The 62,731-nt window shown below is 36.1% G+C and overlaps 4 protein-coding genes, 1 long non-coding RNA gene and 1 pseudogene across 5 annotated transcripts in view; 3 read left to right on the plus strand and 3 right to left on the minus strand.

Annotated features, from left to right (window-relative positions):
- Positions 1-12,879, minus strand: part of LOC122360214 (complement C4-B-like) — a 16,137-nt gene extending 3,258 nt beyond the window's left edge. Inside the window, 39 exon segments of the mRNA XM_043260630.1 lie at positions 138-228; positions 301-400; positions 403-471; positions 561-581; positions 584-650; positions 739-798; positions 1,059-1,214; positions 1,307-1,521; positions 1,647-1,809; positions 2,498-2,599; positions 2,756-2,948; positions 3,075-3,150; positions 3,588-3,794; positions 3,919-4,008; positions 4,107-4,158; positions 4,247-4,468; positions 4,769-4,908; positions 4,987-5,057; positions 5,255-5,366; positions 5,473-5,682; positions 5,874-5,945; positions 6,048-6,180; positions 6,276-6,310; positions 6,313-6,433; positions 6,553-6,603; positions 6,606-6,652; positions 6,655-6,739; positions 6,910-7,077; positions 7,210-7,371; positions 7,530-7,642; positions 7,744-7,873; positions 7,971-8,091; positions 9,338-9,425; positions 9,535-9,617; positions 9,786-9,874; positions 10,165-10,235; positions 11,027-11,198; positions 11,465-11,651; positions 12,725-12,879. Of these exon segments, the coding sequence (XP_043116565.1) occupies positions 138-228; positions 301-400; positions 403-471; positions 561-581; positions 584-650; positions 739-798; positions 1,059-1,214; positions 1,307-1,521; positions 1,647-1,809; positions 2,498-2,599; positions 2,756-2,948; positions 3,075-3,150; positions 3,588-3,794; positions 3,919-4,008; positions 4,107-4,158; positions 4,247-4,468; positions 4,769-4,908; positions 4,987-5,057; positions 5,255-5,366; positions 5,473-5,682; positions 5,874-5,945; positions 6,048-6,180; positions 6,276-6,310; positions 6,313-6,433; positions 6,553-6,603; positions 6,606-6,652; positions 6,655-6,739; positions 6,910-7,077; positions 7,210-7,371; positions 7,530-7,642; positions 7,744-7,873; positions 7,971-8,091; positions 9,338-9,425; positions 9,535-9,617; positions 9,786-9,874; positions 10,165-10,235; positions 11,027-11,198; positions 11,465-11,651; positions 12,725-12,801 (4,422 nt within the window). The 5' untranslated portion in view covers positions 12,802-12,879.
- An 8,093-nt stretch (positions 12,880-20,972) lies between these two features.
- Positions 20,973-23,182, plus strand: LOC122360821. The gene is made up of 4 exons (XM_043261678.1): positions 20,973-21,008; positions 21,783-21,810; positions 21,908-22,374; positions 23,058-23,182. Exons 2-4 carry the CDS (start codon positions 21,788-21,790, stop codon positions 23,180-23,182), a joined length of 615 nt encoding a protein of 204 aa, XP_043117613.1. The 5' UTR covers positions 20,973-21,008; positions 21,783-21,787.
- A 9,441-nt stretch (positions 23,183-32,623) lies between these two features.
- LOC122359888 lies at positions 32,624-35,950 on the plus strand. The gene is made up of 3 exons (XM_043260101.1): positions 32,624-32,660; positions 33,351-35,376; positions 35,602-35,950. Exons 2-3 carry the CDS (start codon positions 33,363-33,365, stop codon positions 35,634-35,636), a joined length of 2,049 nt encoding a protein of 682 aa, XP_043116036.1. The 5' UTR covers positions 32,624-32,660; positions 33,351-33,362; the 3' UTR covers positions 35,637-35,950.
- Positions 35,951-39,475: 3,525 nt separating this feature from the next.
- On the minus strand, positions 39,476-40,597 carry LOC122360676. Its single transcript, XR_006252826.1, has 3 exons — positions 40,556-40,597; positions 39,990-40,017; positions 39,476-39,573 (listed from the first exon to the last, which is right to left on the minus strand). It is a non-coding gene; the product is annotated as an uncharacterized LOC122360676 (long non-coding RNA).
- Positions 40,598-48,006: 7,409 nt separating this feature from the next.
- LOC122361065 lies at positions 48,007-51,658 on the plus strand (annotated as a pseudogene).
- An 810-nt stretch (positions 51,659-52,468) lies between these two features.
- On the minus strand, positions 52,469-60,583 carry LOC122360822. Its single transcript, XM_043261679.1, has 6 exons — positions 60,387-60,583; positions 58,732-58,821; positions 57,992-58,140; positions 57,735-57,797; positions 57,358-57,462; positions 52,469-52,866 (listed from the first exon to the last, which is right to left on the minus strand). Exons 1-6 carry the CDS (start codon positions 60,581-60,583, stop codon positions 52,469-52,471), a joined length of 1,002 nt encoding a protein of 333 aa, XP_043117614.1.
- Between the last annotated feature and the right edge of the window lie 2,148 nt (positions 60,584-62,731).

Consider the following 62,731-nt stretch of genomic DNA (forward strand, 5'->3'; position numbering starts at 1 on the left):
TTCAAGCCATAGTTTTCATGTTTGAGTGAACTACTCTTTTAACACTAAAATTACACATTTTATAATAACATACACTAATAATAAATACTGTAATTCCTTATTTATTAAAAATGTCATCGGATAGGTTTATGGCAGACCTTTTCTAGATCTGTACTGATTGCGTCAAAGCCGCTAAGTAGAGTGATGTCAGCAATGGCCATTCCAGAGAGGTTTCTTCCCTGTGTGTGACTGAGAAAACACAGGTGATCCTGATAACCTCCCGAGCAGCAGATTATGATTAAGATTTACATATTCTCTCACCTGACACACACTGTATAGACTACTTCGTCTTGTGTGTTTTGTGTAGTGTCTCTTTTTTGTCGGCTGCGAGCATCAAACCATTCGATGGCTGACCGAGGAGATCTTCCTCCTCCTTCCTCTCTTCATCTTGTTCATAGTCCTCGTAGTAATTGTAAGTTTGTTGTACATCACCTTAAATATATATTTTTGAGAATAATTACACAATTCTGCATATTTACAGAAGTAAGGTATGAATTATATGGATAAAGTTCATAACTCACTTGTGTATTCCACTTTTCCTCCACAGTCACCTTTATTGACAAGTCAGCGCAGTTGGAGTCTTCCTTGTGAGCATAATAAGCCTTTGCCACCTACAGTAATACAATTTTTTATAACAGAATAATAATATTGTTTTGGAATCTTTAACTATTTGTATACATGCTGTGGAAATATTCTTACTTTCATTTTAATTTTTCCTTTACCGAAAACGGTTACATCTATTCCCATTCCCACTAGTCTCTGAAAAGACAATAAAATACACAGTTTAGAAGAAATATGCGAAAAGCTAAGATATAATGAAACACCCTTGATAAGAACTGTAAACTTAGAGTGCCACCTAGAGAACAACAGGCCAAATTACAAATTACCAATCTTTTTAAACATACATTTACTTTAATAAAAAAAAAAGATTTCCACACATGATTCCACACTATAAATATATACGTGTTATGAAATGTCTATAATTGCAGTCATTCATGAATTTGTGACATTCTGTTTACCTTTAATTCTATTTCCACTTTTTCGTTTTTGTCCAAAGTCAGCTTTTCCATCTCAGACCTCCCTTGAACGGTGAACTGTGCATTGATTTTAGTGAAGGGGGCTTCAGGTATACTTAGTGCGTATTCCGATAGAGCTTCCAAAGCCACAATAGTGTCCTAAAGTGTGTTTGAATGGTATAGTGTTGGAATTAGTTTGGAATTAGGGTAAAATACATACGGTAGGTACTATTTAGTCTCATTAGACCCACCTGTGTTGATTTAAAACCTCCTTCATAGTTCTCTTGTGAAGACAAGAAGCATGCGGCGCCATTTGCTGTGAATAAGTCATTCTGTGCGAGTGCAGTCAGTAGAGCGTATGCAGTGGTCTCTACTGTTAACGCCACTCCGGGGGGCACACGGGACGTTTTTGCCTCATTTAGCAGTCGCACATTGTCATCATCTTTCCAGACAAGACACTCTTCCGCTAATGAGTTAAATTGAGCAGGAGAGAGTAAAGAATTTACAGAAGAAACCAACATTAATAATGAAAGACACATATATTTAAAGTTTCAACACTTAAAATAAAATTGTCGATTTGCCGTAAGATACCTGGTTTTGCAAGACTTCTGAGTTTCTTCCAGGCGGACAGTGACTGAGTTCGGTCAGTGAGGCAGATGGACAAACAGTACGCTGTAATGGCTAACGCGTAAGGTCTTTTAAGATCATCGACCCGGTTAAGAAGGAAGCCGGTGGCCAGAGAGATACTTTTTTTCTAGTGAGCAGCATTAATAAAAGTGTTAGAAAGTTTTACAAAAAGTATTTTTGGCACCTAATGGTGTTCCACATATGGGTTCAGTGTAACATTTTTTATTAATTTCTTCCCGGTCAAAAGATCTGAATGTGTTATGGGGGTTAAAACGTTCTTTCAGCAGGCTTTCTGTACATATTATAGATATACAGTGGTCCCGCAAAGTGGACACTTTGGGCACTCAAACTAGCCAAATAGCAATCCAAGTGGCATCTCCTAAAACAAATTATGCTAAAGCTTTTCTCAGAATAATCATATATTTATTATATATTACTGTTGGGGTGATTTTCTGGGTATGAAGCAGAATGGCGGTGTAGCTCATTACATCTACACAGTTAGGACTACTGGAACTGTTTTCCGCTCCATGACACGCTTTACTTCAGCGTTCCTCAGTTCCTATGGAAGTCTATGTGAGTATCGCAACTCTGACAGAGCCCATCATGTTTACTTTATTACTTTGTCGTTTGTGCTTTAGATAATTGTGTTTCCTGGTACTTTCTTTTCTGTTTGTTTCATTTATGAAATACTCCTACATTTACATCACCCATTTCTGTCTGCGTTCCCTTGCGTCCAACTTAACAGTGTTCCCCCTAGTGAAAGTGTCCAAATAGTTTTTGATGTCAGTGTAACTGATGCAATGATTGGTTCTTACCACTTCAATTTCTTCTTTATCCAAGTAAGGTAGGGAACGATAAAGAGCTATCGTGATAAATGCTGTTAAAGAGGCATCTTGCTCAACTCCTCCAATACCTCCCTAAAAGAGAAACACTGAACGTCAGTAAATTTTTTTTAGGAATGCAGTTTTTGTTAGTAATATTTCAGTGTTTTATTGTTCTATTAAGTGTTTAACAAGGTGAAACTTTCTGCAAAACTCTTCTTTGTACTGACAAATGATGGAAAACGCTTAAACCTGCATTTCTCTGTGATAGACTGGATTAGCATCGGTGAAGGACCCACTGGAGCTCTGTGTTTTTATCAGATATGTCACGGCGTGGCGGATGTCCTCCTGTGAAATAATCTTCTCTGTTGTTCCTTGCTGTTCAAGAGTTTCTATCTGTCGTTCAGCCACGAGAGACAACACCTTCACCACCAGCGCAGTTAACCTAAGAGAAGTGGAAAGCCTTGTAATACTTCAATATGTTTGGGATCCTAAATCTAAACATTTTATTGTTTGTGCAGCACAAAACAAGCCACATTTGTATGACTCTGAATATTGTTGGCATTTTTACCAGGTGCTTGTGGGATGGTTTAGCCAAGCTCCATAGGATCCATCAGGCTTTTTGAATGTTAAAATCCGTTCATATGCTGTACAGAATAAAGTATGCGTCAAAGCAGGGTATTGCATTACAAAATCAATTTGTTTAAAATCATAGGTCAGGAAAGACGAAATATTAATTCCTAGTAATAAATTCACCCAAAACTATACATTTTATTATGATTTTCTCACTTTTACTTCATTCTAAACCCATGGCTTTCCTACTTCTGTAAAAAATTTAATTTGAAAGTGTGTTTTTCATGCTTTTACCTTGTTTTTTTTTTCACCAATAAAAATGTCTTTCTAAAACAAATTCACATAAAAAACAAAAACAAAAAGCCTCTCTGAATAGCATAGAATCTGAAAAACACCCTCACAGCATCGCTTTGATTTGAATTAAAATAACATCTACTCTGAATAAGGTCTATTCATTGCAAATATTTTACATTTTTACAAATTTCTTATGTGGCATGCAGATGCACTAAACCTTGCTCAATGAAATTCAGCGCTTTGTCTCTGGATCCTGCTTCCAGTTCCAGCCAGCGCTGACTTTTGTCCAGGTAGCGGATGGACAAGGCAGTAGGAGACATAAAGATCATAGTCTGCTCTCCACATCCTTTAGGGGCCCGGATCAGATTTTCCACTTTGGATGATGAGAGTAACGGAACGGCAGTGGACTTGGCAAATACTTCTTCTGCGTTCAGAATAAAAAAGAACATATAAAGAAAAAGAACAATAAATATCATCAGGCTTGATCATGAACAATAAATTAAGTTGAATAAGAATTATCAGTAGTGGAGAATTTGAAAGCTTTGGACCTTCTAGTTTGACAAAAAGGTTGACATCTGTTTCAGGAACAGTGTTGTTTGGGAACAATCCATCAATAAACAAGCGTCGGTCACTTCTACCTGATGAGTTCAGGTTTTTATGGTGAGGTCATAGTCTTTGTCAGATATGAATATGAACTAAATTAAACATGCAATTAAATGACAGCAAACAATCTCACCATCCAGATTTATAGAATAAGTCTGCTCTTCTCTCATTTCCACCCCTTCACTCTGAGAGACAGAAAGACAAGATAGATATTAGAATTGCCAGAGATTCATATAAATATATCACATGAGATAAATGTCAGATTCCCCTTACCTTGACCAGTAGCATCTTTTCAATGGTATCCACTCTTATTTCTTCGTTTTCTTCGACTTCATGAAGTTCTATAGTTATAGGGATTTCACCTATTTTCATGGGAACAGCAGGGAAAGTCACAGTTTGAGATGACTGTGACTTTAGACTGATCCGGACAGCAGAAGAGGAAGATGCTGATCCCGGTGAACAAAGACCTTCCACTTGTCCCATTCGCACAACGAGCTGACCAGGAAAGTGATGAAGAAGATATAGTAATCTACTGCATTACAGTATATAATATAACAAATAATGTAATGATGAACTGGTAATTTAATAAACATTAGGATATGATATGACTGAATCAATAGTAAAATTATTTTTAATAGACTGGCACAAATATATTACTTGAGGTAACAATATTTTAAAGATCAAATGTATTTATTGTAAATATAATTGATTTTTTATTTTATTTTATTTACTGTGAATGCATAATTATTATTGCTAAAGTCATATTTCTGGGGGAAAAAATTAACTCAAACAAACCTCCCTTTCCATCTTGCCATAATTAAATATCACTGCAACTATAGACAGTTGCTCAAAGCGTTTAACCGAATAGGGCAGCCTCAAGGAAATAAACACTGATTTAAATACAGTAAGGTCAATTGGCTCCGCCACACAAAAACCTGCAAACAATAAAAGTTAAATGTTTAGTACTTTGTTGGATTAAAATGAAATTTGACAGCAGTGAGAGGGAAAATTACCATGGGATGAAGAAAAACTTAGAGACTGGATCTCCCATGTGGTGATAGAGTGTGGTAAATGGATTTTGTGCCTGGAAGAAAGACAATTAAACCGTTATTCAAGACATTTGTAAATCTTAAAATTGTTTTAAAGGAAATCCAAAGGGAACTTTTACATTTTCAATTTCATTTGAACTGAATTGACAAAATTATTCAGACTTTTAATATCTCATGCACATAAACAACTGAGTACGACTGCTTTAAAATTACAGGCAGACAACCTACTCACCTAACTTTTTCTTTCACGTCAATCTGCTTAAACTCAAAGCTTGGAGGGAAATATCGGCGAACTGAATCTGTCCCTACGTCTAAGAAATCCTCAACCTCATTTGAATTAACAGCTGTGGGAATAAAATAATGGTGCATCATTTGTTACAGAAAAATGTGACTACTTCACTGATTACTGACTTGTGCATGATAGCTTTTTATTAAGATGTTGATACTCACTTCTACTCACTGCTGTTCTTTGGTCCTCTTTTCTCTTTTTATCTCTTAGCTTGGTTGCAAATTCACAGCACTCTTGGAAGACTTCCACGCATTCTTTGCTTTCTGTTTTGCTAACTCTTTTCGCTCGATCCTTGCAACTAAACTTCATAGGAATCAGGGTGAAGCCATGGCGACAGCATTTCTGCAGTTCTGCTTTCTTAAATGCAGCTTCTACACAACAAAAGTGATGAGCGAGAGAAACTGACAGTAATTGGACGCCGGATCAAAGCTAGAGCAATTTCTCATTCTGATCATGCCTCCATATTGAAATATATAAATGCCGAGCGCATCTTTGGATTATGAAAACATAAGCTTTGCGTTCATGCAAAAAATATTAATCATTCACACAGACAATAATATACCTTTTCTAGCCATTTCTGCTTGAAGATCTATAGAACGTTTGTTGCGTCTAAAACCAGACTCGCAGCTGAAACCTAGGCGCATAATAAATGTATAAATATTATATGCATATTGTGACATCTCTTGTAACAACCCGATAAAACCAGTTTGATTCTTTCTCGAGCATTATTTGATACCTTTTCTCATCATTGAACGGAACGAGGTTGAGTGGGAGATGAAGGCCAGGCCAGCATCATTAAAAACAGCAGCTGTGTTCTCTCCACCGCCATACGAACACCCCAGATCATAAGACTGCATGGAGGAGAACACCTTCACACAGGAAAACAGGATACAGTAAAGGAATTTAAGACCATATAAAAATATTCAATGTCTAATTGGTTTAAGTTTTTGACTGAAAAACTCACCTGTTTTGGAGTGAGTTTGTTTTGAGCACCCAGGCGTAAATGGCTTTGTCCACAACTAGTAAGGCCACTTTTGCATTCTTTTGCTCTCCTACGTCAATGTCGAGCTCGACGGTATCATCTGGATGGTATCTATGGTCTTCGTGCAGTTTTATCTCAAGCTAAATAGGAGATGGGACAGCAGTACTGTAACCATTTGGCAATTTTTATTTTTATTCGTGCTGTATACCTTTATTATGAGCTTACAAAAACGGTTAAAAATGTGAAATGGTTTGTATACCTTTCCCTCACACATGTCTTCTACATCTATCCATTCTGAGTTTGCAACGACGCGTCACCGTCTGTGTCATAGTAATAGGCGATCACTCTGAAGGACGGATCATCTCTGGACGGATACGGATGGGTATTTTTACTTCAGAACCTGATGCAACAGAGCTCGCTGATCTCAGCATGCCTCTGCTGAGAATCTGAAGAAACATACGCATGTTTATAAAACATTAGTTCAAAAATGTAGCAAAAATACCTCCTAATCATTGTTAAATCACGATAAACATGTTAGAGAAGCAAGTGTGTCCGACAGTATTGTCTTCAGAGTTTAAATAAAATAAATAATAATGTATTGCAATACATTACTTACCATATAATATATTTTCCCATCTTCTGGTTTGCCTTCGATATAAAATGTAACATCTAGAGACTCTTCTAGTGACAGGACTTTATTAGTCACAGTGATATGCAGGAAACTGTTTGTTGAGGATTTCATTGGGTGCACTACTTTTGTTGACTTGATATCATCCACTGTTGCCTGTAGAAATTAATACGTAAAATTATACAGCTCGCACAAGACACTTTTTAAGTAGGCTTGTTTGACTCTGCCCACACAAACCAGTAGTCTAAAACAGGCTTTGTAGGTATTGAAAATGCTTTATGTACTAACCTGCACTGAAACTGAAGATGGTGTTCCTTCCAAGTTAAAAATCTGAAATGCGACTCCATCTTTATTAGTTTTAACATCTTTATGCTTTTCTGTTGTGCTTGGGACATGTAGGTTCACTTGAACACCGTTAGCTGGGGAACCATTTGGGTAACGGACTGTGACCTAGCCAAAAACAGACACTGATATTATCATAGCACAAAATGATCAAAAATATGTTAACTACCATTATGAATTACTGCGAGCATGATTCATGACGGTATCGTAATGATGCATTGAACTAAGAAAAGAGATTTGACTTTATCAAATGATGTTTTCTTTACCACAACTTCAAAGGGGAATTTAGGCGTGTAGAACGATCTTGTCCGCGACAGATCCACATTGTACTGGCTCAAAACAATGGGAAGGAAAGCTTCTGATTCCTGTACCTCACCACCTTGAAAGACGTGCATTTTATTTTAAGAGCAATCCTGTCAGCTAAGAATGTTTTACATTTTAACTAACTAATGGTAGCATTAATGAATCTTAAATTATTACTTAAAATATCCGTGACCGAGACAGCAATGTAGAATTGGGCCTGAGTTGCTGCTAATTCTTCTAATGATGAATTCAGTTTTTGACTGAGATCTGAAATTTTAACTGTAATCTCGGCTTTGCCTGCTTTCACCTGAAAAAGGGAAGACACAATATTAAAGAGTGATCAGTGTAATCTGGTAATGGACTTATTTGTCTTGGAGACACAAGAAGTGATGGTTTCTACTCACAGATCCAGTTTGCTCCAGTCCCTTGATGAATTCAATTTCTCCAGGATTATTCTCTGACTCATCCTTTTTTATCCCAAACCGACAGTGGAAACCACCATGAATGGTTTTGCCATATGCGTACCTTTCAAATGATTAAAAAAAACCAATGCGCAAACAAAAAACATGTGTAACCTATTGTCTCAAATTTTGTAATTTCATACATACAGGTTTAAAATATATAACCCCAATTCCACAGAAGCTGGGACGTTTTGTAAAAGGCAATAGAATCAATTTGTTCATTTTCTTTAACCCTTATTTAATTGGCAGAAGAACAAATTAATGATTCCCTGAGTTTAACAGATCAATGTATATGTATTTCGTAAATATGAGTAATTTGTTTTTTGGCGTCAAAAAAAGTTACATAAGAGTCCAAATAAGCAGAATGAGTTCACAGTAAGCAGGTGAATTGGTAATAGGTCAGAGTATTATGTCAAACAAATCAAATCACATTTCACAATGCAAAATGGCAAAGAATGTAAGTCTTTCACCATGTATAATACATAATATTGTGATTCAGGGAATCCAGAGAAATCATATTGGGCAAGGTAGGAAATCTCAACTGAATGCGCTTGACCTTTGAGCTCTCAACCGTCATGCTGCTGTGTTAAATATAGCTACACGGGCTCAAGAGTACCTCAGAAAACCAACACTGTCATTTACCACAGTCTGCTGCTGCATCTAGAAATGCAACTTGAATATCTGTTACTTTAGGACAGCGGTCGGGGAACTATGGCTCATGAGCCGCAGACTCTTTGACAAAAATCATGCTGCTTGCCAGACCTCTCATTCTTTAGCAACAAATGATCTATAACAAACATTAGACATCACTAGAGATCAGCAATTCCGTTGTTGTAAAGCCTGCATAAATTGATTCTACGGTTTGGAGGTGACTGGCACATGTGAGGAGGTACTACTGACATGAAGGCATATATTAGGATTTTATAGAGATGTATATTGCCATCAGGAGGATGTCTTTCATGGGAAGTTTCAAGCCTGGTCAAAAAATGTGCTTGCAAAACTAGTATCCTCAATAAAATCACAAGGAAAGTTGATGTGACAGTGTTAAACATGCCTCTTTCCCAACTTTCTTGAACTTTCTTGTTGGTCAGTGAACATTTTGGACATTTTCTCTTTGTATTTTTGCCAATTGAATACAAGTTAAAGGGAATGAACAAATCACAGGTTATTGTATTGCATTTGTACAAACTTCTCTGTAATTGGTGTTGTAATACAAGATTGGAACGGTATATAAGATAAGTAAGGGTATATAATGACACAGTTCGAATTATCCCTTTTAAGGCCATTATTTGATCTGAATGTGAACTTACGAGGCTTTAATGGTGAATATATATGTCTCGTCATTCACAAGCAGAAATGTTTTCTCTGAATGAATAGAAACCTCAAAGCTGGGAAGAACTGACAAAAAAGAATTGTATTTGAGTTAGATGCAGTACAATATCTATAAATAAAGAGATTTTATAGACATATTAGGTATAATACGTTCTAATTGTTTCATTTGACCTACCAAATTTCTGGACCTTGAATTCACGCACCGCAGCATTTTTCTCATCACCTTTGTAGTGTGCTATAATCTTCCATACACCAGGTCTAGAGAGATTAATTTAAAAGTCTAATATGGACTGAAATAAATACAGCAGATTCATAATGGTGTCATCATAGAGCGAAGAGCATGCTAATATTTATTTTCATAACCATCAGTTGTCTATGCAATAGGGTTTTGATGTTGACTTTGTATTCAGATTGAGATGGACTTACTTTGCGATATCAGGGATGTGGTAGTCCTTTGACAGAACGGCGCCTAAAACTTTGTATGATGATTTCTTAATCTTGTTCCCTTCAGCATTCTGTGGTACAGATAAAGGCCAGACAGGTTAGACAGAGGGCTCATGCTTTTTAATTTGCTCAGTAAGCTGAAAACACTTCATTTCACAGTGTTCTTGTTACACATATACTTATAAAGTAATAACAGTACATGATGCATAATTAAAATTTGAATTTGATCATTGCAACATGAAACTATACCTAAACAAAAGTGTTGTAAATGAACATTATTTAGTCCTTAAATATACAATTTGATTGTATTAAGGATTATAGGATAATTATAATATCATTGTAACCATTCTTTTTTACGTACGTATATATGGACAAACACTATTTCCGATTTTGGTCGCATGGAGTGGTCGAAAGTGAAAATCCTGAACGAAACTGGGAAACACACATAACTATAGGTTAAATACACCACAGTAAAATGCAAACAATCGACCTTTGACATGCTGAACTCATTTTATGAGAGGTGCTAAAAAGAAAAGTTTTCATTGTTCACACCACATTTAAACTAGAAAATGATAACAGATAAGAATTGTGCATTGATTGTTTAGAAATTGTCATCAGCTAAATGATTTTACTTAAAGATCAGTCATTTTTTAAATGTTTATGTTAAAGTGGACATATTATGGATTACGAAAATTTTGGGTTTGGGTGTCCCAAACACAGGTTGACATGCATGCAAGGTCAAAAAACAAAAAAAATGCCATTGTTCTGAGAAACAATAACTTTCTACACAGTGCACAGATTTAAAACATTGCAGGATGTTTTCATTCACTTCATTACAGGCTGCATGAAAGTTTACTTTCAGAACTCCATACTAAGGGAACATTTATAATTCACATATGTAACTTTTAAGTATCCTTTTTAAGAAAGCATGACAAAAAGTTTGAAGCATTGCCCTGTTTATTCGTCTGCTAGTTTGACGTCACTGCAAGTGGATTTTCACAAACTGAAAGTGTTATCTTGTACCTAACTCTTCCTTACGAGTTATTATGGCAGCTCCAGGAATTGCGCAAACAGGAATCTTACATATTTTTAATTTAACTTCAACTCATCAAAATTATACCGGCCTTGGAAAAAGTCTCATTCTTAAGCTATTATTCGGTGGATGCTAAGTGTCATTGACATTATTTTTCATGCACATTTCGAAGACGTCATGTTAATTGTACCTTTCTGTGTGGGGTTGTATACAGGTTGGTTCGTCTGAATAAAGATGTAGCCACTGTGTTTGGAGACCAGGACACGGGTCTGCCGTTTCTGACCATCAACTTCACAGGCCAGGTTGAGATAGGGAGGCTCTCCGTTGATCGATTTCAGGTCTGAACTTTTACTTTCAAATATCTTGAAGAGGAAATACACAGAAATAAAATAAAAATAAATAAAATGTAACTATTTTAAATGAAAGGAAGAGTAAATTGTACAAATGCTATAGAGAGAGAGAGAGAGAGAGAGAGAGAGAGAGAGAGTCTATATTGTCTATATATAACTAATTTCCAAATGGTGAAATTAGGTGAACATAAATCTAACTAATTATTCTGTGTATTTATAGCTAATGTCATCCTACTAAAATAAGCTAAAGGTCTTGGTATAAACTCATTTGATTTTACCTCAAGATTCACTGCTTCAAACTGTCCCTTTTGGGTGATTGTTTTGGTCTCCTTTGTGGTCATGGGAACACGCATCTCTGTTTCTAACTGACAGGACACGGGCTTGCCAAGCAATGCCTCCCCCACCTGAATCCATATGGGTTCTTTCACACCAACATGAAAAACACTCGGAGCAGTGATTAGGAAACTGACACACACACACACACACACATAAAATTCTTATTATAGATCAAATCGCATGTATTATTTTTTTTCAGAGTAAAACTACACAATAAAAGAGAAAATATGTAAATCATAAGAAGTTATCATTTCAGGGTAGAAAGGAAGGTATACCTGAATGCAGATTTGGGTTTGTTTTCAGGTGATGTTGTTAGAGTTTAATTACACAGGAATGCTTTATAAATGCGTTTTGTTAACATAAGGTAACATTAACATTAACTAACAATCACAAATACTCCAAATGCATTTATTAAATCTCAGTTTATGTTAATTTTAACATGTGCCTTACTAATACATTATTAAACTCAAAGGTTGTTTGGATTAATATTATGTAATAGGACCTGAATTTAAAAGAACACTGAGCAGTGAACAGTTATAATATATACAGTATATATAATATTCTGTATACAAATGAAATTATTAAGTTTAGTCAGGATTAACTGCAAATTATTTAGGCGTGTAATTATGCATAATTTAATGTTATACTATAGTATGTAATTACATGTAATTTGATGTAACACAGTGTGATAACTCCTCTACAAAAATTACTTATTATTATGACTGCAACTTTTATTACATTAAAATCCACTCCCATTAAATTGCATTAATTATCTGCCAGGTTTTAGAAAGCATACATTGTGCACAACAGTAAGCTAAAAAAAACATAAACACTGGTATTGGTTAACACTGTATGTTTATTTTTAAATGAATTTTATTTTTTTTATATTATTTTTATTGCACAGCATAGGTGTCATACCTAGAAGGCCTTCTCTTGTAACTACAAGTTATAGTTACACTGTGTTATTTTAAGTTTCATGTTATATTTTCTTACTCTTATAATAACAATACATTTAGCGCTAATACATGCAAGAAGCCCTAAATCAAACCTTAATCCTAACCTTAACTATATAGTAAGTACAGGTAATTCATTAATGTTATTCAGCACCTAAATATATAATTACACTGTTACAAGGGCACCTTAAAATCAAGTGTAACCATTAATACTAGTAATTATTATTATAATTCTTATATAATACTTGCCTCTTTTTATTCTCTCCCTGAACGGCAGAACATGTACACAGCAGCAGATAGAGAAGAGGACGCATGTGGACCTCCATGGTGAGTGTGTTATTCCTGTGTGAGCAGGAGAGGATTCAAAGAAGATTTTTGGTCTCTCAACTCTGCTAATATTGCACAAGAGCAACTGAGTGAATGTTATTATGGAGATTAATGGGGGTTATCAGAGTTCTGTCATTGCACAACCAGGGGCTGTGCTCTCTCATTGGATACACACTTAAAATGCCTTCTCCAAAGTCACGTGATTTAAAAGAAATTTAAACAAATATGGCAAAAATCAATGATTTGATGTGTTTTGGCTCAATTCTGTTTGGATTAGTGGTACATTTTGAAAGTCAGTATTATGGTCTTTCATTGGATATCATTTTCCTTAAATAAACATGTGATTTACAAGAAATGAAATTCTGTTTATTTCAAGAGAAAAGTTTGGGATTTTACTTTTTTTTTTTTTTGTAATGAAAACAAAGAAATATTTCAACGTAGAAATGTTGTCCTGAGCATCAAAATAATTTGACAAATTCTTTGAACAGATTATGCTGGATAACATGATCATCAGGTCTTGTACAAATATCTGGAGCCCATGCAGTACAATGCTAAAAATGTTGATTAAATAGCTATTAAATGCAGGCATTTTTAATTCATAGTACTGTATAAAGTCTGTAAACAGTGTGAAGAAATGTTATTAAATAAATATTTTTCAATATGACTCAGCATAAATGAGTGTTTGTTCTTCATTTTCTTAATAATTGTAATAAATATGCTTTTAATAAAATGCTATTGTAACTAGATTTCAGTTTATAGGAAACATAAAGAAGTATAATGAAGTATGCTGTAAAATGATGTATTATTATTTACTATAACTGTATTATGTTTGGAAAGAAAATTGTATTTCAGTCTTTATACTTCAAAATGTTGATCTCAACCCCCCCTCCCCTTGCGTGTGTGTGTGTGTCTAACAGAGATTAGCCTGGTCAGTGGGCCTGTTGTGCTTTGACCTGGTCATTTGCATTTCTTCAATAATACTATTCTCTTGATCTTCTATTTTAAATCTTCTACACAAGCTGTCCTTACCCCTTTCTAGAGAAATCACCCCACATAATTAACTTAACCGTTTCTCATTGTTAAATAACAGTTCTTTCATGCTAATTCTGTTTTTAGTTAAAATAAAGACAAATAAAGTAAATTAAAATCTTTAAGGAATGTGGTCGGAAATGCCAATTAGCAAATCAGGTTGGTTCTGTTAAAATGTACACAATATGCAACTGAACTCTATAAGTCAAAAACACTTTCATGAAATTTGTTTTTCCATAAATATTTTATTTGATGCCCAAAGGATATTTTAGGATTTGTTCCCAAATATGATTCCTTTAGTCATTTTTTAAAGGGATAGTTAATCAAAAAAAACAAAAAACTAAACTCTGTCATCTTCTTTTCACCCTCATGTCATTCCAGACCTGTATGAGTTTTTTCATTTGCTTTGAAGAATGTGGGTAACCAAAAAGTTACTGCCATCGACTGTTTGATTACCCAAAATCTTCAAAATAATTATTTTGTGCTCAACAGAAGAGAGAAGCTCATACAGGTTTGAAATGACATGATGACAGTGTTTTCATGTTTGGGTGTCCATCCCTTAGAAGGCATATTCCAGACCGATGAGAGCAGCTAGCCAAAGGCGTGATGTCCATCCACAACTCCTGCACAATAATCAGGAAGACACAAGAATTGCGTTTGGACAATCAGTCTCTGACTGCCGGGTTGTAGAGGACAGAAAAAACTGGACAAGGCCACAGAAATCCAAAACAGTCCAACAGCTACAGGATGACCCCAAAAGTCTTCTGAAACATAGGGTAAATCATACATATACGTCATAAAGTGCATTATATTATTTAATAAAATGTGAGTGAATTAATTCTTTAAAAAAAAAGAATGAAGAGTTTCTCCCTAAACTTCTATTTATCATCATGACTCTGTATCAACATTTCAAATAAACTACATCCAAAATGCTATACTGTTTAATTTACTGAAAATCCCATGATACTATCATTCTTTTCCACCTTACCTTTCATTCCATTGCCCAATTTCATCACTCATGAACTTCAAATGTTGTTGATAAATCCATTCAGGAGTTCTGTGGTCAGTGACCGTCTTGGTCAGCGTCTTGTTCTGTCTCTGTCGGTATCTGTGTGTGTCCACATCTTTCTCTCCCTTTCCTTCTATCCATCTCATTACATGCAGCAGTGGGGTTGCCTAAGAGACCAGGCCTGAAAAGAGAACATCTCTTGTACTACAATACATGGAGAAAGTGACACAGGATTGGGGGGTTGGGGGTCGAAAGAGAGGGAGAAAAAGAGAGGGAGAAGTAGAGATGACAGGTGGATGGATGCAAGAATAACTACATTGGTTTGTGTAGCTACGTTGGAGATAGTCAATCGTTTGGAGAGAGTGTCTAAAGCCTTTGAGTTGGATTTAGAAAATATGGCTTGATGATATGCTTTTTCCAAGACTTTATACAAAAGTTGTTAGTAAAATTTGCTTTTACAATAAAATCGGAGTTGATCTATGATCTGGCTTATTACAGATTAACAAATAGAACACTGCTGATTTAAAAAAAAAAAATCTATCAACTGAAACTCAAGCAGACATTTGAGGAAATCAAACAGTGATCGTCATGAATTTTTTTACTTATTTTTTGTAACAAAATACATTAAAAGTCTATCTATCTATCTATCTATCTATCTATCTATCTATCTATCTATCTATCTATCTATCTATCTATCTATCTATCTATCTATCTATCTATCTATCTCTTAACACTCTTATATGTCATTGTCACAAGTAGGTATTTAAACAGACCAAGTATTAACCTTTGGTGCACAATGCATTTTGAAGCTTAGTTTAGTTTAGTTTATTTAGTTCTTTGAGCTTTTAGGAATAAAATTTGAGTCTGGCGTATGATAGAAAGAGCAGAAAAATGCCTTGACATACATTGAAGAAAGGACACAAGCCATGTCTAGTGTACAAAATATCAGAGATATGGACACTTTTGAACTGGTAAACGACCACACAGTAATGCCTTAGAACCCCCACAGAACACCTTTTCAAATACTGGAAGGATGTAATACGAAAATGTACTTCCTTCGTTTTGAGTTGTTGGTTTTTTAACTATATTCCTAAGCACCTCTGGTTTGTTGACTCTTTGGGCTTAGTGACTCTAAGTCAAATCACTTCCTTTATGAAATGTTCCTTTAGTAGGATGGCGCATATATTACCACTGACCACTGTGTTACCATGGCAAACTTCACACAAAAGGGTGTGGCGTGGGAAAGACTCACTGAGGTCAGGAGTGAGGGTCAGGAGGTCAGGGATCACCAGCAGCTGGACAACACACAAGAGGAGAGGAGGGTGAGAAAGGAGCAGGGGGCGGTGGGACTGCAGCTGCTGACACAGGGGCTTCAACAAGACATTAACATTGAACTGCGCAATAATAAAGGATATTGATGAGGGTTTGTGCGAAATCCATGGAGCGGTCTTTAGTTGACATGCCCAGATCTGCAGAAAACCCGCTAATGTGTAACGGTCCATGCCTATTAACAAGAGTGATTTTGTGACATCTGTTTCCAACTCTTATTGGTATTATGTACCATGTTTTTGTGAGATCCAGTGCATGCAGAATGTCCCAGGATTGCTTCCTGAAAGCAGTAACAAAAATCTGCATAAGCAGACAATATTTATCTTATCTATAACCTGAATTCCAGAAATGTTGAGATGGTTTTTAAATTGCAAAAAATGAGCTCATTTCAAATTTTAATGCCTGCTACAGGTCTCAAAATAGCTGGCACAAGGACATGCATCACCACTTCTTTTTAAAACAGCTTGAAGATGTCTGGGCATCAAAGTTATGCATTTCTGGAGTTTTGGTGTTGGGATTTTCAGCTGCTGAAGAATTTGTGGTCATCTTTGATGTATATTTTGACAAATGTTCTCTATAGGTAAAAGATCTGGACTGCAGTTCAGCACCCGGAGATGATCTATCATGATTTTTGCATGATAGAGATTTAGTTGGCATCTGCAGAAGACACGGCGAATTATGTTTAACAACAGAGATTTCTGGAAAAATTCCTGGGCCTATTTAGTAATGGCAGTGACAGAATCATGCTGATGAATCAGTGTCGTCTGAAGACCCAAAATCCATGAGCATCTAACAAAGGTCTTCGGCCTTGTCTCTTATGCACAAAGATTTCTCCAGTTTCTCTGAATATTTTGATGATGTTGTGCACTGTATATGATTAAATTTTTAAAGTCTTTGCAATTTGACATTGAGGAACATTGTTTTTATATTATCCCACAATCTTTTATGCACTCTTTCACGGTTTGGCAAGCCTCTGCCCAACTTTACTTTTGAGAGACTCTGTCTTTGTAAGATACTGCTTTTAAAGCTAATCATGTTACAGACCTGTTAATTAGTTGTTAGATGTTCTTTTTTATCTTGAATCCATTCAAAATGTCTATCTATCTATCTATCTATCTATCTATCTATCTATCTATCTATCTATCTATCTATCTATCTATCTATCTATCTGGATTGGGGAATAAAATATGTAGTTAAAAACGCTATAGTTTTTATGTTATTATAATTGATTTCAAATTAAAATTTAATACGGAATTAATGTCATGGCAGGATTGATTGTGCAGTTTCAGGCTGAGATGACTGTGGTCTAAAGTACCAATGCAGGTCCATGCTCCTTTCTTTCAGGGAAGAGTGAAGGTGAGGTCAGCCGTGCTAAGGTCAGGTTGACATATTTGCGGGGTTTGTCCTTGGGGGTCAAGGGGAATCAGGCAAAAGAACAACTAAGGGGACAATGGCAATATGCAAATGAACAGCGAGATGGTCCATTTGGCTGCTGATTTACATTCCCATATGTCCTCCATGAGAACCTGCATTGTCTAAGAGTAATCAGATTTCTATGAAAATGTCAGTTTTTTTTTTTTTAAAGGCCAACATTTTTTAAAAGTCCAACATTTCTTGTGGAGTGGATTGTAGAGATTCTACAAATAAATAAATAATGATAAACACTTTTAGATGCAATTAAATGTGCTCGAACGGCTGCACATATAACTAAATCCACTTATGTTTCAAAGTTTTGATGCATGTGATGACCCTCTTACAATAAAAATGAAGTGAAAACATGCAAGTACTAACTTTGACAGCCCAGAAAATATATTTTTTAATATATTTAAATGTACTTAAATTTTTTTTTACAGGTTTATCACAGACCACAATTTGAAAGCTCTAGACGATACAAGTATCTTCTACAGAGCATGTTTAACCAATGTTACAAATGTAGAAACAGTTATGTTAAATCAGAAAGAAATGCAAATGTATATGTTGCAGGGGAGTCATGATGAACAGTGCTAAAGGGCTACTAAGTTGGAGCATCTGGAGTGGAGTATCAATGATCTAAACTAGCAATGAGCTGTGCTCATTTTCTGTAAAATGAAATCAAAAGCATTTTGCTGCAAAATTTTAAATGAACACTAGAGGCAGGAAACACCAGCAATTTTTTCTCCTTTTCACATAAATGATTATTATATTGGCAGACACAGCCTGATATCAATCAATTGGAAAAAAGAAATGTTGCCATAGGCAGATACTTTAACTAGATTGGGTTGGAGAAAATGAAGAACCATTTATGTATGCTGGTTTTGTTTATATTTTAAACCCCCAATTCTCTCTCTCTATTTATTCTATTCCATCTGGTGGTGAAATCATTGCATCAGCTGTTTAAAATGTTTAAGAGGGCTTATAATTTTATGACGAGAATTGAAGCAGAATGCATGAAATTTATATATTTCTATATAATGTGGAGATTATTTCACTTGATTTTATGAGTCTCTTTATAAACTTAAAAAATGAAGGCAAAGTTTGTTTAGTTTACATTTCCTCAAATCACACATGAGTATCGCACAGATCTGACAAGTAATTCAGTGAAACTAATTAGCAACATGATCTGTTCCTCATTTTTTACATTTTGAGCATAAAAATGCATTTCACCTGTCAAACTGATGGTATGTGTATCCTAGAAAACATGTTAAGAGGAACAACGCATAAGGTTGTTCTTATCGTTAAATGAAAAGTCAGAAGCGAAAAATGAGGAAGTGATGATAAAGGACTATACAGAACATGTTAATCAATTTACAAAATAAAGGTTTCCTCAAATGAAACATTAGTCAGCCGGAAACAGACTTTTCTACTGTACTGTATATCTACATGGAACACAACATAAAACAAAGTCACCATGAACAATATTGAAGGACAAGCACTTATCCAACATTTATGCACTTGGCTATGGAAGCTTGTTTCTGCCACTGAATAAAAAATGAAAAAGGTTATAGGTAAGGGCATGCGAGGTCCTTAACAGACCGTGAGCCACAAATCCTGAGCGCTCCTATAGGTCTCATATAAAGCACAAGCGACAGCACCGGTGCAATCACATATTATACATATTACAAATGAATGCCTTATTTCACGACAACAACAAATGTTTCAAATTGCTTTTGTAAAATATCAGCCAAGCCAAATCAAACATGAGGTACAATCATTCCATCTGAGCTCATCTGTATTATTGTAATCATTATAAATCAAAGCCTTCAATTTAACTAAGCATACGTTCAAATTTCTTCTTCTTCTTCTTCTTCTTCTTCCACTTATCCGGGGCCGGGTTGCGGGGGCAACAGTCTAAGCAGGGACGCCCAGACTTTCCTCTCCCCAGACACTTCCTCCAGTTCTTCCAGGGGAAGCACTCCCAGGCCAGCCGAGTCCCTCCAGCGTGTCCTAGGTCTTCCCCGGGGTCTCCTCCTGGTGGGACATGCCCGGAAGGGAGGCATTCGGGAGGCATCCGGAACAGATGCCCGAGCCACCTCCACTGGCCTCTCTTGATGTGGAGGAGCAGCGGGTCTACTCCGAGCTCCTCCCGAGTGACTGAACTCCTCACCCTATCTCTAAGGGAGCGCCCAGCCACCCTACGGAGGAAACTCATTTTGGCCGCTTGTATCCGGGATCTCATCCTTTCGGTCATGACCCAAAGCTCATGACAATAGGTGAGAGTAGGAACAAAGATCGACCGGTAAATCGAGAGCTTCGCCTTGCGGCTCAGCTCCTTCTTAGCCATGACAGACCAGTACAGTGACCACATTACTGCAGAAGCTGCACCGATCCGTCTGTCGATCTCTCGTTCCATCCTTCCCTCACTCGTGAACAAGACCCCAAGATACTTAAACTCCTCCACCTAAGGCAGGAGCTCCTCACCAACCTGAAGGGGGCAAGCCACCCTTGTCTGATTGAGAACTATGGCCTCAGACTTAGAGGTGCTGATTCTCATCCCATCCGCTTCACACTCAGCTGCAAACTGCCCCAGCACACACTGTAGGTCTTGGCCAGATGCAGCCAACAGAAGCAATGCGAACCAAGCTCCTGCTTGGATCATACAGGGATCGGACAGCCCTTAGCAATGGTTTTATGACATAATATTTCGTTATTACGAGCAAAATATGTCGTTTTAATGAGAAAAAAATTTGTTATGACAAGAAAATATCTCATTTTAAATAGAAAAGATCTCATTATTAAGAAATAATTGAGTGTAAAGAATATGATGTGTGTGGCAGCAATGTGCAAACCGTACAAAATAGCGGAGATGGTAGTTAACGTCTGTAATTATGTATACTATATGAGAAATGGTTTAAATTTGCATATTTTATTAACCTAGCAGTTGTCTATAGCTGCAATAGTGTTTTTCCTCTCATATATAAATGTGAGAATTTTGTGCACAGAAAATATTTGAGAAAATAATTAACATTTGTCATTTGAATGAATTGAATTAAAAAACTACAGTGTAAAACAATTGCAAAGTCTTCGACTCACAGTTTTAAATGTGTAAAAAAAAGTCAAATTGATAAAAACAGCTTTAAACACTATGCAGTCGAAAACTTTAGCTTGTATTTTTGTTTTCATGCACCCATGTCTACCATATTGTTAAGCAACCTAGTTAACTTGAAGTTAACTACGATCAAATTGAAACTGTGTCTCTATCTTTTGCTTTTTATTTGTGTAAAACTAAATATCTCTGCCTTAATCATGCCATCCGTTGCCTAGAGGCAGGGAAGAGGCTTTAAATACCAGGTGTGGGCAGCATTCAAGCATTCACACCTAAAACACGCCGACTTGTGACTTCAGCTCTTGCTTTTGGACAGGGTAAGGAAACTGCATTTTATATTTGATCAATTATGTGTTTTATGTCAAACATGTTCAGATTGTCACTTGTTATATTGCTGAGATGCCTGGTTACTTATTTTTTATGTTAACTACAAAGTTAGTCAATTACGTGTAAATAAATAATAAATAATCTATTAGTGTCTTTAAATTGTGAAATGCTAACTCAGGAAACAGGTATATGTGAAAAACATAAACAATAATCATATTTGAAACCCTGCGTTCAACTGAATACATCACAATAGCAAGTTATTCTGGTACATTTATTTTTTTTTTTTTACATTTTGATTATAATTACTAACATATGTGATTTCTATGCTGAATTTATGAATTGTGGAATCATACATTGCTGTAAATAATCAAAATGTATGGAAATTGATCAAATAAATCCAATATGAATATACATAAATACTGTATTAAAAATTTAATGTGACAACATATATTGATTTGTAATTTAATTTTTGTTATAGACAGTAATCCTGTATTCTGCTGTGATTTAATACTTAGAAAATGTCTTCATGAAAAAAGGCAGATAAAGATATAAAATATTCTCAATCACTCATTTTTTTAATATATAAACCAATCTGTATTTTGGATTCTACCATTCTTCCTGAAAAATAAAGTGCGTTAGAGTAATTGAACAAAAGTTTTGTCTTACTATACTGTTACGACTAGCTCAACTCAATTTTGAATCATTCTCATTGTATTATCTGTAATCATTTTAATGAATATACCCTCTTTGTGTTTTTGTAACAGGAACAATGAACCAACTAGTAACATATGAGTAAGTTAATTAATTAATTTTATACATTTGATAAACACTGCATTAATAATATATTTTAAATAAATTTAAATAGTCCTTCTTCCTCTCCATACCATAGGGCTATGTCAGTTGTTGGGCCTCTAAATGAGGGAATTTTCTCAGTCTATAACATCTGCCGGTGTTTATTGGATGTTAAAGTAGATACCACCACTGATAAATGCTCAAATTATCAAGAAATAAGGAGACATATTGAGCATGCTGAGCAGTCCCTAAAAAAATCGGAGACAATGATTAACGAAAAACTGAAAAATCTGGATGAATGCATGTGCCAGTATTTAAGAGAGAAGACAAATCTGGAGAACCTGAAGACAGAAAAAAACATGGCTGTTTTTAAATTAGAACTCGACAAGAAATATATGGAAGACTTATTAAAGAATACAAATAATGCTCTGGAGCAGGCTACAAAAAAACTTGAATCTGCCAAATATGCCTCAAGAATAGAAGAAGAAAGGTTGGAAACAAATGGAAAAGTTTTCGCTGCAGGGGCGGCACTGCTTGTATTACCAATTGCTGGATGGATTGCTGGTGAGAATTAGTCTTTTTTTGGTCCACTGCTTATTTGTGGTTTTGTCATATTTGAATTTCACTTCCTTTCATTTCCTCTTGTGACAGAGTTATATAATTTCAAAACTTTAAAATCTAACAAATAAACTTCTGTTCAAAAGTCTAGAATCAGTAAAAAAAAATTATATCTTTTAAAGACGTTTCTTATGGTCATCAAGGATGCATTTATTTGATCAAAAATACAGAAAAAAGTAATATTGTGAAATATTATTACAATTTCAAATAATGTGTCTATATTTTATATGCTATTTTATATAATATTTATTTCTGAGGTTTAATTTTGTGAATTTCCAACAGCCATACTCCAGTCTAAAGTGTCCCACGATCCTTCAGAAATCATTCTCATATTTATAAGATAAGAGCATAAGAAACTCTTTTATTGCGATTAAAAAAAAACGTTCTATGGAAATCTATCTCTGTTTGTGTTAGAAATCAAACTTCATTTTCATTTTGTATCAGACTACATGAACGGATCTGACAGTTTTGAGTATTACCCACATATTTTAAGTAAAAAAGCTGATCTCATTTGACCCTATACGCATCTCTGATGATACTGAGGTTGAAAGTCTTTGATTGTGTATTAATATTATGACTGAAACATTTGTGACTGTTTTGTGTTTATAAGATTTCTGTTTTTTCTTTAGGTCCAATAATGATGGCTACGGCAGATCAGGCATGGAAAGAGTCTTTAGATGCCATCCAAGCTGCTGAAGAGGAGATACAAAAGTGTAAAGAAAATGCAAAACCGTTACACCAGACAAAAATTTGATTACAAGATAAACATCCTTAATACAGAAGCTGAAATTATACGGACCAATACGGCACTGATAAAAATTGAGAATAAGATTAAAGATGTTAAAAAGTACCTAAAGGAGACAACTGATATTCAGGAAAAGGTCAGAGGGGCTGTGATGTCTCTGAGTGTTCTTAGTGGAAGAGTCACAGTACTGGAGAGACAAACACAGTGTTTCATCCTCTGGCAGCCTGTGGTACAAGCCATGGAAGATGTGGTGAGGGCAGTAGGAAATATCACTGAGAACTGGCTGCTTTACAGGCATGGTGCACCATTCTACATTAATGCTTTGAGAGGATGTTAGACGCCTGGCTTTATGCAACTCGCCCAATGAATCTAAATATGACTGGCAGATTGAAAGTGAATACATTTAATGACCATCTTCATGTAACTTGCATAGCAATGGATGAAATAATAAAAAAAATGGATTTGTAATTTGTAGAAAATTTTGAATGTTAATTTTTGCAATGAGGGAACAGTTTAGATTCGGCTGAAATGTTGTATTGTTGTATTGTATTCTGCTTATGTAAAAAAAAAAAAAAAAAAGCATGATGATTTCATATAAAAAGGGTGTTTGTTTAAAATTGCAATAACCAATTGATAAACAGGAATTTACAAGATCACTGTAAGAAAAAAAATTACAGAAAAAAAATGTACAGTAAAAAAAAATTGGCAGCTAGCTACTGGTTGTCAGTAATTTACTGTGACTGTTACTCTTTTATGTTTTTAAAATGTATGGCAAATAAACATTATTGATTTAAATTAGCTGTGGTTGTCAATATTTTACTGTACAAAAAGTGGTGCATTAATTGGAGTGGCAAAAGATATTATGAGAGTGGTTTGATGGAGCGCAGGAGATGCAGATAACATGATCTTGACCCTTTTGAAACTTTAACTAATGCTGCTACAAAACAAATGTGTTTTAAAGATTTTAAACCAAAGATTTTTAAGCAATTTAATTGGGAATCGTGTAAAAAAAATGTAAATTAAACATTAAATTAAATAAGAACAGCGCACAGTTCATTTATCTATAATACCATTTATTTATCTTACTTTTGTTTTCTTATAAATGTCCAGAAATGTAATCTTTCGTCAGGTGTGTTTTCTAATTATATGATGTCATCATGTTGCAGTCTTTCCACTGTCTTATCTGTGTAGCTGATCATGGTTTTGAGTATTGATCTGCCCTTTTAATCTAGGCATTTTAATATAATACACTAAACTGTTTAAAGAACCAAATTAGCTAGAGAGCAGTTGTCATGATTAGAAGATCTGGTATATTTTAAAATAATCTCAGATGTATTAAATCAAAGTCTCCTTAAGACAAGTCACGTCACTCTGTGGCCATCTTCGTCTCAGAATGGTGAATTCTGTGTGCATTTACTGATGAAGGCTCAGTGTGCTCAGCAAGCAGAGGGGCAGAGCACAGCTAGTACTCGGGCGAGAGCTCCCTCTGCTGGCTGGCTACAGAAAAGCAAATATGTCTGAATGGTTTGATATAACAATATTGTATGATGTGTTGTTTACTTTCCCTTGTGTTTTGCAATATGAAAATAATGTTTAGGATACAATATTCAGACAGTTTCATGTTTAATATTCATCCAAATTATAATTGGTATCGCAAGATGGTGGCGGCCTTGGTACAAAAGCTACAACAAAGCATGGATCGCTTTTATTTAGTATTTTGTATTTCTGAAATTCCGATCTGCAAATATGTTAAAGTGACTGGGTTGTCGATAAAACACTCTTATAAGTGATCTTGATCATGATCTGTAACATGAGATGGGCGCTGCCGTGTATGTTAACGCTGCAGTTTCAGTCCTGTCGGTCAGATTTACAACATGCAAATTCATCTTAAAAAACATGTCAGTAAGATGCCAGTGAACTGGTTGAAGAATAGACTGAACTTTATACTTACACTACGTGTATCTGATATGATTTGAATGAATTTTGAATAAACATCTGTGTGTATATTACACGCTCTAAATATATTTTTTACTAGTACTTAAGTGTATTTAAATGTCTAAAACCTAAAATATGTGTAAAAGCGCTGTATGAATATGGTAGTTATGTGACATCACCGAACGTTCTAAATCCTGTATGTGGGACCAGACCATTGCTTGACAGTTTGACATTTGTTGTAAAAGATTTTGCAAAATTTGCAGAGCGTACAAACAGTATTGATCAAATGGTATCCTGTGCAGAGATATTGGATGCATATAAAGATGTCCATCTGTAATCCAGGTTTGATGGATGAGAGCACCGAATTCCTTTTATTAGAAGAAAAGATTGAGAATTATTTATTTTGGGGGAGGGTAAGCCATAGTTCTGTGAAAAGTTATACACCACTTAAGTCTAATAGACCTGGCTTAGAGGTTCTTGGAATTAATTATTGGGAGAAAAATCTTCTCTTAGATATGAATTGATAGTACTGGGTGAAACTGATTGTAGAATAGAGTGACACACTGAGGAGAGGTTAAAGGGTAGTTAAAGGTAAGTTATGGGAATATGAGTTGTGAATAGTGAGGTACTGGGGTTGGCAATGGGTCTACCTCCGGAGCCACCGCTCTGAATTCTTGCAAGAATTGATGTTGCAAGAATTGATGGTATTAGGCCCAGGGGTGGTTCCAAAGTGGTGGCATTTGGTGGGGTAGATAGTGGGACTGCTGTGTATAAAGTGTACTGAAGTTTAGATTGGAAAGAAGGTTTAAAAGGAAGCCCATGGTGCTCGAGGAAGCGTGTAGGTGTCGAGTAAGGCGAGTTTGGGGCTTTGCTCTGTCTATCGGAGGACTAGTTTGCACGGTAAAAATCTTAGATGCTTCTGACTCCAGAGGAAGAGGTGGTGAATTAGTTGGGACATGCGTCATGAGAGTAAACCGCCTTGCCAGTTTACATACAGTCTTACATAAAGTCGCAGTCTATGCCCAGACCAGAACGTCCTTGTCCCAAAGGCACCCTTTGAGGTCGCTCAGGGCTAAGTGTACTGCCAGCAACTCGAGATAATTGATATGCCAATACAGTTGGGGACCTGTCCATATACCTGATACTGTGTGCCCGCTGTACTTGGTGCCCCAGCCGGTGACCAAGGCATCTGTGAGTACCACAGTATGCCTAGATACCTGCTCCAGTGGCACTCCAGCACAAGATAACCGCCAATCCACAGCCACAGCACAAGATGGCTGCCACACCAGAGCCTTCAACCATCATGGAAGTCAAGCCTCAGTCTTCAGCCTTCATGGATGTCTCCTCTGTGTTCCAGAGCATTGTGGTTGTTGAATACTAAGACACCAGTGTGAGCTTGAGGTTGGTATCCAGTTCGGCATTCTCACTGCTGAGGTCAGTGGGTGCCCCCTGTTTTTGCTCTGTCTTGCCCCTCACTGGACTCTGTTTGCAAATCGATCGACCCCGCTTGTTATCTGGATTATTCTTACGTTTTGCCTATTCCAAACGCTGTTTTCTTGACCCTGGCTGTTTGTTGACCATGTGTATAAATAAAACACTGCACATGGATCCACTCATCTCAGACCCCTTTGTCTGTTAAAATTATACACATACAGTGTACAATTACTGTATACACTTTATATATTGATACTTAAAGTTCTACTTAAGCAGAATAAAAGAACTACTGAATTTTTTAAATTTATGACTGTTATTTAGAGTCATTCCATCTTACAAATTACAATAGCCCAAAATTCTTTGAACTTAATTAAATGTCAACATTTTCATTTTCATTTTGAAAGTTCTTCCTTTTTAAAACTTGTTCTCACCTGTCAAACTGACAGCATATGTGTCATACAAATGAGGAAAGTAAAAAGACATGCAAGTGAATTCCATCAGCTGTAGTAATTATTCATGTGCCACAAAACCTATAAGAATGAGGAAAAATAGATAATGATGCTGATCCACCAGTACTCTTGAAATTCCCACTGTTGGGGATGAAGTATGTAAAAAATGCAACAAAACAAACAGAAACATTTTTTTGTAATCACTCAGAACATAATTTGGCACTGTTGGAAATTGCAACAATGCTGCAAGAATGTTAAGGATTACTATAAACCAGGGTTTCTTAGTTTTCACCAAATTTAGCCAACAATGTTATGACCAATGTTATGACCAAAATATTTGCTCTTCTTCTTGTTGCTTTTATTTTTGTTTTTAATGTTGTTAAATGAGTAACAAGATAACCTAAATGTTCTACCCAGATGAATCAAATGAAATCTATTAATCCATTAATCAAATGAAATAATCCTTTGTCACAGAATACTCAGCTGCACCAGGATCCCAGCAGTATTTCTCCCAGACACTAGCCAAGTATGGACACTACTAAACTGTTACTAGTCCTAGAGCAGGGTGCTCTGTCCCTCAAGGATTATATTCAAGAATATCTAGCGCTCGCACACTTTTCAGATCTACTGGACTGCGCACTCATATACTTCTTTTGCGAGGGCATAAATCAGCCTCTCAGATCTCAACTTCACTTTGGGGTTCGTTGGGGAGTAATGCAATGCTAGCATCTCACACTGGAGCACAATGACAGAATGGTGGTGACCACGGAAGCCTATTGCAAAATGGCAGACATCATGGCGCCCTGTCACATCACAGCTGCCTCTTAGGAGCCAAGACAAGCCACAGTCGTTCACGAGTCAAGTCAGGCCATCATTAATCTTCACTGAAGACCAGCTAAACCACAGTCAAGCCACAACTGACCTCCACATCAATTTAACGCTGTAACATCTACACTAACCTTCCAGAGCCACATCACATCTCATCAGATCAGCCAGAGCCACGCCACACCTGATCTGATCTTCCAGAGTCTCATCCTAAGATGGCCACCAGTTCGGAATTTCTTCCTAACCCTGAGCCCCTGCACAAGATGGCCACCCACCCAGATCCACAGTCATGGCCATAGATGATCCAGAGTCACAGCACAAGATGGCCGCCACATCAGAGCCTTTAGCCTTCACAGAAGTCAAGCCTCAGTCTTCAGCCATCATGGATGTCTCCTCTGTTTTCCCAAGTATTGTGGTTGTTATATATGAAGACACTAGGGTGATTTAAGGGCGTTTGAGGCTGGCATCTGTAAGGAGCAAATTCATTTCTTGAAACCAAAAACCTGCCATGCAATAAAACTAATCTGAGAAGAGATCTCAAAAGGATAACAAAGGATTTCAAAAAGAGAGCAAACAACACCCTCTTTTCCCTGTTGTTTATGACACCCTTTTTCACCTCTGGCCTTCTTGCCTCCCCTCTTACTGCCCAAAAGACTTGGCTCAAAGTTCATTAAGAATAAGACATTATATACCATGTATACCAAGTGTCATGTGAACCTGTTGTTTATTTTTAATGTTTGGTCTCATTTTAAAGGTCTCAGTGTGATTGGTAAATTGGTCTCAATTTCACAGAAATCACTTGTATTACGGAAAAGATTTAAAACTTTGTAGAACTGTGTTCTGTTGAGAAGGGGGTGTGTCCTTTTTTAGGATCTCTAAAAATGTTCCAGCCAGGTTTGACCCTGGAGCACTGGAACCTAAACACCAAAAGGTTTTTATAACTGATTTTGGGATCTCTTTGTCTGGTCTGAGTATATAAGGAAAGTGACAAAACATAGCAAGGCGCGATTCTGTAGCCAGATTGGCCCGTAGTGTGGTGTGTGTCTCCATACACCTCACTATGTATTTTCTAAAGGCCAAGTATGATGACCTTTTAACGGATACTGTTTTGTTTTATTTTTATTTTGTTTATTTTTGATCAGTTGTGCAAATACTTATGAATTTCACCAAATCAGAAAAAATTCTTGCTTGGTAAAATACAAGTTAATCCTGATTAATTGTAAAATTGTTAATTGAAATCATTTTTCTAGTAGGTTAGTGACTGCTGTGGTTTTCCACATTGTTTGCTTGCTAGGGTGTGTCAGATCAATGCCAGGGGCACATTTTTGGCCACCAAACTGGCTTAGCATGCTATTTCTAAGGGATTGCATAAAAAATTACTCTTTTGAGTCTATTGAGGAAATGGCTGCATTAAGGTAAGCTGTCTACGGGGTAGCCACTGACTAAGACCTGGACTAGACCAGATGTGTTGTGAGCCTGTTCTGGCCAAACAGGTCTCTAAGCGACCCAGACTCCTAACAAACAATGAATGGAAACTAGGAAGTATTATAGTTAATTGATGATCCAAATTTAATCACAGCTAGAAGGATCAGCAGTAACATTAAATTTAATGTAACTAAAATCACGAAAGATTGTAGATTGGAAAATTATGTGAAAGGTCAGAATTGAAATTGGAAATAGTAAATATAAAGAAAGAAAGAAAGACATGCATTAAACCTTCGACCAGGGCCTCTGGATTTCATTCTTCGGAAAAGGGGGCCCCTTACACAATAATCAAATCTGTCATATTTTATGCTCAGATTTTTGGGGGATCAAACTGTGACATTTGTGTCCCAACCATATGCCAAACAATGTAATAAAAGATACTTTTCTATGTAGTTTTTGTCCTAACCAACTGGGACAGCGAAAAACAAAAAGTGACAGGGAAACGGTTTCTTTTTTCTGTGACTTTCACACTGATACTGAAACACCATAAACTATAACAGTAATAATGTCAGGTAAAGATTATGTGGTTTATTTAATATTACTAATACAATATTTTTTATTCAATATTATCTAATGTGAGTTGAGTATTATTAGTCATTCATTTGTTTACTCACTTAAAACTGTTCAAATTTAAATTTGTTGCCATGTTTTCACTGTCACGTTGTGTCTACACTGGAATGTGAGTCATACCACCACACTACATCCAGAATATATAAATCCTAAGGTTCCAGAATGGGCACAATATATAAAGCCTCTCTTGCTTCAGCAACTAAAACAGTGAAGAGTAAAAGACCTGAAATTTGTTTAATTAAATGTTTTGCACATTACATCACCTACAGGAGGCAATTTTAGTATCAGCAACATCATGCATTTATCCTCATTCTTATATTCTGTGGAATTTAAATCATTTGAAAACTGATGGAATTAATTTGCATGTCTTCTTTCCTCATTTTCTATGATACATGTGTTGTCAACGGTTTTTCAAAAGGAAGAAACCACAAAAATGAAGATGAACTGTTTTTAATTGTTGTTTAACAAGTTGTTTAACATTGTTTAAAGAAGTTAATTGAGAAAGTAAGCTATTATAATGTGCAACATGGGAACAGATGCAAATCCAAGCCTCTTTCTTATACTGTACAGAAATAGTTAAGGTTTAGAGCGTTACTTCTGTGAACACCTGAACTAAACTGTATGTGTGTGTATGGTAGTGTATGGTTTTCTTTTAAAATGCTTAATTTCCCTTATATTTTGGTCAATTGCATTTTACATCCTTTTATATTTGTTATTGGGTAGATTTAGGTTTGATGGCAAGTTAAGGGGTCTAAAAATATTAAATACTTATTGATAAAATAATAAAAATGCAGAAATAAAATGTTTTGTGCTTGGAAATGTTATGTATTAATACTGTGGTGTCCAAACTTGTATGTAAGGAAGTTTACTTCTTTCTTTAAAAAACATTCTTAATAAGGAGAATGATTCAATTTCATTTAATTCAAATGTATTAACTCTTCTTATACAATAAATTAACTTCTAGTAATTTGTAACATCGAATTTATCAACACTTGAACACATTCAGTCATTTATGTAAGTGTTTCTATTAGTGTTCAGATAAGCTCAAATTGCAGTTATTATGTATACATATTCATACATCCATTTACACACAAAATATACAATAAACTTACTCATATACATACATTCTAGTCTCCTGTTCATACATAGGTTTTTAATTTACATTTATATACCTAAATATTATCTGTTATTGAAGTATTTTCTGAGTTTTTCTTCCTCTTCCTCTTCTCTCGTTTTCCCCATTTTCATGTGGCAGTGTTTAGTCCAGTCTCATAAAACTAGAAGAGCCAGCTATCCGTGTAGTCTGTCAGGTTACCAAGGAACACAGTCATTCATGTGAAAATAAAAACTGATCAGAAAACAGAAAACAAAACATAGAGAAACATGCTGCTTATTTTCTGTATTGGTCTAGTCTTGTGGTTGAAAATAAATGCAGGTCAAGAGTATCTTTTTTAATAATCCACAAAGAGGTAATCCAACAAGCAGAGTAGCAAAGATACATTTATATCAATGAGACCGGACAAAGAGCACAGGAGAAATGAAAACAGTCCAGGGGTGTGGCACTAATGTTATATTTTGTACATCAAATATATTTAATTAATGGTGGGCTGGAGTGGTCCCCCAGTGTTAGAGACTTTGAAGCCCAGAACGGATTTAAGCACTATCCTTGGGGGTTAAGAAGTCCTCAACAAAAAGGTCCTGACACAGAGTGCAGTTTCTTCTCCCTGGAAACTTAGCAGAGCTCTTCTTCAAAGGTCTTTAGAGCAGTTAGATTGCCTGTCCCTTGCCGGTGCGCCACTGTAAGGCAACAATTTAGCTACCACACATATAGTAACAAATAACGAAAACTCATTCACACCATGACATGGCAGATGTCACAAGCTTTCATCTAACACCAAACCAAACTCTTGTTATCAAAAGGTTATGCATAGATCAAAATATTTTAGAGTCTGTATTAAGTATACATATTGGTCTGTATGATTCACAATCTAGTGGGTCTTTATCTTTCTTGAGTATTAGGCGGATATTTGCTGTTCTCCATGTTTCAGTTATTGTGCCTTGATTTAAGATTACTTCCAAAGCTGTAACAAAAAAGTTAGAAAGCTTGGGCCAAATCGATTTGCAAAATTCCAGGGGGAAACCGTCAGGCCCTGGTGACTTGTTGGATGACATTGATTGTATTGCAGTGAGGACCTCCTCTGAATTCATAGGTGAATTTAGATCATGTTTGTCGTCATCTGAAATAACTAGACAAGAGAGATTTTTAAGTTTGAAATTCTGATTGTTCACAAAATAGTGCTTCACAATAGAGGGATTCATAGTGGGATCGAAATGCTTCATTTTTAATTACAGGATCGTATGTAGTCACACCAAACAGGTTTTCACTTTATTTTGATGGCGTTAAGCTATTAAAGTAGGAGACTTTTCAATTTAAATCAGGGAGGGTAGCAATTTATGAAGCAAACGTCTACGAGTGCCCCCAATGTAATTTCTTTAAAAACAATAACAGTTATACTTTTTAATGGTATCATGTATAATCTAACAAAAGCTTATTTCAGATAAAAGCTGATCTCTGGGTCTTACTATTCATTAAAGAATTCTGAAAAATGTAGCAAATCAGGACATCAGAATTATTTCTGAAGACGGAATATCTGAGTCATCATTTTATTTTCTCTTCCTCAAGTTCAACTCCACCCCTTTCAGACATCTATAAAAACAGAAGCATGAATTCATTTCACCATCACACCAGACCTCAATCTGACTTGAAGCACTTCTCACATTCCACCAAGGTAAGGTTATTTATAAAAAATTAAATGCGCTCCCACTTAATATTCAAATCGGAAGTGTCCTTTCAAATCAGTGTCTTTATTCATGTTGCATTGCAAAACACATTATTTGCTAATAATGTATGATATTTTTAAGATTAGAGTTTTGGTGATATGGTTAGGTTTAGTGGTTAAGGGGTTGTGTGTGTATATAGGTGCCTAATTAATAAAGATGTAATTAGGAAGGCACAACCTAATATGTGGCTACACTACATAGAGAAGAAAAAAAAATCTATTTAAAATAATACTCTGCAACCCAAGTGAATTCACACAAAATAGTTAAAGTATAAAACATATTTAAAAATAAGTTCACAGTAACAAATTCTGAGTTATAGCAGTTAAAAACACTCTATAATAAGTGGGTTGAAAATGAGCTAAGTGGGCCTACTCTATTCAAAAGGGGATTATGTGCTAGGGGTACACAATACACAATCTTTTTTTCAAATAAATACTTTAGAAATGTAGCAAGTTCATTAAATCAGTTTTTATGTATTCATAATTTACTTTTGAGCAGCACCGATATATAAAGTTACCATTTTCTATCACAACACTTTCAAATTATTAATGAACAGGTAGCCATGATAATCAGTGCTCTAAGTGAATGTATATATTTTATATAAGTTGAATATTACAATTAATATTTATTTTGAGCAGGAAAACAAAATCATGACTTCTGAAATCTCAAAATGTACTCAAAGCCTTACCACTGCTGAGGACATGAGGAACCAAACCAAACTTATGATGCATTCTAATGCCAACTGGGAAGAGTATCTGTCTCCAGCACCTCTCTCCATAGCCATCCTGGGAGAGCTGGTTTTCATATCATCCGTAACAGATTTCTCTATCAATAAAAATCCCCCTAAAGATGGCTATCAGTTCATCAAATACCCTGATTCCTTTGGCGCTTGTCTCATGCAAGTGTGTAACTCTGGTTGGTGGGCATTTAATGAGGCCCATACGAGCATGGATCAGATTCGTCTCCATACTGCCCAGGTTCCAAATTACATGAAGACTGCTGTGGAGATTCTGTTCCAAGATAATGATATGGTTGTAAATGCTCTTCTTCCGAATCAGCTGAAAAATATCCAAGACATTGCAGACGAATGTCTGAAACTCTCAGATGCAACTGAAAAGCGTTTTTTGAATGTCATTAATATAATACAAGAGCTGCTAGAGGCGTGTAAGAATGCACATCGCTTTTATGGGAAAGAGTTGGAAGAGGTGAACAAGATAATAGAAGAGAACAAACTAAAGAAGCAGTCAGCTGAAGAGACCAAGAAAAGGACTGAGCAGTTAATGAATGCCATGAAGAAGGAAATGGAAGAAGCTAATGATAGCTACAAGAAAGCTCTGAATTCTCTCCCTAATGGATGGGAAATGATTGGTATGGATTTTGTAAGTGGGTTAACACAGGGCATTACTGGCATGTTTGCTGGAATGGCATCTGCTATTACTCAACCAGTGAATAGTGTAAGAGATGTGTTTTCTGAAATAAAAGTATATAGCAGGTCGACTGAAATGTTAACGTGCGCACAGAATATCCTGGGAGCAATGCATGTAAAAAGTAAGGATGATAACATTGATTGGACAAAACTATATGATCAGAAGGAGAATGCTACAAAGACAGATTTCATAGCAAAACAGTTTGAAAGACTCAGTGAAACTTTCAAGGAAGTCCCTGACTGCCCAGCAAAGCAACAAGCTCTGAAGTTGTGCAAAGCTAGTACAGAAATATGCAACAAGCTTGCAAAATATGCACCAGATGGCAAATGCAACAAAGACAAAAACACTGAAATTATAAATGCGGTATTTGATTTGATTGAGTCAGCCCATGTTTTTGACTGCAAAAGTAAAGATAAAACAAATTCCCCAGCCTTTTCTCCAGTGCTACCAATGATGCATAGAGAAGAAAAGAAGTCAGAGAACATAAGTGCTTCTCAGAGGGCAACAGAGAATGCACGATTCAAGATAGAGCAGACCCGAGCTCAACTGAACAAGACACAAGAGAATTATGAGAAGTGTCTGGAGAACCTAGAGAACAACGAGAAGGAACTAAATAAAACCCTTGCAGATCTGAGAAATTGCAACCTGAAAGAGATCGACTTCAAAACTACCATACAGATGCTGATCAAAGGAATGGATGCCATGGGGAGAGTGAAGGAGCAATGGGAGAAGATGGTTCGCTTCTTTCAGATGGTTTCCAACATTGTAAAAACCAGCCTGAGCACGACTCTCAAAAACTTTGTCTCCACATCAGAGAACACAAAACGTCTCCGCTACAATGAAAAGCTCTTTTCAAAAGATCTGCTGTACATTCAAGCCTTCCAAGCCTGTAACATTGCTAGTCTGGTCCACATGATCTCTGCAACATACACAGATATTTCCAGCAAGTACCTGATGGATCGTGTCAGTTCACTGGGAAAACTGATGGCCATGGATAAAACTAATCCAAAATTTGAGTGTGAGCGACTACTGCTTCAGAACGACTGTGATGAGGCAAAGGAAAGCATCTTAAAGCTTGTGAAGAAGAATAAAGCTGAGTATGACAGCAAGAGCAAAGCAAGAATTGAAAAGATTGATCGAGAATTGCTTGCCATTCTTCCTGCTGCTTCACCAAAAGAAATCAAGAGTATTGAAGAGGCTGTTGAAGCCGGATTCAAGACGACGCATACATCTGATGGTATGTACTGAAGAAAATGATAATGATGATAATGTAGTTAAGACCGAAACTTTGTTTTTCTTTAACATGTAGCCATGACAGCTCATTGTATCAACATAATATGATATCAACAACTCTTGTTTGATCTTACTTTGACTTAAGTATTTTTTATGTGATAACTTAATCTGTTAAAATGATTTAGGATTTCCAGATTTAAATGACTGTGTATACATTATTTCTTTTTAGAAAATATGAGACAAGACAAAAGCCTTTTCTTTTGAAAAGCAACAACCATTCCTGTCATCAATCAAGGTCTGCATCGAGACAACCCCCCCAAAAAAAGAATATGTGTGGAAAATAGGAGTACAACTTTTTGTGTGTATGCTGGATTTAGTGGGAATCTGTTTAGTGTTTGCTTATGGAATTTAGGCATGTCCTTAGGCATGCAAATATTAATGAAGAGCATCATTACTTTAGAACTTTAAGTGGAATTGTTATATTGTCTTCTGCTTCTTGATTTTAATAACATATAATATAATAAACTCTTTTACTTCACTTTTTCCTAATAAATTTCCATGATTTAATTTGAAATAAATTGGTTCCATTTATTAACATAACTACTGTATATTAGCTAACATTAACCATCAATGAAAAAACATCCTTCTAAAGCATTTCCAAGCAAACACAACGTTTTTGAACATGGATTGTGAATATTTTTAATGTATTTAATACAATGAATGTCAGGGGGGTTTGACATTTTGTGTTTTTAACAAAGTTGCAGAAACATTTTAAATTTTAAAAACGTATCACATCCAAAACTGGAACTTAAAAAATAGTTCACCCATTAATAAAAATTACCCCATAGTTTACTCCACCTTAAGCCATCCTACATTTATATGACTTTCATCTTTCAGATAAACAGTTGTTTTTTTTATTATCCTTCCAAGCTTGTTAATGCTGACAGTGGCCATTCTTTTGAAGGTCCATAAATCAAATACATCAGTTGTAAAAAAAAATAACCTACATGCATCTATAAGCAACTATTGTTTTTTTTGTTGTTGTTGTTGTTTTGTTTTTTTAATGAGAAGGGGCAGGAAAATGCACACCCAAATCATCACATGACGCAGTGACTATATACCACAACAACCCTTTAAGATTGTTATAAATAAAATAAAATGAGATTATTCATGAAGTAAATGGTCTTAGATTCTTATACCACAGTACATTATGATGAAAACAAAAATAAAATGTAAATAATACAATTAAATCGGTTTATGTAATTATGTAATTCACCATAATTGCATAATAAACAAACAAATAAATAAATAAACAAATAAAAAGCCCATATGTGGCCCATATGGGACCCACAAATAAACAAGCCAACCCACATTCTGCCCAAATTATGCCCATACAGCCTAGATAAATCCCATGCATGGCACACACGGACATGTTGGCTGGGATGGGTCTAAAATAAGTACATTTTTATTCAGAAAGAATATGGTATATTGCTTGTGTGTTTCAAAGACACTCATAATTAATTTGTAATGTACTTGTAATACAAAAAAATAAACTTTTAGTTGAAGTTGTTCCAATTTAGCATCAAAAAGTAGACTAAATATAACTTAAAGTTATACTTTAGCTTAATTTTATTACAACTAAAACAGACTACACTTAGTACAAAAACAGCTAATCCAAAATACTTTAAGTGAACTAATCATTAACACACTTAAAGTACACCGACAATTAGTCTGGCTGCAAGTATTTTTATAGAAATCTGACCAACAACAGGTAGACCCGCTCAGAAATGTTCACCCAGGCAAAACACTTCACAACCAACTAACCTCTGAGGGCTGCTTAAGTAGCCCAAGTAATGAGTCTCAGGTGCAGCAGGTGATTAGTGCAAGGTACGGGGCTTATGGGAAATGGAGTGAAAACTAGAATTCCAGGGAAATGACTCCTGTCACCAGAACTCCATGCAAATGATTGTTTAGTTGGGTTTTTTAAACGACTGGGAACTTAAAGAAGAAACTTTTCGCCTCACAGAATCACATGGTCACCATCTTGAGCGTCCCCCGTTGAGATGACGTCACTTTTTGGTAAAAAAAACGGCAGTAGAGGGCGTACGCTTGACATTAAAATATTGATTATGGTTCATTCTATTTTTCAAGTTACCTAAACTTTAGCGTAGTTGTAAAAACTTAATTACTTAAAAACTTAAATCTCTAACAGATGTTGAATGAACTCAAAAATAATAGCTAAAGTTTTGGCACATTTTGAATAGGTACTTTCCATTATAAGTTGGTTATGCTGTTTGGGTATATCAAGAATATTATTCTTTGACTTCAAGACAATGTTACTATTTGAAAACCAAGATTTGAAGCACACACATCCTGCTTCATATCTATAGCTTTTTATAGACGTTAGGTTTACTCAGCAGCTCACGTGATACGAGCCCCAAGTTTAAATCACATGTAACTACACAAAAAATGTCATTTATTTGTTGAAGATGGATAAAAATGTATTTATTTATTAATTTATTCATAAAAAAAGTAATTACATTTCACGTCTCTTTATTGATATTAAAGACATGAAAGAATATCTTTATTTCCATTAAACAGCATACAGTACAATGCAATATTCTAACAATTCATGTCTTTCACTCATTAAAATGCATTAGTTACAAGCATTACAGTTTAAGATTACATTTCAAGTCTATTTATTGAAATTAAAGGCATGAAAGAATATCTTTATTTTCATTAAACAGCATACAGTACAATGCAATATTCTAACAATTCATGTCTTTCACTCATTAAAATGCATTAGTTACAAGCATTACAGTTTAAGATTACATTTCAAGTCTATTTATTGAAATTAAAGGCATAAAAGAACATATTAAAAACACTTGAACCTATTATTTCATAAAGCTGAAGAGAATTACAAGGGTATTGAAAGAGGGCTTTCTTTACATTAATCATGCGCCATAAAAGCATTCTGTGCTTCTTTGTGAGCATTAGTTTTTGGTTAAAAACTACTTTAGAGGGTCAACTGCAGTTAAAAATAAGCTCATAATTCCAGAGAAGATCACAATGTATTTAGAAAATCTCAGAATTGATCTATTATCATTGATTTATTATCAATAATAGTTATAGCTGTCATTTTCCGAATCACTGGGTTTGTTGCATATAGCCAGTAAACCTCCGACATTTTCCCTCAAAGTATTTATAAGGCCTGGAGCACCATCACTATAGAGGAGCCTATTCTTAGCTAAACATTCTACTGCATTCATCACATTTTCCATGATATTTACCACAGGCTTCCACAGGATGAAACTTTTTGTTTGTCTCTCCAGGACTGAGACTCTTCCGCTAAGAGCATTCAAATGGAATACAACTTTGCTGACCATTTCCTGAATTTGACCTGTGGCCATATGATGCATTTTAATCTCCTCCATCCTACTCTCATTTCTCTTAATTGCTTGATTGGTCTGCCAAATTTCATTCGTTGTCCTAGAGATAACTGTATCATAATGATCCACTTTTTTTTCCCAGTTCCTCACCTGTGACATACAGTTTTGTCTGTCCGATTCAGCATTTCTCAAGGCATTTAAAGCTTCTTCATAGGCCTGCTGTCCTGAGCTCATCATTATTGGACCTAGAGGAGTACAAAAGTCTCTTGAATACACATTTTTTAAATGCAAAACTTGTTACAGTTGTTACAATTAAGGGTGATGGTTAGGGTGATGTAATACCAGCAATCCATCCTAAAATTGGTACTGCAAGCAATGCCGTCCCTGCAGTTACTATATCATCGTTTGTGCTCATCTGCTCTTGACATCTTCTTATGGCATCATTTTTTGATTCCACATTTCTTTTAGCCTGCTCCAAAGCTGCTTGAAGCACCCTAATGACTGCTCAGACATTCACAGGCCTGAATTTTCTCCTTTATCTCCCGCTCAACTATTAGTTTCTCTATAATAAGATGCTCCATCCTTTCATTCAAATATCTCAGTTTTTCTGTAACTATTGTGTCAGATGTTTTCAGGTGCTGCTCAGCATCCTCTACATGCTTCCTTATTTGGTTGTAATTGGAGACTGTATCAGTGATTGGACAGATATGCGCTTTTTGAGGAACTTGCAGATGTTGCAGATAGAGACAATCCCCTCATTTAAAGGCATAGACACTGCCTCCATAGACTGAACATCCTTCATGGCAGAGGTACTATAGAAAGGGGTTTGCATTAAAATACATAAATAATATAAAAATAATAATAATAATAATTAAATATATCACCCAAAAATGAATTCTTGATTTTTCTCAAAAAAAAAAAAAAAAAAAAAAAACTCCATCACTTTTTAATATATATCCCTTTAGTAAAAAATACTAATTAATTATTAATTTCAAAATCAAGCCATTTAAATCTGAGAAGGCATGGGGGAAAGTAAATAATCAGAGTTTTCAAGTTGTCATTTTGGGGTGAACTATTACTTTAAAGACTTTAAAACACATTTTACTTTTAATTATTGAATAATTATTCTCTCAAAGAAATATTAAAATGCTTTCACATTATTCTCTTGTAATAACAGTATCTTGTAATAATATAACATTTTATACTGATATGTAAAAAAAAAACTCACTTGTGTGTGTGAAAATGGTTCATGTTCCCTGTTACACAAACAAAAGAGACTATTAATAAATCTTTTGACAGATATCACATATAATAACAACACCTTATTACACACTTTAAATATGGTACATGGAAGCTAACGGGTTTTGTTTTTAACTCATTAAGCGCATCTAGCACAAAGTATAACGTACTAAACACTAAAGTTGTTAAAATTAGCACAACCTTAATTTTACTTTGGAAAATTGTGTGGTTTAAATTTATTATAGTGTAGTTTAACTAGAGTGTGGATCTGGATTACAGTATTACTGCTAAATATTTATAAGTCAGTTTAATGTTTAATGACATATGATTATACAATCAATTAAACGATCAGTTAAGTTACATGTTACCACTTAAAACTTATATTAGGTTAACATTTTTAGTGATCATTATGTAAATCAGCATGTTGTTAATATCCGCACTACAGGAAGTGATATATTTTAAAAATGTCCACAAGAAAAGAATAATGCTATGCTTTCCATAGCAAGTTTGATTAAATGATTAATGATCAAATGATCCTAAATGCAATTTACTTACCCCGTTTAAAGGCAGATGTGATGTTGTGAAGTCACAAGGTCTGTTAATGATGAAATGAATAAATGCTTCAGTTTTTGTAGTCTGGAAATCTTCTAAAAAGATCCCACCCAAAACCGCTGTTGTGTCTAAAGCCACTCCCCTGTTCTTCAGAAGCCAAACTGACAGCAATGTCTTCTATGTCCACAAGGGAGCATACTTTTGAGGACAGACTGGGGTGTAGTCTTTTAAAGAGTTATTACACTCCAAAATGAAAATCTTGTCATCAATCACTTATTTCCATGTCATTCCAAACCCGTTAAAGCTTTGTTCATATGACTTTAAGTGTATTTAGAGTACTTTATATGCTAAATTGGAACACCTTCAGTTGTATACTTTAAGTATATGCCTATTTACATTTACTATTGGATTTTAAAGTGTACTTTTTTTGTGTTACAAGTACATTACTCGAGTATTAATTATGAGTGTCTTTGAAACACAAAAGCAATCTACCATAAATTTCCCCAGTGCTGAATCCACTTTTCAAGGTCCTTACAATAAACACACAACCTTAATGACAGATAGAGACACATTATTGACAGGTCAAACATTGTTTATTTAAACGTCTAATGGTTCTAGCATTGCAAAACATAAAACGCACCAAACATGTTTTGGTGAAAAAAAACACTGTAACAGCAGCAGAACACAAACTCAACTTTTTGTGTTGTGTGAAGTTGTTGTTTGAGACTTTATTTCCAACATGTAAAATAAATACAATAAAACTAAACAAAAACAAAATACAAAGCAATTTTAAATTATGCTCATGCTCCTTTTTCTTAATGCATTAAAAAAGTATTAATATGTGTCATCGTGTGAAAAGTCATATTCAATTTTCATTAAAAGCAAATAAAGGTGAGAAGGATCAGCACCGTATTTATTCATAAACGGCTACGATCAAATTACAAATTAATCAGCTGTTTTTGAATTTAAAGTTTAATATATTGGGTAGGATTCTAGATCAAGAGTCTTATAGTCAGGACATGTGAAATTTTGTTAATTTTTTCCACAGCATTTAAAATGAGAAGATTTTAAATCTGGTTAAAGCTGCAGTGCATAGCTTTTGTGTGTTCAAAATTCACAAAATGTATATAATAAGCAAGTACATACATCGTGAATCAATTTCCAAACTATGCTTTTGGCTAATCCTGGTATATCTATAACTCTTTTTTTAAACTGGTTCTGGAACCGCTGCAGAGAGAAATAGCTCAGGCAAGATGCAAGACGTATATATATTAAGTGAAAATAAACTCTATAGTACTAATAGTGTAAATCAAAGTATGATATTAATACCATAAATACAATATCAGTAAAGACCTTATTGTACTGTAAATCAAAATATGGTACTGTAAATACAAACACTGTAAGGACATTATCGAACTGTAAATTAAATTGCAGTAATAATACTGTAAACATTTTTACAGTAATTTACTGCCATCCAGCTGCCAGTAAGTTACACTGAAATTTACAGCAACAGTACATTTATGCTTATTAACAGTAAAAGTGCCATGAGTTATGGACTGCAGCTTTAAGAAAACAAAAATTAAATAGCAGACGAGATAGATCTGACAAAAAGCATTTCAAGCAAAACTCAAACGGAACATTTTACCAGTCAAAAAAAACTAAATATGCATCTTTAAAAAATATGTAATGTATATTTAAGTTTCACAGGTGTCACTTCAGTTTAACACTTTCAGGAGTGTTTCCTAGAAGCATTAGCTGATTATGATCACAAGTTTGTATGTTACCCATGTTAAGTTGTTCAGCAGTTTGATGTTTCCTGAAATCATAGTTTGCCAAAATGTGTAATCAACTTTGCAAAGTTATATTTGGCCTCCCAACTTGTGAGTGATGACTAACATGTCTTGCGTTCTGGATGTGACTGGATGTGCTTCTAATATTTATTTTTCATTATGGCCTGTTAAAATTAATGCCCTCTCCCAATTTAAATACATTTTGCTTAAACCTATTCTTATCTCCTTGATTGAGATGCATCATTAATTCGGTCCCTTACGCAAAGAAATATATTTGTATGTATGAATAATCAATACATTACATGCATTTTGTAGTAATATATTGTGTTCATATTTTACCATTTAATACAGAAGGAATTGCCACATCACAAAAGTGAAAAGTGACAATATACAGTGCCTTTCTCAAAGTATGAATACCCCTTCATTTTATTTTTGCATTTTGTCGCATTTTGTCCATAAGAACAGAAGCATGAATTCATTTCACCATCACACCAGACCTCAATCTGACTTGAAGCACTTCTCACATTCCACCAAGGTAAGGTTATTTATAAAAAATTAAATGCGCTCCCACTTAATATTCAAATTGGAAGTGTCCTTTCAAATCAGTGTCTTTATTCATGTTGCATTGCAAATACATTATTTGCTAATAATGTATGATATTTTTAAGATTAGAGTTTTGGTGATATGGTTAGGTTTAGTGGTTAAGGGGTTGTGTGTGTATATAGGTGCCTAATTAATAAAGATGTAATTAGGAAGGCACAACCTAATATGTGGCTACACTACATAGAGAAGAAAAAAAAGAATCTATTTAAAATAATACTCTGCAACTCAAGTGAATTTACACAAAATAGTTAAAGTATAAAACATATTTAAAAATAAGTTCACAGTAACAAAATCTGAGTTTAAAATGTTATAGCAGTTAAAAACACTCTATAATAAGTGGGTTGAAAATGAGCTAAGTGGGCCTACTCTATTCAAAAGGGATTATGTGCTAGGGTACACAATCTTTTTTCAAATAAATACTTTAGAAATGTAGCAAGTTCATTAAATCAGTTTTTATGTATTCATAATTTACTTTGTGCAGCACCTATATATAAACATACCATTTTCTATCACAACACTTTCAAATTCAAATCATGTAATGAACAGGTAGCCATGATAATCAGTGCTCTAAGCGAATGTATATATTTTTATATAAATTAAATATTACAATTAATCAGGAAAGCAACTAATATGTCTTGCATTCTGCATGTGACTGGTTGAATGCTTCTAATATTTATTTTTCATTATGGCCTGTTAAAATGAATGCCCTCTCCCAATTTAAATACATTTTGCTTGGACCTATTTAAATTCGGAAAAACATGGTAACTAATATCGAGTTCCTTGTCATGTCTCTTATCTCCTTGATTGAGATGCATCATTAATTCAGTCCCTTACGCAAAGAAATATATTTGTATGTATGAATAATCAATACATTACATGCATTTTGTAGTAATATATTGTGTTCATATATTACCATTTAATACAGAAGAAATTGCCACATCTCATGTTGAAAATAAAGTGACAATATACATTGCCTTTCTCAAAGTATGAATACCCCTTCATTTTGTTCTATTGTAGCCTTATGTTAAACTTTTTCCACATGAATCTACATTCCATACAACATAATGAAAAAAACAGGTTTGTAACAGCATTGCAAATTAATTAGAAATAAAAAATTTAACTGATTCCATTGCATACCTATTCATACCCTTTTGGGACACCTGAAACTTGATAGCATTCATATAATTTGTAGATGTTACTATATTTTGAGTGAAATTAACCTGTGGCAACTTCATTTTGACTGTGTATGGTTTGGAAAGGTACACATGTCTCAAAGTTCTAACAGGTAAAAAAAAAATATTAGAGCAAAAACCAAACCCTGAGCTAAAAAAAAGGGAAATACAATTCCTGTAGAGGTCAGAGGCAGGATTCCCTCAAGGCATAAATCTGGGGAAGAGTTCAGGAAAAAAATCCTGCTTTATTGAAGGTTCACAGAAGCATGGTAAAAAAAAAAGTATGGCATCTACTCTAATATTAGTCTGTTTCTTTCTTATTCTGTTTCTCAGTCCTCATAAAAATCAGATGGTGGATCAGCACCAAGAGACGATATCTACAGCCCTGACTGTCAGCGGAGACCAAACCACCTGGATGAGCCCCAGAGAGAGATCATGGGAAATTAGTCACACACACACACACACACACACACACACACACACACACACACACACACACACACACACACACACACACACACACACTCACTCACACAGTTAGAAATGCTACATGTGCATCTTAGAAAACTTGCAAAAGTTTCAAAGCTGTCACTTACTGTAGGTTTAACACTTTCAGAAGTGACTTCGTAGAAACACTAGCTGATTATGGTCACACATTTCTATGTTACCCACATGCAGTTGTTCAGTTGACTGATGTTTCCTAAAATCATTGTTTTTCATAAAAATGTGCAATCAGCTTTTCAAAGTTGCATTTGTAGCTACAAATTTAAACCAGAAAGTATTCATATTTGTCTTTACACTTTTTTGTGGTTACACTTTATTTCTATAGTATTAACGATAAGTAATTTTGTAACTATGTGTCATTTAATTCTCATTAATCTGACATATACTAAGTGTCTGATAGTTGGTATGTTGTATTTTGTGGACCCGTCAAAAGTTTTAGATATTAAGCAAACAGTCTAGTAATACTATAATGACTATATATATATATATATATATATATATATATATATATATATATATATATATATATATATATATATTATATCCTTGTCGTTTCATTTATCCCCTTGATTGAGATGCATCATGTATTTGATAAATGTATTTTCTTATATATGAATAATCTGGAAAGGCACACATTTCAATAAAAGGTCTAACAGCTGAAAATATGTATTAGAGCAAAAACCAAGCCCCGAGGTAAAAAAAACTCCACCAAAGAGACAGCCCGTGCCATAGTTTCAGACGTTCTTCCCTCGCTGTTTTCCAGCTCAAGAGACTGCTGGGCGGTCTGCCGCAGAACTTTACAAAGTGTGTAGCTGCTGCTCTGGCTCGTGACTGGATTTACAATTGGAAGAGACTGCACTGAAGTTGAGGCTTCCAGTATGATCCCGGGATCTGTGGCGTTAGAGTCCCTCTGTGGGACGCCATTTGAGCCCATAGAAAAGATCTCTGATCTTCTGCTGACAATAAAGACCAGACTGTTGTTAGCAGTGTAGGAGAGTAGGTGACCTTCAGGCCCTCTCAGTGACCCCTTCATAAAGTTTGTATATGTATTTTTTGTATATGTATTTGTATTAATTGTATATGTCCAATTACTATGAACTGTCACAGAACAATGAACATTATAAGGCACCAAATCGAGCTGAATGCTTCAAAATAAGACATTTCTTATGTGACTTCATATTAAAATTAAATATGTTATCTGGCCAGTCATGCCATTAATGTAGATTTTTACTGTCCTCAATGTCCTCAATCAAGAAATTTCAACAGTCATGCATGCTGGCTGGAGAATATGACAAAAGAAGGAACACTTTGACTCAGTATTTATTCCCAGTCAAACCAGGATGCTTCTATCTCAACCAATCATAATACATATTCAAAATGTATCCATTTAAGGTATTTATGCCCCTTAGATGTATTTATAAGCAAATATTCTTCTTACAAGCTAGCATGTACGGTCTCTAAAAAATGTAATGATCATTTTTTGTTTAAAAACTTTTATGTTCAATGTTTTCTTTACAAAAAAAATTATCTACAAGTTGGAAATTACAGGTGGAAAACAGTGACATATGACGCAAAACATTACTCAGAGTCAATGATATAAACTCAATTTCTCCTCACATCTTAAATAAGAAAAGAGATTTTGTTGCCATCTACATACATTTTTCATTTAATCTGGTAACAATAACATTAAGTCAGAATATCTGAGTTAGCATTATAGTTTCTCCTCCCCAAGTCATCCAACTCCACCCCTTTCAGATGGCCATAAAAACAGCAGCGTGCATTCATTTCACCATTCTACCATTCAACAAGATCTTAACCTAAGACTTGACAAAACTCTTCTGACCTTACAACAAGGTAATCAGGTCCAATTTTATATTTAAATGGTGTCTTTACTTGCTATAATATATAAATAAATGAAAAATAAATAAATGTTACACTGTTAAGACTTTGCTGTAATTTTACAGTAAAATACAATTTGTATAAATTACGGTTAACTACTGTAGTACTGTGCATCAATAAATCTAGCTTCTTCATTTACAGCACCACTACTGCTTTTGGGTAAAAAATAAAGTACTACAAATTCATAAATTACTGTAAAATTACTAAAATGAACCACAATACAGTGCATACTGCATACAGTGCATTCACCCAAAAGCAGTAGTGGTACTGTAAATGAAGAAGCCAGATTTATTGATGCACATATGCACAAAGCCTTATTGTACTGATAGATTTAGGTTATGTGTGTGTGTGTGTGTGTGTATGTATGTATGCATGTATGCTATACACATTTTTATGATTTAACATGTAAAACACAAAACATGTAAAACAATGTATTGCAGAAAATATTAAACTTTATTTATAATAACATCCTAATAGTTAGGGCTATTGTTTGATTCAAAATTAATAATGGAAAATACATATTGACTAAATTTAAAATAAGTGTAATAAAGTACTCAATCTAATGAGATACTGTATATAGTAGGCCAATAATGGGGGGCAAATAAACAATCAATTATCATGTTGTCACATCTTTGGACTCTTTGTTGTTGTTTTGTTTGTCCCATGTGCTCTGTGTGCCCTACCTTCCATTCATCTGTTAATTGTATCATTGTCTTTAGGTATGTCTTGTTAATTTAGTCAATTACTTTGTGTATTTATTTCCTGTGTGTTTATACATGTGGTTTTTGTTCTGCCTGCCTGCCTGCAACTATATTGTTTATTTCAATCATAGAAAATTAAAAGACTATTTACGTTATATTCTCGTCTAGCGCTCCTTCTCTACAACCACACCATGACAAATGTTATACTGTGCACTTCTATGAACTGTTCTAGATTATGGATGTATTATATATAGATCTGCGTCAGCTAGTAGATGTTATTCACGCACGAGCACTAAGATGTATTACAGGAGCAATTAAAACATCTCAGCAATGCAAATTGAAATAGAAAAAAATCCCCATTAGATATAAGATGTATAGAACAGAGAGGTTGGAGCATGTAGTGTATGTGGCTGCTATTGCAGCTCATTACGATGCAGTAGATGCCCAGTGTTTGGGAAAGCACAATCTCCTTGTGAGGTTCCTGAGGGGGCGCCAGAAAGTTAAATCCTTCTAGGTCACCCGTAGTGCTCTCATGGGACCTCTCTGTTGTCCTGGCTGGGCTTCAGAGCGGTCCTTTTGAACCGCTGGAGTCAGTAAAGTTAAGTTTCTGTCTGCTAGGCAGGGTTAGGGACCAGCAAGCATTTGCAGTGAAGCAAAGAGTACCTTGTGTTCAGGCCGGCTAACTCTCATGTTATTCTGAGACCCTGGCCTGGATACATGCCTAAGGATCCCACAACGCCTTTCTCGATTAGGTGGTGAACCTGCAAGTTAATTTAAATATACATCATACATAGAAAATACACATTAATTTAAACAAAAGATAAATATATAATGTATTACCCACATATTTTTTATAGCATCAAGTGTTAGACAGTGTTCTAGATTTACATAAGGGGTTTTCAGGTCCGACAATTAGCTTTGCTCCATTGTTTCTTTGGATGGAATTACCAAAGTATTTTAAATTGTCATGAATTCAGACATTTCATTGAAGATGTACGTTGTTGTGATGAATAAAGCATTGTCAATTAATCTTTGTTTTAATCAGGAACAAAGAAGTCATGGATCCTGAAATCTCAAAATGTACTCAAAGCCTTACCACTGCTGAGGACATGAGGAACCAAACCAAACTTCTGATGCATTCTAATGCTAACTGGGAAGAGTATCTGTCTCCAGCACCTCTCTCCATAGCCATCCTGGGAGAGCTGGTTTTCATATCATCTGTAACAGATTTCTCTATCAATGAAAATCCCCCTAAAGATGGCTATAAGTTCATCAAATACCCTGATTCCTTTCGCGCTTGTCTCATGCAAGTGTGTAACTCTGGTTGGTGGGCATTTAATGAGGCCCATACGAGCATGGATCAGATTCGTCTCCATACTGCCCAGGTTCCAAATTACATGAAGACTGCTGTGAAGATTCTGTTCCAAGGTAATGATATGGTTGTAAATGCTCATCTTCCGAATCAGCTGAAAAATATCCAAGACATTGCAAATGAATGTCTGAAACTCTCGGATGCAACTGAAAAGCGTTTTTTGAATGTCATTTGTATAATACAAGAGCTGCTAGAGGCGTGTAAGAATGCACATCGCTTTTATGGGAAAGAATTGGAAGAGGTGAACAAGATAATAGAAGAGAACAATCTAAAGAAGCAGTCAGCTGAAGAGACCAAGAAAAGGACTGAGCAGTTAATGAATGCCATGAAGAAGAAAATGGAAGAAGCTAATGATAGCTACAAGCAAGCTCTGGATTCTCTCCCTAATGGATGGGAAATGATTGGTATGGATTTTGTAGGTGGGTTAGCACAGGCCATTACTGGTGTCATTGCTGGAACGGCATCTGCTATTACTAAACCAGTGAATGATGCAGGAAATGTGCTAGATGAAATAACGGTGTACAGTAAGTCGGCTGAAATTTTAAATTGTGCCCAGAAAATTCAGGAAGAAATGGATGTGAATAGTAAGGATAATAACACTGATGACAATGAAAAAAATTCGAAGATGGAATTCATAGGAAAACAGTTCAAAAGAATCAGCAAAACATTAAAGGAAATCCTGACTGCCCAGCAAAGCAACAAGCTCTGGAGTTATGCCAAGATGGCATAGAAATATGCAACCAGCTCACAAAATATGCACCAGATGGCATACATGTCAAAGCCAAAAACACTGAGATGATAGAAAAAGTTTTGGATCTGATCGAATCGGCCCGTGTTTTTGATTGCAAAAGCAAAGACAAAACTAATTCTCCAGCCATTGCTCCAACACCGCCAATGATGCATAGAGAAGAAAATAAGGCAAATAACGCAAGTCCTTCTCAGAGGGCCACAGAAACTGCACGATTCAAAATAGAGCAGACCCGAGCTCAACTGAACAAGGCAAGAGAATCTTTTGAGAAGTGTGTGGAGAACCTAGAGAACAAAGAGAAGGAACTAACTGAAATCCTGGTAGTTCTGAGAAATTGCAACCTGAAAGAGATTGACTTCAAAACTACCATACAGATGCTGATCAAAGGAATGGATGCCATGGGGAGAGTGAAGGAGCAATGGCAGAAGATGGTTCGCTTCTTTCAGATGGTTTCCAACATTGTAAAAACCAGCCTGAGCACGACTCTCAAAAACTTTGTCTCCACATCAGAGAACACAAAACGTCTCCGCTACAATGAAAAGCTCTTTTCAAAAGATCTGCTGTACATTTAAGCCTTCCAAGCCTGTAACATTGCTAGTCTGGTCCACATGATCTCTGCAACATACACAGATATTTCCAGCAAGTACCTGATGGATCGTGTCAGTTCACTGGGAAAACTAATGGCCATGGATAAAACTAAACCAGAATTTGAGAGTGAGCGACTACTGCTTCAGAAAGGCTGTGATGAGGCAAAGGACAGCATCTTAAACCTTGTGAAGAAGAATAAAGCTGAGTATGACAGCATGAGCAAAGCAAGACTTGAAAAGATTGATCGAGAATTGCTTGCCATTCTTCCTGCTGCTTCACCAAAAGAAATCAAGAAAATTGAAAACATTGTTGAATCTGCATTCCTTATGGAAGACAGCATAGCAGGATACGTCTGAGGGAATGCACTGAAGGAATGTGTATTTTCTAGTTTTACATTGGTAAGCAGCAGATGATAATATAATTCAGATTGAAGCTTTGTTTTTTTTAAGTATTTTAAATTGTCAGGAATTCAGACATTTCATTAAAGAAACATAATGAATTTAAATTGTGTAATATTAAAAACTAACATCTGATCTTAATTTGTGTAATAGCTTTAATTGTTCAATTGGTTTGGGATTTCTAGAAATTACTGTCTATATTTCTTTTTAGAAAATATGAGAGAAGACAGAAGCCTCTTCCTGTCATCGATCAACATCTGCAGTTTTTTTCATGAGATCTTTTTTCACAGTTTTAGTGGGATTTTGCTTATAAATTTAAGTGTTTGCTTATAAATTTCTCTTTGAGTTTAGATATACTTCTGTCTACCATTAACTAAAAATGTATTGCTTTTTAGGCATGTAAAATATTACTGAAGAGCACGATTAGGATTAGTTCGCTTCCAGAATAAAAAAATAATTTTTATGATAATTTGCTCGCCCTGGAAGTGAATTAATCTAAAGTTTAATTGTTCTATTGTCTTCTGCTTTTATTGTCTCTTTTAATCTTAATTACATATGATGAACTTTTCTGCTTCCTAATTTTTGCTTTTTTCCAATAATTTACCATGATTTAATGGAAAAAAAAAACTACAATATGGTTCCATTTATTAACATAGCAAAATTAGTTAAATTGACCAGTGATGAAAATTGATTTTAAAGCAATTATTTGCCAATTTCATCATTTACTAATACATTATTGAAATCAAAAGTTTTATGTTAATATTATTTAATGGACCTGAGAACTAAGAATAAACAGTTCTGTTATAGAATTAAAAAAGATTAAAAAATACTATAACAAATGTATTGTTTATTGTTAGTTAATGCATGGACCAATGTTAACTAATGGAACCTTATTGTAAAGTGTTACCAATAGGCTAAAACTTACCTAAAGTATCTCTGTTCTGATAACCTGTTGTTCAAACTCTACATTTAGCGATAGTTTTTTTTAAATAAATAAACTACTTCTGAGTTGAAACATGACTCTCTGTCTCTCTTTGAACCATATCTGTTTTGAATTTGAAGCTTCACAAAATTGCTCTTTTGCAGCTATTTATGGCCAAGGCAAAGTCAAATATACATATGTACATGACACAATGCATAATCCGACATTTTTTTAAAAGGAAAGAAAAACCACCAGCAGTCTGTCCAATGTGATGTGGACAGACAGAAAATCCAAAATGATAAACACAACAGCAGAACAACGCGACACAATCAACATATAACACAAGATAGGAAGAATGTAAACACTGATACAAACAAGGTATAGTTAATGACACAGCTGAACTCAAGAACTAATCACGTCGACAACCAAAGAAAGCAAGAGAAAAAAAAACTGAATGTAACTGTGAGAATAAATATTAAATATAAATATACTGGTAAAGCAATCCCAAAAATGCATTATCTTATACCAGCAGTCTTTGGGTGATCTGCATGATGACAGATTTACTCCCGCTATGATGTGTAACTTTGTCTTTAAGATTTAACACATTTATGATAATATATTTATCCCTTTCATGCATGTTGTCCACACATTTGTGGACAGTTAATTTAACTCCATTTAGGGTTCATTTATCATGGTCATTTTCTTCAAACTATCTGAGGGTAGTGTCAGTAGATTGACAGTAATGTTGTAACGGTAGCTACTATCTTGCATTGCAAAAACTCATTACTTGATGACATCATTAATCCAAGATGGCTGCCAACAATAGCCACATGCTAAATGCCCCAGGTATATCAGTGAAAAACTTTTATACAAGGAGATCAACTGAGGTTTAAAATGTGTATGTACAGTAAAGTATGATGAATATGTTAGTATTTTAGTAACAAATTTTGAGTAAAATATCACTAAAACCAATAATGCAAGCCCCTGGGAGATAGATAGCTGTGTTTCATTGCAGCTGCGTTAATAGCAAGCCAAATAATGTAAAGAATTATAATACAAAGCATTTTTCTATGTATTATTAGTATTTTTGTCCTTTGACGGTATTGATGGAAACAACCGTGTGCAAGGCTACTAGACCATCTCATTCTAGTGTTTAATGCAAGGAGGACTGAACTAAGAGGGACACAGGATGCAACCTTCCATTTGAGGGCGCCCTCAGTCATTCAGTCTCTTCTCTTTTTGTGGTCAGAACGCACCAGTACATATTTGGCAGATGAAATTGAATCTTTCTGTCTCTCGGTCTCCCGACCCAACGGTGCCCTCCAGTGGACTCCATAGCTCCTGACAGCCCACACTCCTCATAACCACGTGGCCCATGACCAGGCGCCCAGTTCTGGTAGCAGCCTGCTTCTCTGTTCTTTATCCAGAACCAGAAGTTGAAGGTGCAGGTGTAACGGAGACCCAGCCATACGTGAGAAGTAGAGGCCTGGATGGCTTTTCTCGCCGTCCTGCTCTGAAGCTCCTCGCTGTGAATGGAGACCAGGTCCACGTGGTGCTTTCTGCAGTAACTCGCAGCTTCTGTCCACGTCAGGTTCTCACGGACCAGAATCAGGTTATCTTTTTGGACAGTTATGAAAAGAAAAAAAAAAAAATTATGATAGAGCAGCTAACCCACCACAAACATTTAGCTAAAATTACTGGAAAAAATGTTTGTGTATAAATTTGATCACATGACTAACACATCTGACAATAATCAGGCAATCAAAAATGGCGGGAAAATGCAGTGTAGGGCAGAGACAAACAAAAACAGAGACATCACAGAAAAAGCACAATAGCGGCCACTAGGGACCCAAAACAGAATAAACTCCTAACAGGACCCTCCCCTAGGAGGCGTCTCTGACGATCTTTGGACAGTTCGGGTGAGTACGATGGAATTCCTTACAAAGTTTTTTTGTCCAAAATGTCACGAGCAGTAACCCATGACCGCTCCTCGGGTCCATAGCCCTCCCAGTCAACAAGATACTGAATTCCACCCGCACACAACGGGAATTGAGCAAACGGTGGATGGTGAATACAGTCTCTCCATTGATGAACCGGGAGGAGGGGGCTTTAGGGGCAGGGGCATGTAGAGACAACAGCACAGGGCGCAACAGAGAAACATGAAAAGTGGGGTTTATCTTAAGGGATCGGGGCAACAGGAGCCGATAAGTCACAGGGTTGATCCTGCGAAGCACCTTAAAAGGGCTACACATAGCGAGGCGAGCTTACGAGACTCAACCCGCAGGGGAAGATCTTTGGAAGACAGCCAGACCCCTTTGGCCTGGGCAGAAATGCTGAGCTGGTCTCCTGTGACGATTGGCCTGGGACTGGTTGGACCTGGATGTCCGCAGTAATGCCCTGTGGTTTTACTCCAAATTCTCCTACAGCGCCTGATGAAGTGTTGTACTGAGGGAACTCCGGCGTCCTCCTCCTGTTCTGGAAACAGGGGTTGGAAACCAAATTGGCACTGAAAAGGAGAAACCTTGGTAGCAGAGGACTGGAGGTGTTGTGAGCATATTCTGCCCACGGCAACCAGGTGCTCCATGAAGATGGGTTGTCCATAGCCAGGCTCCTCAAGGTGGCCTCCAGTTCTTGGTTGAGCCTCTCTGTCTGCCCGTTGGACTGGGGATGGAAGCCAGAGGTGAGACTGGCAGTGGCACCGAGGAGTCTGCAGAACGCTCGCCACACCCGGGAGGAGGGTGAGGCCCTCGGTCCGAAACAATGTCCTGAGGAAGACCAAACACTCGGAAGACATGATTGAACATTAGTTTGGCAGTCTCAAGAGCAGAAGGAAGCTTCAATAAAGGAATAAATCGACAAGCCTTAGAGAACCTGTCAACTACAACTAAAATAACTGTGTTACCTTCGGATTCTGGGAGCCCAGTGATGAAGTCTGCCGACACATGGGACCAGGGGCGCTTAGGGATAGGAAGAGGGTGAAGCAGACCTTGAGGGCGCTGACGTGGGTTCTTACTCTGGGTGCACACTGAACAGGCCAACACAAAGGTCTTAACGTCCTTTCCCATGCCTGGCCACCAGAAATGTCTCTGCAGGAATTCCAAAGTTCTTTGGGACCCCGGGTGTGCAGTAAGGTGGGAGGAGTGACCCCACTGGAGAACCTTAGATCGTGCCTGGCGAGGTACATACAAAAGACCAGGTGGACCTGTTCCAGGGTCTGGGTCTTGACGTTGGGCACTCCTAACAGCTGCCTCAACACCCCACCGGATAGGGGCAACAATACGGGAGGGTGGGACCACCGTGCTGACTTCACTCACTTTACCAGTAGGAGAAAACTGCCTAGACAAGGCATCAGGCTTAGTGTTCTTTGAGCCTGGGCGATATGACAGGGTGAAGTCAGGCGGCTGAAAAACATAGCCCACCGAGCCTGGCGAGAGTTAAGGCGTTTTGCTTGCTGGAGGTACTCCAAGTTCTTGTGGTCTGTCCAAACCAGAAACGGATGTTGTGCTCCTCCAGCCAGTGTCTCCATTCATCAAGAGCCTTCTTAACTGCAAGCAGCTCACAATCTCCTACATCATACCGTAATTCAGTTGGGTTGAGGCGGTGAGATAAGTAGGCACAGGGTGCAGTCTACCATTAGACCACTGAGAGAGGACTGCTCCTATGCCAGCGTCCGATGCATCAACTTCAACAAAAAGGGCTGCCCTGGATCAGGGAGGACCAGTATGGGCGCTGAGGAAAAGCGGAGCTTGAGGTCTTGAAATGCTTCCTCTGCCTTGGAAGTCAAAAAAGCTCCATTCTTCTTGGTGAGTGCAGAGATAGATGCTGCCACTGAGCTGAAGTTCGGATAAACTTGCGATAGAAGTTAGCAAATCCAAGGAATTGCTGGACCTCTTTCACCGAGTGGGCCACTTCCGTACAGCTTCAGTTTTCGACGGGTCCATCTGGATCTGCCCTTCCCTCAAGACAAATCCAAGAAATGAGACCTCTGAGACATGGAATTTGCACTTTTGCGGTTTAACAAAAAGGTGGTTCTTCAAAAGTCGTTGAAGGACCCTCCGTACATGAACCCGTGCTCCTGTAGTGAAAATGAGTATATCATCAAGATAGACAAACACAAAATGATTTATCATATCTCTAAGCACATCATTAATAAGAGCCTGAAAGACTGCAGGTGCATTAGTAAGACCAAAAGGCATCACCTGGTATTCATAGTGTCCTGAGGGGGTATTGAAGGAGGTTTTCCATTTAACCCCTTGCCTAATACGGATAAGGTGGTAGGCATGGCGCAGGTCCAATTTAGTGAAAACAGTGGCACCCTGGAGCAAGTCAAAGGCTGTGGACATCAGCGGAAGTGGGTATCTATTACGGATAGTCATCTTATTCAATCCACGGTTAATCAATACAAGGTCGGAGCCCACCGTCCTTCTTGCTGACAAAAAAAAAATCCGGCACCAGCAGGCGAAGTGGATGGTTGAATAAATCCAGAGGCCAAGGCGTCCTTGATGTAGTCATCCATGGCCTTGCGTTCTGGCAGAGAGAGAAAAAATTCGTCCACTAGAGGACTGGTGCCAGGAGGAGATCAATTGCACAGTCATAGTGCCGGCGAGGGTAGAGAGGCAGCCTTACTTTTGCTGAAAACCTCTTTAAGATCCAAATACTCCACGGGAACTTGAGACAACTCAGCAGGATCTAGACACTCAATAGGCAAAACTAGAGGACTGGAAAAGAGGCAGGTAGCGTGACAAGTAGGACCCCACTCAATGACACGGCCAGTTACCCAATCAATGTGGGGTTGTGCGGTAAGCCATGGGATGCCAAGAATTACTGGAAATTCGGGTGAATGGATGAGATGCAAGGAAATCTCTTCTCGATGGGCTTCAGACTGGAGGCACAAGGAGAGGTTACTTGAGTGACCTTGCCATCACCCAATGCTTGGCCGTCTAGAGCAGAAACTGACAAAGGAACGTTAAGAGGAATAAGTGGAATTTTGAACTTGAGGGCAAAGTTAGAGTCCATAAAAAAATAAAAGAATTCAAAAATAGAAATGATAAAGTCCAATAAACAGCACAGGGCAGAACTGAGAAAATCATGAAAACTTAACTTAACATCCACAGTGGAAATCCAAAAATGCAAGGCAAAAAACAAAACTTAAAGGATAAATCACAAAAAACTTAACTTTCTGGCTTAAGGACAGAGATGAAGACTAGAAAAACCGGTCACTCTCCAGCATGACTTAAAGCGAAGACATTTCACCCACGAGGCCCAATATAAATAGGCAGGTAAATTAGATCACATGACTAACACATCTGACAATAATCAGGCAATCAAAATGGCGGGGAAAATGCAGTGTAGGGCAGAGACAAACAAAAACAGAGACATCACAGAAAAAGCACAATAGCGGCCACTAGGGACCCAAAACAGAATAAACTCCTAACAGTAATAATAAAAAAATGAAAAAATAACTTTATTTTGATGGTTGCTTTTGAATATTTCATTAGAGATAAGTATCATTGCAACCATATTTCTACTACCTTTCATTAGAGTGTTAGTAGAGTATTAGTAGACTAGTAGGGTTAGGATTAAAGTGAGAGCTGATATGTGCTTGGAAAGTTATAGTCAGTAGATTATCTTTTGAGAGACGTCACAATAAAGAGTTAGCATATAGGATGCAGACAGCCTATTAATACTCTAATGAGAGTCTGTTTACCTGTAGTTACAACCTTACTTATTGTGAACAGAATGCTCAAAAGGGACCAACAAAATAAAGTGTTACCGATATGAGTTTCAGGACCGTTTACAGAACTGCCTTTCAGGCCAGTGCCACATTGCCGCATAAAAAAATGCTGCATTCATTGTCCTTATACATCCTTTTTTCTATTCAAATGTAAATGGTTTTTCTGTGGTTTTATGTATGCTACATGGCTGTTAGAAATTCTGCTGATTTGTCAACAAGAAACACTATCTAGCAGGCTAATAATGCTTTGTAAAATTTGCAAAAATGAATCGTTCCTTTGTGGTGAGGACAGTGAAATGCAATAATGATGAGTCCTATAAACAATGCGGGCCAACTATTGCATAACTTCAAAAAAGGAAAAAATATTCACTCACCTTGCTCTGCACTTGTGATTATTTGCATTGTCTTACTGTTTGTATATCCCGCATCGGTTGTGTTTTGAAGTGGTCTGTTCTGTGTTGTTGCTGATCCAGGAATAGCTGAGAACAATTTTGATTAATACATTGTATGATCATTCTTATGGAGACAGTGAAAATGTACTTAATTGCTCAGATTATAAACAACAGTAACTAAAGTAACTAAAGTGCATTTAAAATAATGCACGACTAACTGTTGATTATCCTTTACATATAGTCTGTTCCTTAATAAACTGCACAAAAAGATAAAATTGTGTTTTTTGAACTAGCTCTTTATTATTCTATCCCTTCTCATGTTACATTTTAGAATTATGAAAATGAACGAGTTTAATTACATTTGAGAGATGCACTTGGATTCTGTCTGGTTGTGGTTGCTGGTTTAGTGGTTGGTTTAAGATCTGTTAAAGAGTCAAGATTATAGACATAGTACATAGATAGATGCAGCACGCTGAATAAGGCTTATCTCTAATCGCGCGTTTTACGAAATCAAAATTCGCCATTCCGGTGTAATTAAGGTTTTTGCTAAAATAAACAATGGGTTTTTACGTGATATATTCAAATCTAGCCGATAAGAGTCATGTGATGAACGCACCACCGTGACAGATGAAGGGCAGAGTGGTGTCACATCGGATGCTTTTCCATCTCCCTGTTCGGTTCACCATCACTACAGTACAGTTGCGGTGTCTGCCGATGGGTTTCGGCAGGTTGATATTCCAAAACGAAATGAAAAGTTGCTCTGATCTGACCACGACCAGGCATCTTTAAACAGTCCGATCCATACGTCAGTCATTGTTTTAGGGTCCTTGCCATCATTTTTTGTGGCATTGCCTAAATCTGTGTAAAAGGTTCTGCAATATTCTTGGGCCTCGCTCCAAGAAGTATCCTTCCTAATCAGGATATACTTTTCATTGGCTTCTGCTACAGAAAAACAAGAAGGAAAGGTTAAAAATGTCTGATAATCTTTACATGCATCATGTCTTTTTTGTTAAGCAAAACCAAGATTAGGTCATAAAAGTTTAATATCTGCAATACTGTAGCAAATCTTACCACTAAAGCACACAAATTGTCTTTTTGAGTCACAGCTATTATTAAACCATTGCCAGTTGCTGTTCATTACCGCACAGCCCTCATTATTTATATCCGCTTTGTTATTTTTCCGATTTTTGAATATCTGTTCGTTGTAGAAACTGTCTGACAGGGTCCAGTGCCATTTGAACACTTCACTTCTATAAAGTCCAATATACACATCATGCGAAACATCAGTTATGTTTCTGAGCAAGCTGTTCATCTCTTCTGCATTATTCACAGTCGCCAGGTCTGTGTACATCTCACGGCAGAATCTCTGAGCATCGCTCCAGTTCTTTCTGATATTTACGAAGTGATACCGGTGAGATATTTGGCTCGAAGTGAAGGACAAAAGCACTGAGAAGAACACATGATAAAAATTTAATTAAAATTAATTAATGCCATGAAAAGAAAAGTAAGCATGTCATTTTCTGTTAAGGGAGTAAAAGCTAAATTGAAAAGGCAGTTTCAGCTGTCAAGAAAGATTATTAAAGTCTGTATAAGAAAAGCTTACCTAAGGCAGCAAGAAATATGAACAGCATGATGGAGCAGCGCTCATAGAAATGACACAATATTACAATTCTTTTTACAATCTTTCTTTTTATAATAACAAATCTCACTCCTAAATAGAGAAAAGGCCACAAAACACAAAGAGTTTGATTCTCTGTTCTGAAGTACCTCAGAATAAAAAAAAGGAATTTGAATAGTTACTTCCTATGAAACATTTACATAGATTTGTGAGAAGATTTTGACTGCTAGCGTTATGTTTTGCTGCAACATATTTCTTGTAATATAGTTTTTTGGGTTTTTTCAATTACAGGTCACATTTCTTCTGGTACTATTACAATAAAAATTGCTTATTACATTATCTTATGAAATTAACTCAACATTGTGCATTTTCCAGATGAAAGTAGCTTTACATAGCATTAATATTATCAACTTGACTGCATTCTGCAATCATCAATTCTGTTTTTAAATACATTTAAATATAATAAAATTTGTTTTGTCTTCTCAATAAGAGTTCAATTATTATTTATATTAAGCCCACTAATATGTAATATCAAAGAAGGTACAGTGATGTACGCTATATTTTAAAAAAGATTAAAAAAATAAGCTTACCTAAGGCAGTTAGACGTATGAACAGCATGATGGTGGAAGCGCTCACGAAAATGACACTATTCTTACAATCTTTTCCTTTAAAATGACAGATCTAGACTGAAATGCAAATGAAAACCACTACTGATGCAGAAAAGGGCACAAAACACAAAGAGATCTTTGATCACTGTTCTAAGTACCTCATAATAGGAAAACATTTACATACTTTTGTGAGAAGGTCTAAAACCGCAGGAAATTAGCATTATATTTTGCAACACACTTCCTGAGCAAATATTATATTTCATTCATATTAGTACAGTATCTTAAAAACCATTCATATTACAATATGCAGAATGTATATGTCATGTTTGTGTTCTGTCTTCGGTTGTGTAGTCACTGTAGTTTTAAGTTGTGTTTTCCATCGTTCTTCTGCCTTTGTTAATATTGAAACAAGAGGTTTTGATTGCGCCTGATGTCTCCTTTATCTTTCTCCCTCTGACACAACCCTGACAGTATATGTGCTACTACAAACATTACAGTCACGGTAAGAACAAGCAAATTAAAATGAAAGAATCTGAAAGATCCTTAATCAGACACTGTGTTCAGATACAGGTCACATGTCTGCTGGTATTATTCAACAATTCATAGACCGGATGCGAAATAATGTATGTAATAATGTGTTTTGATGCAATCGTATAATAAAAGTGCAGGACAAGCAGTTTCTCGCGGACTGCTTTTTCACAGTTTGCCGTTGTTCTTTGTGGTCAGAACGCACCAGTACATATTTGGCAGATGAAATTGAATCTTTCGGTCTCCGGTCTCCCGACCCAACGGTGCCCTCCAGTGGACTCCATAGCTCCTGACAGCCCACACTCCTGCAACCACGTGGCCCATGACCAGGCGCCCAGTTCTGGTAACAGCCTGCTTCTCTGTTCTTTATCCAGAACCAGAAGTTGAAGGTGCAGGTGTAACGGAGACCCAGCCATACGTGAGAAGTAGAGGCCTGGATGGCTTTTTCTCGCATGGTCCTGTTCTGAAGCTCCTCGCTGTGAATGGAGACCAGGTCCACGTGGTGCTTTCTGCAGTAACTTCGCAGCTTCTGTCCACGTCAGGTTCTCACGGACCAGAATCAGGTTATCTTTTGGGTGGTTTAGCAAAAATATGGATTATGAGTTGTGAGGGTGTCAAAAAACAAAAAGGTGCATTATATTATCAATTCAAATGTTACAGCAACATCATAGAAGATTGTTTTGATGCAACATTAAATAATCAAGAAGGTAATATTAAGTAACTATATCTGCATTTTTTGATGAATCTCTCAAGGATTCACTTATGGTCATGTGTTACCTTGAGGTGACCATAATAGACATTTTTACTGGACACTGTAGTAGTAAACACATAGCGTCAAAGATATCCAGAGTCAGTATCATGTCTTACCTTGCTCTGGACCTGTAGTGAGTATTTGTGTTGGTTGTGTGCTTGTATTGTATTGTATTGTATCAGTTGTTGCTGGAGTAGCTGTAGGGGAGCTGTATGAGTGAAGATTTTTGATTAATAAATTGCATATTAATGCTTTTGCTTTAACTATTGCATAGTTAATCATTTTGCTTTATCATTTCTCTGTTGTGTTAAAATGTTCAAAGGGTAACATGATTCTAATTGCATTTTTGGCATTTTTAAGTCATACTCCACACAAAGGGTGAAAACCCTGTCAGGTTTATGACATTCAAAATATGAAAAGACAAATAAGTAATTAGATAAAATACACTAAATGTGCTGTGTTTCAAAGTAAAATGTGGCACTGTGTTCTTTACACACAAACCGCTCATGTTTTTAGTCTCTCAGAGTGGCTCAGTTCACTAAACATAAACTTTGGGCCACCTATAATGTGTTTTCATGCATGCCACATGCACCAGCCAACTTCCCAAACGTGTAATTAAAAGTGCATAAAATTGGTTTGTTTGATTTTCTAAAGAGAAATGCAGTTATATTGTATCCCCAAAATTGTACATTCCTATGTGGAAATAAAGTAAATTGAGTAAATTGACTGACCGTTTAACGCTGGCGCTTGGCAATATAGCTGGTTTAGTAGTTGTTTGAGATCTCAGATCTGTAAAGGAGTCGGATCAGATGCATATTATACAACGATCAGGGTAACTGAATTATTCTTTTCTTTTGGGCGGTTTTAAAGGCATACAGAAAAAGAGGAACGCACCGCCATGACAGATGAAGGGCTGGGTTGTGTTGCATTGAATATCATTCCATTTCCCGCTTGTTCACTCATCACTGTAACACAGTCCCTGTCTTTTCTGTTGTTACTTAATTGACTTGAATTCCAGAAGCGGAACGAAGAGTTGCTCTGAATCCGACCATAACCAAGGATCTTTAAATAGTCCGATCCATACATTGTTTTTGCAGAGTTTTGACTTCTTGATTTTCTGAGGAGGTTCTGACATTCACTAGATCTGTGTGAAAAGTTCGGCCAAAATTCTAGGGCTTCCCTCCAAGATTTGTTCTGCTCAATCAGGATAAACGTCTTTTTCGCTGTAACTGACAAATGTCAAGAAAAAGACTCTTATTCACTGCCACTAAAAATACGTTTATGAGACTGATGCACTACTGTATCTCATATTAAGTGAAGGTAATGCTGTATATTATAGTCACATCACAACAAATAGACAACAGTACAATAAAAAAAATCTTACCATTGAAGCAGACAAATTGCCTTTGTGCATCACAGCTATCACTAAACCATTTCCCATTGTTGTCCATTGCAGCACAGCCCTCATTATTATTTGTATCTGGTTGATTTTTTTCCCAGTTTTGGTATGTCTTTTCATCGTATACACTGTCTGACAGGGTTCAGTGCCATTTGAACACTTCACTTCTATAAAGTCCAGTATACACATCATATGAATTATCATTTACGTTTTGAACAAACTGTTCATCTCTTCTACATTATCTACAGTCACAGGTTCAGGTACGTCTCACGGTAACTCTGAGCATCGCTCCCAGTTCTTTCTGAGATTTATGAAATGATACTGGTGGGAGATATTTGCCCAAGTGAGGACAAAATTCCGGAAAAAATGAACAACAATAACCAATGATTTCCAAAGAAAAATTGCCAGCACACTGACTGTAATTCATGGTATGCTAAACACAACTAACTTCT

The sequence above is a fragment of the Puntigrus tetrazona genome, chromosome 16 (genome assembly GCF_018831695.1).
Source record: "Puntigrus tetrazona isolate hp1 chromosome 16, ASM1883169v1, whole genome shotgun sequence".
In the NCBI taxonomy this organism is placed as follows: domain Eukaryota; kingdom Metazoa; phylum Chordata; class Actinopteri; order Cypriniformes; family Cyprinidae; genus Puntigrus; species Puntigrus tetrazona.

Bases quoted from the DNA above. Each gene is read 5' to 3' on its own strand.
- LOC122360821 (XM_043261678.1), top strand. From the start codon at position 21,788: ATGAACCAACTAGTAACATATGA. The intron at 21,811-21,907 runs GTAAGTTAATTA...TCCATACCATAG, and splicing joins AACCAACTAGTAACATATGA to GGCTATGTCAGTTGTTGGGC. The intron at 22,375-23,057 runs GTGAGAATTAGT...TTTTTTCTTTAG, and splicing joins AATTGCTGGATGGATTGCTG to GTCCAATAATGATGGCTACG.
- LOC122360822 (XM_043261679.1), bottom strand. From the start codon at position 60,583: ATGCGAGAAAAAGCCATCCAGGCCTCTACTTCTCACGTATGGCTGGGT. The intron at 58,141-58,731 runs GTGAGATGTACA...GGTCGTGGTCAG, and splicing joins CGATGCTCAGAGATTCTGCC to ATCAGAGCAACTTTTCATTT. The intron at 57,798-57,991 runs GTGCGTTCATCA...ACTCTTTAACAG, and splicing joins GCCCTTCATCTGTCACGGTG to ATCTTAAACCAACCACTAAA.
- LOC122359888 (XM_043260101.1), top strand. From the start codon at position 33,363: ATGACTTCTGAAATCTCAAAATGTACTCAAAGCCTTACCACTGCTGAG. The intron at 35,377-35,601 runs GTATGTACTGAA...ATTTCTTTTTAG, and splicing joins GACGACGCATACATCTGATG to AAAATATGAGACAAGACAAA.